General features: G+C 42.7%; 1 protein-coding gene and 1 long non-coding RNA gene across 4 annotated transcripts; both read right to left on the reverse strand.

Annotated features, from left to right (window-relative positions):
- Positions 1-2,378: 2,378 nt before the first annotated feature.
- Fabp5 (fatty acid binding protein 5) lies at positions 2,379-6,395 on the reverse strand. Of its 3 annotated transcripts, none has more exons than XM_005066788.4 (4): positions 6,099-6,259; positions 3,724-3,896; positions 3,158-3,259; positions 2,379-2,655 (listed from the first exon to the last, which is right to left on the reverse strand). In XM_005066788.4, the coding sequence occupies exons 1-4, from the start codon at positions 6,175-6,177 to the stop codon at positions 2,602-2,604; spliced, it is 408 nt and encodes a 135-aa protein (XP_005066845.1). In that variant the 5' UTR covers positions 6,178-6,259; the 3' UTR covers positions 2,379-2,601. The 3 variants fall into 3 exon arrangements, with proteins under 3 accessions (XP_005066845.1, XP_021080935.1, XP_040597322.1); XM_040741388.1 differs by having other exon boundaries at positions 2,583-3,019; positions 3,058-3,259; positions 6,099-6,267; XM_021225276.2 differs by lacking the exon at positions 3,724-3,896 and having other exon boundaries at positions 6,099-6,395.
- A 48,365-nt stretch (positions 6,396-54,760) lies between these two features.
- LOC121138961 lies at positions 54,761-61,837 on the reverse strand. The gene is made up of 3 exons (XR_005875830.1): positions 61,618-61,837; positions 55,156-55,384; positions 54,761-54,800 (listed from the first exon to the last, which is right to left on the reverse strand). It is a non-coding gene; the product is annotated as an uncharacterized LOC121138961 (long non-coding RNA).
- Between the last annotated feature and the right edge of the window lie 10,252 nt (positions 61,838-72,089).

A 72,089-nucleotide genomic window follows, 5' to 3' on the forward strand; every position in this document is an offset into this window, starting at 1 on the left:
CCCTCCCATTCTCCCATTCCCCCCACCAACCCTCCATTCCATCCCTCATCCACAACTGCACTCTCATTTCAAGTATGTGGTATCTACCCACATGCGGTTAGTGCCTGCCATCGTGAACATTCCTGCCATCACCATCACAGAACATTCGATTGGGCAACACAGGTGGGCCCTTAAACCTTGACCATTATCCCAGACCCTGAGCTGGTTGCTGTATACATGGTGTGTCTTAATATTTAAGAATGTGCCAAGAGTCAGGCAGGGTGTAACTAGGATTCACTGGCATTAAGTAATAAGCCTTAAGCTACACAAGATTGCTAAGGGGGAATGAAAAGGGCTGCATTCCAGGACCATCTGCCTTTGAAGTTCAAGCATTTACATCAGCAAGCCATAGTTAGAAATGCTCGACCAGTGTGGAGTAAGATACCGCTTACACAATTACTGTCAATGAAACTTCAAGGTAGCAAAGAAACCAGATCTGATGGGCCTGGGGTAAAAGCACATCTCCCAAGAGGCTCAACGTGTTCTTGTACTAAGCCTAATAGAGTGGGAATCCAATAATTTAAAAGAAGCAACAAGCACCAACGAGGCTCCTGGTTTTCAGTTTCCTATTTGATGGAGAAGCAGAACAGGTGTGCCATAAAGTTAAGATGTATTTGGTCTCCCTGGGATCTTCAGCTTGGTATATGAAACTCTAGTGGGCATTTTAAAGCCTATGGAGGGATTGGGACACATTGGTAGGCGCCTTGGGCATTTTGTAGCTGTAACTTTGAGCTGCTAAGAGTCCTGCAGTATTTGCCACAATCTAAAACAAAGTTCCTTCACCCAAAATGCTAGCTGTTCTGCCATGTAAGAAATATTGTCCTGGGGTGACACTACAGCTGTGAACATGAATACAGGTGCTGAAACATGGCAGTTCGTAGCAGTCTGTGTGAGATCAACCCAGTCCTGACTGTTCGACTTGCACTCTCTTGCAAAGCTGGGGAACATGGTCTGGGCTCTGCACCTCTCTTTGAACAACACTGAATTCTAATTCACACACCTCAGTCAAGCTACATCTGGGAATCACAAACACATTAAGTACTTAGCCCAGTGTTTGGGTCAGAGAGAATGACAAATGTCCACAGAAAACAGAATGCGGGGCAGGCATGGAGCCCCCCAGAGATGATTAAACCATTCAAAGTATTGTCCAATCAAAATCAAACGCATATGAGCTGGGTGTGGTAGCACATCGCAATCCCAGTGTTCAGGATGAGGCAGAATTGCAGGCTCCCCAGTGAGATCCTATCTCATCCATGCCAAGAAAAATCATTGAGGTAAACTACTTTTCATACCTTTGAAATCCTGTTATGGGTGGCTCAACTCAGACTTGTTACAGTTCTAGTGCCCACTAGGCAATTCTGGCTCATAGCTACAGCCTGGCCAACATGTCTGTTTTTGAGCCAGGGTCTGTATGTAGCCCAGGCTAACATGAAACTCACAGTCCAGCTGCTTAAGCACTGGCATGGCAGTCTGGCTAGGTAATTCTGAGATGTCTGTCCATGGAAGGTGGTTACAGAAAAGTCTGAGTTCCCTTAGGGACTTTAGACTCCGTCAGCACATGACAGGAAGAGGCTGTGCTGAGAAATGACCAAATACATTAAGTGGACATGGCAAAGTGAGTTTTGCAACCCAGCTCACTTCCTGTGTCCTTGAACAAATTAGCTAGTCAAACACCCATTCCCTTATTTGCAGAATGCAGATAACAGTGTCAAGCCCTCTGATTTTGTTCTGGGGAATGTGTACACAAAGATCTGTCCCTATAACCTGTTTCTCAAACATGGATTGTGGGTATTTGTATTTGAGACTGAGAAATGCAAGAGTTTCTCTAAAACTCAAATCTTCACACAATAAATTATGTACTTCAGAATAGAAATGCAGACAGAAGGACCTGAGAAATGTAGAGCTTTTTTACAACTTCTGACGATGAGCACATCCTATTCTAAAGCTGGCCATGGCTTTGCATTTGTCCAGTGTTCAGATTTTCTCAAGTTAGAAAAGTTCTCAGTAGCTGGCGGGTCCTCAGTACAATAAACGAATGTTCCATTGCAGTTTATGACTCTTATAACCACACCATTTAAAAAGTGTGAGCTTGGACCTTCCTTTGTAAGGTTTACGGAGCGATCTTTCAATAAGAATAGTCTCAATTTGTTGAGTTGACACAAAGCGCAAACAAGCTCAAATGATTGGGCATGTGTTCACCGCAAAAGTAGCTGGCCAAGCCTACAAATTGCTAGGATTTATCAGTCATAAGGGACCTAGAATACCTCAAAGCTTTTCGATTCCTAATTACTACAATGTATTGTCAGTTTCCACTACCTTGAAGAACACACACATCATGATTTAGCACAAACACGTTTATTTAGTAACCAAAGGAACTAATCATAGGTAAATCAACACTTTGACATGGGTTTCATGTAAAGTGTTGGAGATAAAGATAACTGAAAAACAGTCGTGAAAAATAAAACTGAAGAAAAGAAGCTCTGTGGATATTTATGACCTGCTCATTGAACTGAGCGGATTCACTCTTACAGCTTCTTCTTGTCTAGTGTGTCGACGAAATCCTCACTCCACCTTTTCATAGACCCGAGTACAGGTCACATTGTTCATGACACAATCCTAAGAGAAAGATACAAAGTCAGGCTGGTTGTACATTCTAGAGCACGGGTGACAATAACACTTTACAGCCAGATTCCTGTAAAATCTTGTCACAGACCTTGCTGATGGAGAAAATGTATTTTAGGATTTCCAGACGTGAGAAGAGCTGTTTTGTTTACATACACATTTGCTATCCTGAAGACTAAAGCACTGGATATGATCTCTAAATTACTCAGTTGGTTTTGGCAAATATCCCTTACTTTAAATAAATGGGAAATATGTATGTATGCAAGATGCTGCTTGGTAGCCTGCCAAGCTCTCGGTGGTGCAGCAGGAAGAAACTGTTCCAGCCACACTCTGGGAATCACATCACTCCTCTGTCCACCCAAGGACTGCCGGGAATCACATCACTCCTCTGTCCACCCAAGGACTGCCTTGTTATTGTGAATATTTTCTAGAACAGTTACAGAGACTGTGACCGCAAACCCAAACCCCAGGGCGACGCAATTCGTTTGGCACGTACCACCACCAGCTTCCCATCCTTGATTCTCCTTGTTATGGTGCTTTCCTTCCCATCCCAGTTCTGGTGCTGAACCAGAGCACCATCCTTGAAGGTGCAGACCGTCTGCAGAAACACGGGGTACGCGTTAATCTTCCAAAGCACAGGAGCTCCCACGACCCTCCCCCACCCCGCCATGTGAAACACGGGGTACACGTTAATCTTCCAAAGCACAGGAGCTCCCACGACCCTCCCCCACCCCGCAGTGTGAAACACGGGGTACGCATTAATCTTCCAAAGCACAGGGGTTCCCACGACCCTCCCCTACCCCGCCGTGTCTTCATCTTTTCCTTTGTGGGTCTACCTCAGCCACCATACTGATTTTATTCACAATATAACCACGTGCTTTTCAATCTAGAAACTCCTTCGAAGATGTTTCCATGTTACAGTCCTGGGACTTTTACTAATTTATCAAAATTCAACTTGAGAAAATAATTTTTATAGTTCGCTCTTAGCAACAAGATGTTATCAATGCAAGCTAACCTGTCATTCTAGAAGCTTCCCTCATTTCGTAATATGTAATAGCTGACCTGAGTTTTTCTGCCGTCGGCTGTAGTTTCATCAAACTTCTCCCCCAGGGTACAAGAAAACTGCGTCGTCTTCAAAGTGCTCTCAGTTTTAACGGTGATATTGTTGCCGTCACAAGTAATGATGCAGTCTGGTTTGGCCATGGCACCCATTTTCCGAAGAGCTAGTCCTACTCCTGTGTAACAGGAGACAACAAAAGGACCAGTTACAATTTATACAACAGAAGCAATGACTTAGTCGTGATCATTTCTTCTGCCTGGTCTATTCTCACGTACTCACTGACATGCACACATCCAGCGTGTTGCAACACAACGCATGTAAGCCTCCTGGTCATCCTGAGCTTGGGGGTGGGGTGGCGATGTCTCGGATGGACTAAAGAGAGCTGGACAAGCACCTTTAGCCCCAATTGACAGAACTGACACCACGCTCTAAAGCTCTGCTCTTAGGCTCTGAGCTGTGCGTCCTCAGAAAGCCAAACTCCTTAACCTTAACTAAAACTGCTGACAGAGGCCCAGGCACGGTGACACACACATGGAATTCCAGCACTTAGGAGGTGGAGGCAGGAGGAGAGAGAGTTCCAGTTAGTCTAAGCCACAACACACGGCAGGGCCCTGGTAAACAGTCAACAGATGCACAGAAAAGAAAAAACAACCCTAAGGGACAGTACAGTTCATAACACAGCTGTGATGTTAATAAGTGGGGGGGGGGGAGCGGGAAAGAGCAAGCATAGCTGAGTAACAGTGTACTTTCCATGGTAGGGCTCTTCCTGTGTATTAGGAACCTGCCAGTGCTATCTAAAGACATGTACTATTGGTCTATGTGGTTGATTTTTATTTCGTGTAGTCTGTTTATTTACAGAAGTTACACAGGTATGAAACCCCACATTACTAAGTTATGCATTAGCTTGTAATATATGTATGTGTCCTTGGTGACGATGACCCAAGTAGAATGACTTACGATGTTCCCGGATCCTTCCATTGTGCTTGCCCTGCCCGGAGTCTATGGGTCAGGCCTGATAACCTTCCTAACTCCAGAATCCCAGAACAGCCACTCAAGCCTAAGCACCCAGATGCTTTCAAACAGTGCTCTCTACTGGCCCTCGCTCACATCTGTGCACCTTCACAAACCCCCCCCCCCGGAAGTCTTGGCTGAGGCCGCCAAATGGCACTTTCCAGACTCATTCTCATTTAGTCTTCCACTGGGTAAAAGAAAAAAAGACAAAAGCCTGCGTTCACAATATTATAAAAACACAAGCAGGATCCATCAGGAGCCAGGCTTAACACCACAGTGTGCTGGATATTGACTAAAAGAGAATGAAGGCTTCTGAGGTGGACAGGGAGCTGTCAGCCCAGTGTCACTGGGATACTAGGGACAGCAGCTTGTACAGCTGCCTCCTGGTGCCGGCAGTACCTTTCTGGGGAGAATGGAGAGAATCCCTACTCGGCTAACCCATCCCACTTCCTGGCATCTTTGACAAAGGTTCGTTTTGTTTGTCTGCTCTGTGTGTCTACATGTCATCGCTCTCTTAAGAGTAGGCCAATGTGGCAACAGAAAACTTAGCACTATTTCCAGTGAGAGTGAACTTGAATCTTGCTCGCTCTCTGGTTAGGTTTTAGGCGGCAAGTGGCTGCTGCAAGACCACACCCATCGTGAAGCAGGCCAGCAGTTTCTGATTACCGTTTTCCAGCCAACCGCATGGTCTCCTTGCTCCTCACCCTCCAGGCTCAGGGGACAGAACAGAATAGTCACAAGGCTACAACCACGCCCAATGGGCTTCTCCGTGGTGAGCCCATAGGCCACCAGCTGCCCACTGCTGTCTCGAGAATGAGCAGCCCGGTCCAGCCCCGCGGGAGCCACGCCTAGCCAGGGGCGAGGAGAGGACCTGGGAGATGCTGCAGAGAAAGGGTTCTGAGCAGCATCCTCATTCTAAAGGGCTTCTGCACAAACCACGCCCTACCACACGGTGTCCCCACGGACATAGGGGAAGGGGACTCGCGCCATCGAGGAACAAAAGATGCGGCAGGGTGGGGAAGGGGATTGGGTGTTGCCACGATGAGGGCGGGTGGTGGGGCAGGACGGTGGCACCAGGTGAGGATAACGAAAAGGGAACGCTGAGGGGCTGCCTGTAGGGGGTCCACAGCAGGACGGCCGGCGCGCGCCCCTGCAGGGCCGGAAACAGTGAGGAGCTGCCTCGTGGGCGAGAAGCGGGGCAGTTGACCCTGTCCGGAGTCGAGCGGCGAAGGTGCGCACTCCATCCTAACGGCCGCATGGTGCTCCCGGCAGCTCCCCGACCGCGTGGTGGAAGGGAACCGACTCAACCCCGTGGGGGATGCCCGCACGCGGATGAGGACCCAGGGATTCGGCGGTATATCCTCACCTAGCTCCTTCATGTATTCCTCAAAGCCTTGGCTCTCGGTCAGGCGCCACTTCCCCTCGAGGTCCTTAATGCTGGCCATGGCGTGCGGGAGGGCGGGCAAGCTCGAAAGCAGCAGCTAGGAGACGCGGTGGCGGGGGCGCTGTGCGGCTCTGGGCGCCACCACGGCTTATATCGCCATGGTGTGGGGAGGTGTCGGACAGCCAATAGGAGGTGCGCCTCGCCCGGGCCCCGCCCCTCGCCACGCCCCGATCCCGTACGCCCGGGGCCGTGCTGGGGGTCTGAGGTGCCACCCAGCCTGCGCCCGCCCGACTGGGAGGCTACGCATCTCCCGCAGCTCCTGCAAGCTGCGACTCGCCTGGCCCGCCCTGCCCCTCCCCCAGTGACAGCTCCGGCACAGTCCCGCACGTCCGCGCGCCCAGGAACCCACTCCGCCACCCGGGGTCAACCTGGACCCCTCGGGCCTGCGCACCAGGGTCCCACCGCCCCTGCCGCCCGTTTGCTTTTTGCCAAATACCCGAGAGGAATTGTTTAGCCAACGCCTGACGCTATGGGCATCGATTGGCTGATTGATGACTTAATTGATAAAACTGCAGTCTCCTTAACCTTGACAAACCTGCATCCTACGCCCTCCAAAAGAACCTGCTGGCCCCACCCTCCGCCTCCGGGGGCCTCACCAGGGCCTCCTCCTGGGTTGTCTGCCTGAGGTGCCTGAGACCATCTTAGCAGCTTCTGTGTGAGATTAGAATGACTCTGGAAATTGGGTTTCTCCACCCAACTGTAGCAAGTTTCAGCTTAGGTGACTGCCATTGCCACTGAAGAATCTTACTAGTTTCTATGCCCCTAGAAGGGATCAAAACTATCACTTCCCAAGGTTGTCTGGTGAGGCTATGAATTAGTAAATTGTCTCGAATACTTTGATGTATAAAAAATCATTTTGATATGCATAGAAGTCCCACAAAATATGAGTCTCCAAGGAGAGTCAGGTGATAGATGGCCTCCTGAGCTCCAGGACTAAGAGACAGTGAGAAGAGGCAGTGTATGGTGAAGAAAGGTTATGGAGAGCCTGAATTGAACAGGGTCTCTCATAGCCTAGGCTAACCTCAAACTTCCGGTGTAGCCAAAAGGAACCTTGAGTCAAAAGGCCATCCATCCTCAGCTACCAAGTGCTGGAATTTCAGGCATGTGCAACACACCTTGCTAAAGCTGTCATTACATAGAGAATGTCAAGAATAAAATATACATATCATCAATGAACACAGGTACTGATTTTCACTTTCAGTGAAGAATTTAATAATTCAGTTACCTGTGCTAGTCTATGCTTTGCTATGGCGCAGGCTTGTATTAGATAATTTTGCCCAACTAGGAGCTAATATGAATGTCCTGAGTCTATTTGAGGGCAGCTGAGCCACGCTTTTTACCAGGTTGGGTATATACAGTAACTCCAAATGAATTTACTCACAGATAAGCCCCTCTAAGTTGAGGTGCATCTGTGCTTCGGTAAGGCTGACTTCCCATCTGAGGAAACGACTCCGGAGTAAAGCTGTTGCTTCAGATCCCCAGCACTCACGTAAAAGCTGGGTGCACGTGTCTGCGACCCCAGCACTGAGGGCTTGGAGACGGCAGATCACTGGCATTCACTGGTACAGCCAGTCCAGCCATCTGTCAAGCTTGAGGTTCAGTGAGAGATCCTGTCATTTAAAAGGCAAGGCAGAGACTAAATGATGAAGGCAGCTGGCGTCAGCCTCTGGCTTCTTCATAAGTGTGTACATATGCAGGTGTGTACATGTACACACATGACAATTTATAGTTACAAATTTCTTTGACTGAAGAACATCTTCTCAAAGCTATTTGAGACCCTTCAGATGCTCAGACTAGCTCAAAATATGCCAGACACATACGAGGGTGCCATGTTTTCATCTACTAAGGTTATATATTGCTGTGATATGTCCTGAGCGCCAACATTCCACTCTGACTGAGCCCCTCAGGTCACTTCTTGCCCTGGTAATATTCTCTGTGTGTGGATCTTTTCAGAGTGTCATTTTCACAGAATCTTACTGGCTGCTCCCACGCCTCACTGGAGGCCATATGGAGAAACGAAAACGTTGCCACACAGACCAGCTGTTGCCATGGAGACAGTGTCAGTTTATTGTCTACTATGCCCTACAAGCTCTTTCCTGGCATCTACACCCCTGAATTCTAAGGTCATTCACTGATTGCGGAGGAGGGTTACCCCAGTTTGGGGGAAGAGGAAACGAGGTGAGCTGCTGTGGAGTAGTAGAACCTGCTTGGAGGACTTTCTCACGAAAGTCTTGTGAAACAAGACCACACCTGCCTGTCTTTTGTTCATGGTGCTTGTGAGGGAGGTGAGGGCAGAGGCCACAGCCACTCTGCCAAGACACTAATTATTGTATCATCCCTCACACAATTAAAATCTGAGTCGCATCTAGCAAGCTGCAAGAAATTCCCTGCCCTGCATCCCCTTATTACAAGTTCCTACTCCAGCACTGGGTTGGAACCCCAGTGTTCCCACAGTACTATTTACCAGTGACTATTTACCATGTTACTGTCCCAGTAAGGGCCAAGAGTCCATTGCTCAGAAAGCAATGATGTTCTGGAGGACACTAAGCACATCACTGACTCCTGAGGAAAGTGCTCCTGCTTCTGGATTGGTAGTCTGGCATGCCAGCTCCACTATGTCTAGATTCCAGCTCACCAAGTACTGTCTTGACATGTTTTCCCCAGTGTTGGGTCCAACACTGGATCCAAGAGTCAGCATTAATGTATTAATTTTTGCTGTGATGAGTAGAACTAATCCTTTTGTAGTTAAATACATCTTAGAGAGGCATGAAGCTGAAATACCCATTAGTGTCTGATGCAACCAGCAAGGTCTTGTTCATGGCAGCAGCATCAGGGTACCACAGTCAACACCTCACTCTTGGATGCCTCACTTGAGCATCCAAAGATTAAACTATACGCATATATAAACTATATGTATATGTATATAGTTCATCTGAGATTTTTGCATCACTTGTTTTTATCTATAAATTCTTTATCAATCTCTGTGACTTTTTATAATAGCAAAACGTGATAGCACACTGTGGGAAATTTAGGAAACGCAGAGAAGCATAAAGAAAATAAGGATTATTCTATAAGCCTACCACTTAGATAATTACTCAGAGAAATCTGGTATTTCTTCCCAGTACTTTGCCAGGTGTGTGTGTGTGTGTGTGTGTGTGTGTGTTCATGATGTGTCCTGTGCATTTGTCCATTTGCATATGTTGTGTGAATATGTGTACACGAAACCACACTGTAATCTTAACATTGGCGCACTTTTATGTCCTGGGTTTCCTGATTTCGCACATCATTCCCACATTGCAAATATTATCTGTGACTGTTTGCAGAACCTGAACACATGGTTTGGGAGTACAGCTACCATCTCACTACGTGGTTGCTGTTGGTGTTCTTTTCCACGTACATACTGAATAATCTGTGTCCAGTTCCAGGTCTGACTTTGAAATAGCTGCCATCTACTAGCCTGTGGGTATGTTCAGGTTCCCACACATCCCTGGCCCACAGAGTTCACCCTCAACCTACAGGGCCATCTTGAGTGTGAGTGGGTTAGTAATTTCAAAGTATAATCAACCTTGATCTCTTAGGAATAGCTGGTGCTGTCTGGGCTGGTGACTTTGACAACGTGCACACTTCCTTCTAGAATCAGCCGAAGTTAATGATCACATTTGAAGAGATCACCAAGAAATCCATGTCGAAGGCCTTAGACTCTTATTTTGCCCAAACAGGGAATGATAAAAATTCAATTCTGAACTTCTAGCTGTCTTCTCTGAAAAACACAGTACCTGGGTTACTGGGAATACTCAGTCATTCTCCAAAACAGCCCTGGAAAAAGGACCATTCTATGGTCGGAAATAAATGAGGCGTTGAGAATTCCAGGCAGCTTTTCCTCTAGTCACCTGAGAACAGATAAGGCAAAAGCTGAGTTACCTTTGTCTCTGAGCCCCAGTTTAGGAAGTACTCTGGCCCTGAACAAAGATGCTGGAAGTCACTCTATTTCCACCTAGTGGTGGTAGTGAAATATTTCTCCTGGGCTCTATTTGATTAACACTGGTGGCCTGTTGTGTTCACATCCCACAGACAAGGGTGTGACACCTTGGAACAAAGTGTGTGATTTCATTTACAGACACCCCAGTTGCTACTAATGTTGGCAGATGCACCTTCCCCAAGTTCATTATTTTATACAGTCGTTACTAAGGGCAGTATGTATCAGTTGCTACTAATGTAGGCAGATGCACCTTCCACAAGTTCATTATTCTATACAGTCGTTACTAAGGGCAGTATGTATCAGTGGCCTAGCACATGCAGCAGATGGGTAAGAAAGAGAGAGTACCACGTTAAAGAAATATGGCACAAAATACCACAGTAATTCATGTTTAATTAATTTATATACAGAAGACAGTCTTCTCTACACTTAGAGAAGTGCTTGGCAAGATACATTTTAAAAAAGCAGAAGGACTACGTATAAAGTGGGTTGTATAAAGCAACTCTTCTCTAGTTTTAGTGTCTGGACCGGGCTACGTTTGTTAGACTGCTGTTCAGATCCAGTCAATCTAGAGCCAGGCCTGGGATGATTGACACCTACTAATTCCTCACTGTTAGATCCCCTGCTCCAAGGATTATCCTCCAAGCAGCAAAGTTGTAAAAGATGCCCGAATCCATACACATGACCTTGTCACAAAGGGACAATGGCCACTTCAGTTAAGTAGTTTTATTATACTCCTATAAGATGGCTTCTGATTATATCCTTATGTGAAAATATGATCAGCTCTATTTGTGCATCCCACATACAAATGTTTGACCGCTTGTAAGCAAAAAAAAATATATTTGAAGAAAGTATTCAACTTATAGAGATTTTTTTCTTGTCACTATTCCCTAAATAATACAGGATAATTCTTGGGGCTTTTTATATACTTTATTTTAGTTATAACAACATAGTTTACTTGTTAAATAATACTGTAACAGAAGGATTTGATTAATTTTAGATAGAAAAATGGGGGATTTTCAGGCTACAAAATCCTTCCCCAAAACCAAATTTTAAAAATCGCCTATTCTAAGTGAGTTAACATGTATTCAGGACTAGTTGGTAACAGCTCTTTCCTACTGTACTCATGATCAATGGAACTGAAAAGCCCAATCCAAATAACAGATATTGGCTTCCTTTGGAATGCAACAATGGTTCTTGCTACTTCTATACCCAGAAACTTGAATTTAAATATTTAAATGACAAAAAAAACTATGGTGGGGTGGAAACTAGAAAACTAAATTAGCTTGATACATATGTCCTTTGCCTGTATTTCACCCTTCCTCATCACCTAATATGAACTTCTCTGACTCCCTTCTAATTTTTATACTATACTCACACTTATGTTGCCATAAATTCATGAATACATTATAGGCTAGGATCTTCATATGAGGAAGGAAATGAGATTTTTTTTTCTGAGTTTGGGTTACCTTGATTAATTTCATACTTTCCAGGTACTTCCATTTCCCCAAAAATTTCATGAAAATTTTATACATAACTCTTCACATTGCATTTCATTGTATGAGGACTTTAACTTAGTACTCGCTAAGGCAGAGTCTATGAGAGGTGACACATGGGACATACTCAAATACTACCTAAGGGTGAGGACTGAGTACCAGCTGATTTGGGGTGTGTGTGTCCATGTGTCTGTGTGTGAGTCTGTGCGTGAGTCGTGTGTGTGTGTGTGTGTGTGTGTGTGTGTGTGTGTGTGTGAGACTCATCCACTGAAGATCCCAGGAGACAATCTGGAAGTGGATCAAACTCACTAAAAACATTATCTTACTGAGTCTTTGGACTTTTTCTGATCAGACCAAGGCAGCTGTTTTTCTGTCTTTTCCAGAAAGAGTGATCAGAGGCTTAGAATGATCAGAAAGAGTGAGAGGGTTGGAGCCTGTGTTTGCTTGAGCTGAATGTCTCCCTTGAGTTTTATAGCAAGTCTGTGGATGGTCCTGAGTCTGACTTGCTCTGGGGTAATAGGCATACTTTGTTTACCCATCTTCTCACCAGGGTTTCCCTAAGAATGAAACCACTGGAGCTGCTTCCAAAGGAAAATCCTAGGAAGCAGATACACAGAAATCCCCAGCTGAAATGAAAGTTAGAAATCAGACAGCTTCAGACACACCCAGAATATAAAACCCCACGTCTTTCTGTGCATCAGACACAGGAACTCTGACCACACACCAAGTGCTTGTTTTGATTGTCATAAGGTTGGTCCTATTTAAGGAACTTTTAAAAATGGCCTTAAGAACTTCTCCCTTTTTTACTGTAAGCAGTTGCTTCTAGTCTATACCATGTGACTATCATGGTTTACCATTAAAATTTACCAGTTGCTTAAGTAATAGATCACAACAAACGGTTGCTAAATAAGCTGAACTGGGTGATAGCTAGAAGGAAAGTCACAATAATAAAGGATGAGTGGCTTCAAAATAAATGCAGAGGCCACAGGTTTAGGACAGAGATGTTGGGAGCCACGTAGCCTAGCCTAGGATCAGCATATGACTACCTGTCTGACTGGTTTCCTCAGGGCAAAAAAACCTATGGAAAAGGATTCTCACTGTCCCCAGGACAGTGTAGGGATTTGCAAAATGCATGCGGCTTGCAAGTTCTTTTCTGTCTCATCATAGTGTTGTTTCTTTGGGTGGTTTTTAGTTTTACTTTGTCAGTCACATATGCAATAGCTGTAATTCTCCCTGGAAATCCTGTTCTTTTTCAAATATTTTAACCTAAGATTCAACAGGGGGCTAAGTGTATCTGGAATTACTAACTACAACTCTTAATTCTGGGAACTTTTCTGACTCAGTAGAGACAGTTAGGTACATATGAGAAAACAACTCTTGGGACATTAACCGTGTCTCACAGTTCTGGAAAGGAGAGTAAGGCATGCATACACAGAATAGGGGGAAAGCCCCAGGAATATACATAGTGCCAGCTGTTGAGAGTAAGTTCCCTGGACACCAAGCATGGAATCATTGGCAGGATCTGGTGTGCTATAAGGGAAAAAATACTGTGCAAAATGTGGGATGGACAGACCCATCTTTGCCATACAGGACTTGTATTGGTGGAAGAACTGTGGTACAGTGAAGTAGGAAAAGAGTGCTTTGTCAAGTCTGCCTTTTACAGAGATTGAGTCATGGGGCCCTCTTTAAAAATAAAAAATAGGAACTGTGTAAAAACGCATCTTGCAGACATGAAAGAATCATTTGGGTTTGAACATCACTGTCCTTAAAGCATCGTGCCCATGTCTATTACTTTTTAACGTTGTAACTCAAGTAGCTGCCGGCTGGCATAAGTGCTGCAAGAGCAGGACGTGTCTGGTGTCTGGCTCCACAGTTAGTTAAGCCTGCAAAGATGAACTTTATGTCTACAATAAGGTTATGTAGGGGATGGGAAAGTGTATTGGGGAAGCATAAGGGGGAACAATGGGGGCTTTCAGGATGATCATGATGTGTTCCTTAAATTATGATATATTTCTTAAAGTCAAAAACAGAAGCCAATAATAAAGCTGTTCATGTAACCCTGGTAAGAAAAAAAATCTCTGTTTAGGTGTAAATAAAGATGGCCTGAGCTATTCAGGGCCACTTGAATTCAAAATGAAGTTTCTATCTCACCTGGTCCCGCAGCCCTTTAGTTCCAGAGGCTTATATTAATTATAGACTGCTTGGCCTATGGTTCCGGCTTCCTATTGGCTATCTCTCTCCTAATTATTAACCCATTTCTATTAATCTATGTTTCTCCACGTGGTGTTGGTTTACTGAAGAACACCCAGTCATCCTATCTTCCTGGTAGCTACATGGTGTCTTGCTGGCGACTCACTCTCCCTTGTTCCTCTTCTCAGAATTCTCCTAGTCTAGTCACCCCACCTATACTTCCTACCTGGCTACATCCTGCTTATCCATTGACCAAAACAGCTTTATTCATCAACCAATAAAAGAAACAAGTATTCACAGCATGCAGAAGAACACCCCCAATCACTTGAGTGCAATCCACTTGGTGATCAGAAGTTTGATCCCTTCCCTGCCTCAGGACCTGAACCCAAGCTGATATTGGACCGTAGCACAAAAACTCTCTTCATAGAATGAATGATTTCCCTGACTTACGTATTGATCCCTGCTATCCAGATGTATATATTATTGGATATTGCATTTGCTACTAGCTCATGGCCACATACTGGAAAAAATACAGTTTGGGCTAATCCTTTCATGTAGAATATGGGCAGTTTTCAAAGAGTTAGAGACAGCGCTACCAGGCAAAGTAACTTCATCTCAAATGCTCTGACACCCTAACTCCCTCAATTCCACTTCCAACTTCAACACACCTAAACCTTGGTGTAGACAAAATGTGGCTCAGACCCCATAGGGGACACCTTTGGTCTTTAAAAGTTGCAAATACACACACACACACACACACACACACACACACACACACACACAGAGAGAGAGGGGGGGTAGGGGGGAATCCTCAATAGTATTTCTTTATTAAAAGAGGCCAAGTCCTTTCTTGTTAAACCTTCCCCATATGTCAGTTTCATCACCTGATATCCTATAAGCTACCTCTTTTCCTCGGATGCACCATTTGATCATTTTTTGATACCTTCTTATAAAGTTAATACTTTCTCAAATCAGATCCCCTACACGGATGGGGCCTCTTGCTCAGGGGTATTAACCTTGATGGATCGGACACACTGCTTCCTTTCCATTTTATTAGCTAAGGAGAGTCATGTATTCTTCACAACTTACCTAAATACTATCTCTAATCCTTTTTAATTGGCTGTAGAATGGCTTTCAGAGGCATGCACAGAGCTACCTAACCAATGTGCAGATGATTCTGTGGGCTCCTCTGAACCAGCCAGGAGGTTGGAAGGTAGCTTTTTCTTTGTTTCTCCTTGGATATCACAGGGTCCATCTTATTCTGCTGGTCACTTGTCCCAAACTTACAGGCACAAAAGTGGGAAAGGGTATGTGTAACTCTCCTGTGCATTGCCTGTCCAGCTCACCTCTTCTATTCCTGCACCTGTAATCTTATCACTCTTGAGACTGAGACGGGAAGCTTGTTTACAGATCAATATCTTCCCTGACTATGCAGTCAGCACCAACTTCAGCCAGGGAAATAGAGCAAGAACCTGTCTCAGAATTGCGACAACAGATACATGACATTTTGAAATACAGATATTTTTATCCTACCTTCTAGAATAGACTTAAATTAAGATCATGATTTCTCAATGGTAGCAACCATTCTGTTTGGAACACGAAATTATAGTAATCTGTCTGCTTAGAAAACTGAATGTGATTCATTGGAACCTCTGTTTTTTTTTTGATTCACAGGTTTCTTATTTGAGGAACCATTGTTACACAAAGTAGGCAACAGGTGTAGCCAGGCCTGGATCAATGGATAAATTTTTGTGTTTATAGTTCTTGGGGTCAAATCTGGGGTCTGGAGCTCTGTAGTCCTAACTATGCCTCCATACCCTTATCACCTAACTTGAAACTTGAAAATACATGGCTTTTCTTTACAGTGTACCAGATATCTAGTATCATGTTCAACTTCCTTTTCAATGCTCAGGGCCAGAAGGGAGTGGTCCTCAAGTCCCAAGGCCCCTAAATAGCTCCTAAATATGACCCTGAAATCTGTTTGTCACTCCTGATGAAAACATATTGCTTGAGCAAGCTTCAAGTCTTTCTACAATGAAGATTTGTATTGAGATATCCTTGAGTTATTCACTGTTACATTTATTCCATCAACAAAGTCAGGAAAATGACTTCAAAACTTGAAATAATCATCTACTTGGCTTCTGTGCTCTCCCCTTTCCGCTCTACACTTCCTCCTCTCTACACTCAGATTTATCCTTTTGGCTGAGGAAAGGGTATGACTCCTCATATTACTTCCCTATTATTATCCACAGGCACTTGGGCTAATGTGTATCAAGATTAGAGGACCACAGAGGATCAAGGGGATCTGCTGTGTTGGTGAGATCTGGGAGCTAGAGGATTAGATTCAGACTTGCCTTCAAGGGGTGGGTGGTGTCAGTATGCTGATTAATTCCTGTGATCCAAAGTGTCCCTTGTGAGAGAATGGCAGCTAGGTGCTAGCCTTCAAAAGAGGTGGCAAGACCTAGGAAAATGGTATAATCACCAGAATATCACAAAAAATTGACATGTGGTCTCCATCTTCATCCTGTTCCCCTGCCCAGAGTGTCATATACTGCATCAGAGTGACAATGCTAATTCTAAGTTCACCCAAGGGCAAAGGTAGCATTCCTAAGGGCCCTTGTGCCCTGAGTGGTTCCCAAGTTAAGCATATTATTATTTTCAGTTTTGACATAGTGAAAGATGTAGGCACTATCCTCAAACTTGACTGAGGCAGACCTTAGTTGTTTTTTTTTTCTTGACACAGGAGATGGCCAGTTCCAAGCCTAAATTTCTAATGAAATACTAAATTGTGGTTGGGGTTTGGGCCAGGTATTTCTGAGTCCTTGTATACTTATTCTGAAGGACTGAAATTACAGACTGCACAGATTTGCAAAAGCAGAAAGGAAACTTTATCCAAAATAAAGAAATTGTACAGATCAGAAATACACTGCCAAGTCTGACAACAGGTCATATGAGTGAGTGTACTCAAAGACCCCAGTTATCATTCAGAGCTTTCTTTTCTGGGGTTCAACAAAAGCAGGAGTTTGATAGTTAAGGAGAATAGTTTGGGTGGTCCAGTAATTTGATTGGCAGATTCAATTATGTAACTATTTCTTTACTAAGTGTGTTTCTTCCACAGCATACCTAATCTAATCATATACATGCCTAATTATGTAAAGGCATAATATGGAAAATAGGAGCTTGTCTCTGAAAGTTCACTTGAGCACAGTTTTGCCTGCTGTGGAACAATCTTTGTACACTGTGAACATGTATCACTCTCATTGGTTAGTAAAGAGCTGATTGGCCTATATCGGGGCAGGAAGAGATTGGGCAGGAGAACCAGGCTAGGAGGACACAGGGCAGAAGAAGGGCAGAGTCTCAGGAGCTGTGAACAAGACGCAGAGCAAGGAGGAGACAAACATGCCACACTGAGAAAAGGAACCGAGCTACATGGTAGAACATAGATAGGAATGTGGGTCAATTAAAGTCGTAAGAGTGAGTTAGTAACAAGCCTCAGGTGTCTGCAGAGCATTTATAATTAATATTAAGTCTCTGTGTGATTATTTGGGAACAGGCTGGTAGTTAATTAAAGTTTTAAGAGCTAGTTAGTAACAAGCCTAAGCTATCTGCAGAGCACTTATAGTTAACATTAAGTCTCTGAGTGGTTATTTGGGAGCAGGCTAGCGGTCCCAACGAAAATCTCCACCTACATTTACTGTATTGAACATGTACCCTGAACCAGTCCAGACTGTATCAGCCTTCATCTCCTTGTATCCAAATATGTTTGAATAGAAACAGTCCAAGTTTGATGGACATTAGGTCATTAGGTCATAGGTCATTGTTCTAAGTGCAGTGTTTATAAAGCTGGAGGCAAGTGGGACTCCAGATTGCTAACAAGAACTAGGCACACTTTTCAGAAAGGGGTATATGTATAGTCCAAACCAAACGGAGTCCCAGGTTGTTAAACTATTCTCTATGCTGTCTGCCTCAACATGGTATGCCATAAAGATTATAAATGCTGCATTACAGGAAAAAGAAAGGTCATGTTCACTCATGTTTTCCTTGCCACACAGCATCACACATTTAGCATGTACAGACGTCTGTGTGTATTCATATATACAGTACCAACAGAGCTGTCTGCAGTACAATATATTCCTTAAGTTGACGTTAGCATATGTTTTTAGATCATCATATAATCACATGGATTATAACTTGTCCTTGTCCTCAGACAAGGTTATACCAGGTGAAAACCTGAATTTTTAAAATCTATTATTTTAAATTGTTTTATTTGAATTGCCCAAGTATTGAAAGTCTTTAAAAATTATCAACTAAACAGAAGCTCTCAGGTTTGCCACCATTCTCTTCTTTTTCCCCCTGATAAAGTTCATCATGTTGTGGCTGGGAAGATGACTCAGTTTGTGAAGTGCTTGCCGAACAAGCATGAGAACCTGAGTTTGGTCTCCCAGAACCCACTTTTAAAAAGTGAGGTGCAGCGGAACACTTGTAAATCCAGTGCTAGGATGCAGAGGCAGGAGGATGTTTGGTGTTTCTGGACTAGCCCATCCAGCTGAAATCAGCAAACTCGAGGTTACTGCAAGACCCTGTCCCAAAAACTAAGAGAAGAATGATGAGGAAACCTAAAGTTGAGCTCTGGCCTTCACACACACCCATACTTGAACATCATTTTTACCTGGGAGATTTTTAAATCATTTGTTATTTTAAAATTCCCATTTCTCATTTTTTTTACATTTTTACCATATTTACACTTTAATTTAGTTTTTTCTATGGGCAAGATCAGCTTAAAGGTTCATAAAACATAAAACCCAAACCTATACACCATTTATGAAGGAAACTGAAAATGATACCAACAAATTAAAAAATATCCTATATTCATAGACAGGAAACATTAATATAGTTAAAATACCTATGATAACCAGAGAAGTTCATAAATCCAATGGAATCCTTATAAAAAATTCCAGTATCATTTATAACAAAAAGAGAAAACCAACCCTAGCTGTTGTTATTTGAAATGCGGCATGAGAGAAAAATAATGCCGTGCCACAGAGCTCATGTGGAGGTTTTATTTTGTTTGTTTATAATTAGGGGAAAGGGAAAATGAAAAGGGGGGAGCAGAAGGAGGAGACTGACCTCTGGGGACAGGAGCAGCTGAAGAGAAAAGAGAGGCAAGGGAGGGGGAGAGGCAGGCAGAAAAGCAGAGAAAGAGAAAGATGGGAGGTAGGCATGGCACTTTAAAAAGGGAACATAGTGACTGTGCACAAGTGGTGCTCTTAATGGCTGCAGCTGGGGACATATCCTATCAGAACCCTATTGATGATAGTCAATGCTATAGGGAAAACAATATATTTGTTTACCAGAGAGAGAGAGAGACGAGAGAGAGAGAGAGAGAGAGAGAGAGAGAGAGAGAGAGAGAGAGAGAGAGAGAGAGTCACATAAGCTAGGAGTTAGAAGCATGACTGGTTTCCAAGAGAAAAAGGAGGTCCTTTTCTTTTCACTTCCTTTTATATCTACCTGTGTTAATTTGCTTGTCCCCGCCCTCATGGGCAGATAGCTTTGTGGGGTTCACTCCTACAGAACCCTAAGGGCAGGCCAGTTCAGATGCCTGAATACTAATACTAGCTTTCACAGGGAATTGGAAAGACCTTGAAAAATTAAAGCAATCTCAAGCAAAAAGAATCAACCTAGAGAGTCAGGTGTTAGTGGCGAACACCTTTGATCCCAGCACTGGGGAGGCAGAGGCAGGCAGATCTTTGTGAGTTCGAGGCCAGCCTTGTCTACAGAGCTAGTTCCAAGATAGCCTCCAAAACAAAACAGAGAAACCCTGTCTCGAAAAACCAAATTAAAAAAAATAAAGAATCAACCTAGAAACACTGAATTCCTTTACTTCAAAACAAACTACAAAACCATAGTAATTAAATGGCACAATATGAATACAATCACTGAAGATGTAGCTCAGTTAATAAAATACTTGCCTACTATAAGTGAAGTCAGGGCCTTAAACCCCAGTATGGCATAACCAATCTGTGCCGCATATACCTACAACTATAGTTCTCCAGAAGTAAAGGTAGGAAGATCAGAAATTTAGTATCACCCTCTCTTCCTCCTGACATATTGAGTTTGAGACCAGCTTGGGTTAAATAAGACAGTGTCTCAAACACACACACACACACACACACACACACGGAAAGATGTATGAACATTAATAACATTTTTCTTTAGAAATACTCTATTATAAATCTCCCCGCAAAAAAACACACACTGAAATTAACCAGACCCAAACACTATACAACTCAATGAACTTCCATAGAGTTGCAGCAATCATTTGGGATAGAAGTTTCACATTGGATTTATATTTTTCACTATTGAATATATTTTTATGCATGTACCCATCATCAAAACCAAAAAGTTCCACAACACAGCTATAACTAAAAGAACTGTTGCTGGGGTTGTCTGCCAGGTCCCACAGCCGCTTCAAACCCAAATAAGCACACAAAGATTTCTATTACTTATTAAACTGTTGGCTGATGGCTAGGGCTTCTTATTGGCTAGCTCTGTCTTAATTAACCCATAACTACTAATCTACGTATGTCCATATGGCCTTATCTTACCGGAGAATGCCTGGCATGCCCTGTCTTCTCGGTTTCTACATGGTGTCTGTCTCTCCTTGACCTGCCTTTCTCTGCCTACCTTTCCCAGAAATCTCTTTGCCTCTTAGTTCCACCTGTCTTCCTGCCTCTGTTGGCCAAACAGTGTTTTATTCATCAACCAATAAGAGAAACATTTATACAGAAGGACATCTCCTATCAAAGAACAGACCACTTTATATATTCTTTCATAACTTATATCCATTGCCTGCATTTGGTCCTTCCTCATCCTGAATATTGAGCCTTTCTTGTTCTCTTTTCTATATGTTATATAAAGTGTATCCAGAAGTACATTTATTTATATACATATATTTTGAATAGATTTAGCTTATGACAGAGAACATATGGTTTAAAAACATTTTGAATTAGCATTTAGAAACTTTGGGGAGAGAGCTTGATAGCGCTACTCAGGGAAAGAAATTTAGCCTCATGCTATTATTTGAGTTCTCCAACTCCTTGAAGATGATAACAAAGAATGAATATATATGTTCATGAAGACACTGATGGGCAAGACCATAATCCTGGTGTCTTATGAATCCAGCATCATCATAGAGAATGTGAAGGTCAAGATCGGAGACAAGGAAGGCTTCCTACCCAGCCAGCAGTGATTTATCTTCATAGGTAAACATCCAGAAACAGTCCACCTTGCACCTGGTGCTATGCTTGCATACTGGCATTATCAAGCTGTCCACATGCCAGCCTGCCTACAAGCATAAGTGAAACAAGATGATCTACTGAAAATGAAAATAGACTTGCACCCTGCACTGCCAGTCACACCCACACCCACAACCTCTACTCCAAGGAGGTCAAGGAAAGCCTAGGATTGCTTGTCTGAACACAACTCTGGAGCCCTAATGTAGTTCCCCTTAGTTAACATCAGTAGAAAATTTGAAAGGTCATTTTATAAAATGAAATGGGTTTACTAAATGAACATATCCCTCTTAATATTAATTTGTCAAATATCACAGAACCATCTGAAGTCATCTTTGCTCAGATGAGAAAGATCTTTTCTGAGAGGTACTCAGTCGTGAAGAAACTAGGTCACCACCTACATTTCCTGTGTTTCAGCTCTAGTGTATTGACATGGCCTGGGGATAAACCCACTCTCCATCACATGGACAACTTGGGTAATAAAGTGTGTCTGCTGACAGTCAAAACTGGAATTCTCTACCATACCATGAGTTTACTGAGCAAGGACCAGAAAACCCTGCCATTCCATAGGAGTCCTCTTTCAAGGAAAAAACATTCCAAGTCAAATTTAGTTATTTCTCCCTAACATTCTCCCATGTCCCTTCCTTCCTTCCTTCCTTCCTTCCTTCCTTCCTTCCTTCCTTCCTTCCTTCCTTCCTTCCTTCCTTCCCCCCTCCCTCCCTCTCTCTCTCTCTATATATATTTCTTTATCTCTCCCTCCCTTTCTTTTTCCCTTCCTTCCTTTTTACTTGTCTGTCTGTCTTTTTCTTTCTTTTCCCCTTGAGCACCTGTTCTTCCTGAGTACATATTAAAGTCCTGGTAAGTAGCAGGGACTCACTAAGCCTTTGCGGAATGAATGAATGAATGCCATGTCATGTATAAAATAAATGAATATATGCATGGATTTTATCTATTCTTGCTTCCTCTATGATTCTCTCCTCTCTCATCTCTTTTCTATCACCCCATGTTCAGCCTATGATCCATATGACCCACAGAAGCAGTATAGCCTAGTGGTGACCAGCATACGTTCTCTCTAGGATGTGCTAGTCTATGTCCTGTGGGCTTGCATAAGTAGATTGTTCAGAAGTCAGGGTTTTTTCCTATCTGTTGTTTTTAAACTATTGGTAACATGAAATGGGTTGTGGTAAGAGTATTTACGTCATAGAAATTAGTGTTACACATTCAGGGTGTGTGGATGAGCTTTGTCACCTATGAGATGGGAGGTCTTTGGCAGGCTGATTGATATCTTTAAAATTAAGCTTCATTATTTATATAATGGAGATGACGATTGTGGCTTTGCAGGGTTACCATAGGGACAAATCACCTAGTCACATTTTGAAAGTGATTAGCATATCTTGGCATAAACTATTCATCAAGTTAATTATTATTTCTAGCAGTGATAGCATCATTTCTTGGATTTCAACTAATGCACTCTTTGATCTACTTTTTTTCCAATGAATTTTTGACAACTGAGAATAACAAACAAATCTATATAAACAGGCACATAAACTAAAAATCAGCAAAAAAGGAAAAAGAAAATTATGATAGAAAATCAAAACCATAATGCTATTCAGATTGAGTAGGATCTAGAAAAACAAGTGTCACAGAGGTGCTAGTTAGCCATCTCTTTTGTTGCTTTAGGAGAGTTTGTTTATTTAGTTTATTTCCTCATTTTTAATTAAAACATAATTATATCACTTCCCTCATTCCCTTTCTTCTCTCCAACTCCTCCTATGTCTCTCCCTCTCAAATTGATAGTCCCATTTTCTTTGATTATTATTGTTAGGTTTGTGTGTGTGTGTGTGTGTGTGTGTGTGTGTGTGTGTGTGTGAATAAAACCATCTGAGTCCATTTTTGTTGGTTGTGAGTATATGATTTCAGGGCTGGCCACTTTAAAATGAACAACCAATTGTGGGCTCATCCCTTGTAGAGGCTAATCTTCCTTTCTCAGCTGCCATTAGTTGCCTATAGTTCTTTATCTAGTAGTTGGATACCATGAGAGTTTACCTTATTTTTCAACCAAAGTTCTGTGGTGTCAAGTTTTGTATTAGGTTTCACAATATAAAATGATGCAATGTTTGCATCATATTATCAATGCATCACATAAAGGAGTAAAAATTCCAGTCAGTCAAGATAGACAGACAGAAACATCACAACGAATCCTCGAAGATGCTGAAGACCCAAGCCAGTTTTGCAACAACCCTGAAATTAAACTCTGGTTTCTTTTGTACTATTGATAGTATTCTAGAATGATCTAGCTTCTAGAACCATAAAATAGCGTCATTTACCAATATCCCCTTGAACATTTTTACTAATATCAAAGTTATTTCCCAAACTGAGTATCTTCCCACTGTGTTGTATTTTAATATTTTGCTTGGCATGATCATTTCTGAGATGTTTTACAGAAATAAGGTCTGCTCCATGGTAGAATGACACAAAACATAATCAGAGATAAGAATGGACATTACTGTAAAATTCAGCACCCCTGGGTCTGGGGAGATGGCTCAATCAAGAAAGGCCTGCCTCACAGACACGAGGACCCAAGTCCAGATGCCTAGCACCTACTTAAAAAGCAGGGCGTGGCAGGAACCCAAGTTAGAGAGACACAGAGACAAGAATGTCCTGTGGCTTCTTGGTCAATCAGTGCAGCTGTTTTGGTGAGGGTTAGATTCAGTGAGAGACACTGTCTCCAAAAGTAAGGTATAGACCTATTGAAGATGTCAGTCACTGACCTGTACTCTCAACCTGCACGTGCACATATGTGTAACAGCACACACATGTTTACACACATAAACACAAAACAAATTCAGCAAACATTTCTTTTATCATCTTCAACTAAGGTGAAAGGTGGCACTAAGCCCTTACAGCATTGTACCAGGCTCCCTGGTAATCTGTGTGTTTCTGAACTGGTGACGGCAGACTCTGTCTTTGTAGGGCAAGGCTCTGCTCTGTCACACACCATCTTTCGAAACTCAAAGCCTCAGGGACTTGTGAATCTCAGAGAAGCTGCCTAATTTAGGCCTCTGATCTAAGGGAGGAATTGAGCTTGCTGTCTGATGCCCACGCCCACACTCAAGAGAAGTCATTCTTAATTGTACATGTTGGCAGCCATTCTTGGTTAGACCTGATCCCACTGCGGTTAGTTGTCACTTGATCAGATGTATTAATTGTAAATCCTTTTCAGTTTCACTTCTGAGGATGGATTAGTGATTTGGATTTAGAAGAAGAGAAGGATCTTCTGGAAATCCTTGAATGGACAAATGGAAAAAGAATGTAAATTCAGCCAACTCCTACTCACAATTTCCACAGTGGAAGCCTTCCTCATAAGCAAAGTGTACTATCCAATTAATGGGGCACCAAGAATTTTATATAATCCTACAATTATTTAAGAACTTGAGCACTGTTTTGGAAAGTGCTATTGACAACCTTAGTCCTTTTCTGTATAGGTTTCTATCAGCAAACCTTTTCCCAATAGGACTGAAGACTCTCAATGCATAAGTCACCGAATTCAAGGAATATGCATGTTTGTTGAAGACTTTACAAATGAAATTGTAGCCCCTAGTAAAGTCGTTGGTATTGTTAGTCATTATTGGATGTGAGGGCAATCTGGCTGCAACATCTGTCACCCCATGTGTCACCAGGGTTAATTTGGCTGACGTGGCTGTTTAGGTAGTGTCTCCTGCCTCCCTCACCTCCCCAGATGCAACTCTCTTAGTCAAAGACAATGATACCTGACCTACATACAGTAGGATACCTGACTCAGTGCACACTACAGAGATCACACAAGTGCTGAAAATCCTCAGGTCAAGTGGTCAGGATGTACGGTGCTGAGTAAAAGGTCATACTTAGGATGAAACACGAGGAACAGCTCATGTATTTCCTCTTTGTCCCTCCTTTCAGGTACCAAGGCCCCTAAGTGTCCTGGTGTCAAGAGAAACCAGCAAGACTAACCCATTCAGTCTAAGTGACTCAAACTATACTTGGCCTTCTGGGACCTGCATACTTTTTATTTTTTATTACTTCTGTATATTCAGTGTATGTGTTTGTGTGTGTGTGTGTTTGTGTGTGTGTGTTTGTGTGTGTGTGTGTATGTGTTTGTGTGTGTGTGTGTGTGTGTGTGTGTTGACACTGTACCTAGGGAGAAGTAAACAAACATTTATTCCCCTCAGATAGGAAACCAATGACAGATCACAGTAATGATATGACATAGATCTAATGTGCTGGACTAGTGAGTTTTCTGGGGTTACTTAGTAGGTATGGGGAGGGCTTATTCATAGCAGCAGGGATGACACAAAAACAACTGCATTGTGCAAAGACCCAGCCCAGCACAAGTGACGGTGCATGAAAGCCACATCCCTGGAGCTCTCTGCACAGCTTGTAGACAGCTTGACAGGTCCAAGAACTTCCTCTTGGCAGCTCTGCTCATCACTGGGATACTCAGACCCCTCCCCCACCCCCAACAGTTGTTTGCTGTTTCTATAACTCTGGAAAGAGACTCTCTGGAATCTTGAGACATGCAACTTTCCCAGACATGTGACTGTTTACTCCTGAGTCTCAGGAGGCTTCTCCTCCCTCCTGGAGGGGATGTTTCAATTCAGAGGAAATAGCTATACAGTACTGTGTGTGTGTGTGTGTGTGTGAGAGAGAGAGAGAGAGAGAGAGAGAGAGAGAGAGAGAGAGGGAAGGAGGGAGGGAGGGAGGGAGAGGGAGGGAGAGAAAGAGAGAGAGGGAGGGAGGGAGGGAGAGAGAGAGAGAGAGAGAGAGAGAGAGAGAGAGAGAGAGAGAGAGAAATTCAAGGACACTATTCTCTTCTGTTCATAGCATCTCCCCACTGTTTATAGAGTTGTAACTCTTTCATTTTATAAACGCTTCTAGAATGGGCCCTGATACCTAGGATTATCCAAAAACGCATCATCATCCCCCAGTTCCTCTTAACTAACTACAATGTATATAGTTTAAACAAAGTTCTGAAATAGTAATGTCTGCTAGTCCAGTTAGAGCTAGTGACATACACTTTTAATCCCAACACTTGGGGGACAGAGGCAGGTGGATCTTTGTATTTTGGAGGCCAGCCTTGTCTACACATCAAGTTTCAGGCCAGCCAGGGTTGCAGAGTGAAATACTGTCTCAAAAACAAAAACCAAACAAATAAAACAAAACAAGGAATACAATCATTGAAAGGGAACGTAAAAAAATGTGTCAGGTGTTCACTGTCAGAACCTTCTAGAATCACACCACAGATGTTCTGGTACCTCTGGATCTTCCATTCAGATGCTATGACAGGATGCCAAAGGGAAGATCCCAGTGATCGTGTTCATGGAGGTCACAGCACAACAACCCAGCATTTGAAATGGCTTGTGATACTGCTCCTCATACATAGTGGTCAACTGCAATTCTAAACTGATTTTTAGAGTAGTCATCACAGCATGAACCCTGACTTACTTGATTAAACTTCTGCTGGTCACAGCGTGACCCAAGGAACACTTCTTGTGAGGGTGTAACACTTACTGCTTCACGTAGTTCCAGATGACAAGTGCCCCAGGACACAGCTGAGTCATCCTGATTAAAACATCTCACATCTCCATGCTGAGCTGCTTAGACATGTGGCCTAACTTGTAGCCTAACAAAACCAGGACAAAGAAGTACAAAGTACAAAGTTATCTTCATTCATGGCTGGCTAATCTTATAAATTGGAAAGCTGTTTGGTATTTTGGTATTATCCACTAAGGTCAAATATTTATACCAAGATAGATATATAGATAGATAGACAGACAGACAGATATCAAGAGGTTGATAGCTGTTTGTAAGGGTCTATTACAAGTATAAATACAGCTTTGAAATTTTCCTTGAAAAAATATTTTTAAAGGAAATTGTGCCGGTATAGTGGCTCATACTTGTAAAGTCTTCACACAGGAGTTGAGGCAGGAGGATTGCTATGGGTATCAAGCTAGCATGGGCTACACAGTAAGTTCTAGGTATAGTAAGGCCACATAGACAGACCTTATCTTAAAAATAAGAAGGAATAAAAAAGAAAGGATGGAGGAAGGGAGGGAGGGAGAGAAGGAGGGAGAGAGGTAGGTAGGGAGGGAAGGAGGGAGGGAGGGAGGGAGAGAAGGAGGGAGGGAGGGAGAGTATAAAGGGATTGCAATCTTTTTTAAGCTCTGGAAAAATTGCATTACTTTGAAGCTATTTATGAAGAGTGGGGAGTTATAGACTCACACAGACCCTTTTCCCTCCCAAAGGGCTCTCAAGATTGTGTCATATGTTGTTGGATTCTATTTAGATCAACAGGTTTTCCCAGATGAGGGAGATATTAAGAGCCAACTTCAGTCTGGTACCATAAAAGTCATGAATGATCACCTGTCTTACCCATCCCCAAAACTTCCCCCATTTTTTTAGCTGAAAGTATTGACACTGGCATAATTTAATTAAGTATGTGTGAAATGGTTGTGTTCTAAAATCTGAAATTGATGTAATTAAAGTAAAATGCAGAGCATGTGCTTCTGACACCATTTTTAATGTCACACTCTATCACTCTTGCTTAACATCAAATCACAAGAGACATTTTTCATCTTTTAATTGCATTTTGCATGCCCTTCATCCCCAGCCCCAAAGCAATTATATTTTAGAAAAAAACATATTACTGAAGCAAGAAGTAAGATCCAAAATAATAAAGTTACTTTGGCTCAGTGATGTCTCTAGCAGATAAAGATCACTATTCATAATTGTCTCCTCCTGGGGATGCTTCATGCTCTAAAACAGATTAAAACTGAAGGGCCTGAAGACATATTTTCATGGTGTGAAACAGTTGTCCAGCCGTGATACTTCCTAGTTTCGAAGTCGTTACACCTTTGATGCAGGACACATTATGAGGAAAACGTCAAAAGTTGAATTAACACTTTGTCAGCTTCCCCATCGTCCTTCCACACGACTCGGGAAGCACGTGCTTCCTGATGGTTCTAAGCTGTTCACTAGAGCCCTAGAGTTGATGCTTCCCAGAGGGCCTGCAAAGCAGTAGGAAGTTTGACCCAGGAAACTTTCAAACATTTTTTACATTTTAATTTATTGTGGGGGAGGTATTCCAGGGATCAATTTTCAGGCCACCAGACTGCACTGTAGGGTGACAAGAACCTATACCTAATGTGACACCACACTAGCCCTTCCCATTGTTTAAAATATCAAATTGAATCATATAGAGTAAATATTTTTTGTAGGTTAGCACTTTCTTGTGGTTCAACCAAATGTCTACTGAGCATGTCTGGAAATAAATTGATGTAAGTATATTTTCAACTACCTTGTGACCCCAGGCTTATCTATTAAATATCCAATTTTCTTATCCACTTACTTCTTTATCCTAGTGAATAACTCCTATTCTTTGCCACAATTGAAACTCCTATTCCCAACTATGGATCAAAATCCAAATATTAGACTTAAGCACACTCTCCTTAAAATTGTGCCTTCTGGGTTACCGTGTAGGTACACTGTTTATTCTTGGCTTTGGTGCTCTGAACCCTTCTCTTCCTCTGCTCATCACCTAAGATGAAGGCTTCTTTCTGCAAGGTTTACTCAGGAGACTCTGCTTGACCTCTGCAGGTCCCTCCTGCTCCCTGACCATACATAGGCAGGAACACACTCCCAAGTGATTCTGCATTTCTCTCTCTCTCCTGACTCAGCGAAGGGCAGTCCCTCTTCCTCTATAATGAGCTTTAACTCTTCCTTGTTTTGTTGTATGCCTTCTACCTGCCCAAGGGCATGGTTCCCTTAGCTCACCATTTGCTCTTCATCCTCAACTCCTTCCTGTGGCTATTTCCTCTAAACAGTGTATAAAATTTTTGGATTTTCTTCACACACACACACACACACACACACACACACACACACACACCTAACTCTATACCAACTTCCAGCTATTGAAAGAAAGCTATCACCTTTTCACTCGTAAACAAGCCTAAGTATCTTATTTTCCATCTACCTCTTTCTCATTGTGTCACTATATTAGGCTGAGCATCCCCAAACAGACTCTAATAAGAAGCAGACATGACTAGTTTATCTGAATGGTCACCCCTTCTAAGATAAAGAGGTGAGTCAGCAGCAGGAAGGGTTGGGAAAGAACATGTATCTGTGACAGTCTGGGCTGTGAGCCTCTTGTCACCTTAGGGAAGCTGCCTAGAATCGGTCTTATGGTTCTCCTCAAGGTTGAGATAAGAAGGGATTTAGCAATCAGCAGACCTCCTAAATCATGGTAGGCCAATCCTAGGGGCTTTAATTACCCACATATCCAACCAGCTCCTCCTGATGACAAAGCTCTCAGGGAAAGGAGCAGGTACTTATGTCGGGGAAACCATTAGCAGGTCCCAGACAGTCAGTGCCAGAAGGAGGGACATCATGGCCATGGGTTCATGGTAATTAGCAACTTGTTTTCACCACTTCACCAAATTTATGATGAGAGCAGTGTGCTCTCCACCAAACCTACTAAATTACCTCCTGTTCTTATCCATTGTAACTTATGTACTGGCAGGACTGGGATCTTTATAATATTTGATAATGTTCTCTTAGTTTCTTCTCCCCCACTCTCCGATGCATGCTGGGTAAGTGCTGAGCCTGGAACATACCCAGTTGAACCCAGGGTCCTATGCATGCTGGGTAAGTGCTGAGCCATGGAACATACCCAGTTGAACCCAGGGTCCTATGCATGCTGGGTAAGTGCTGAGCCTGGAACATACCCAGTTGAACCCAGGGTCCTATGCATGCTGGGTAAGTGCTGAGCCTGGAACATACCCAGTTGAACCCAGGGTCCTATGCATGCTGGGTAAGTGCTGAGCCATGGAACATACCCAGCCTTTCCCACTTTTTCTACATCATTTTTGTTTTGTTCTCAGCCTCATTGTCTCCAAGTGTTGAGATTTACAGAGCTCATGTTTGGGTTTCTCATTCCAGTCAGCATTCCAGTCACTAACCTCTCCAAACACATGACTTTTACAATCTCCACCATCATGTCCAGCCTAGGTCGTAGGTCCTCTTCTGAGATGGCAACTGTTCCTGTGCTCCCACCACCACAGTGCCCTGAGCCAGAATCCTACGGGAACTTCCAAACCCACCACTCCTCAAATTAAGAATGGCTTTCCTAGCTTTCTGCTGCCCAGTCTCTCCATCAGCAGCAGCAATAACACCACCCTTCTAACTGGTCAGGACAAAAGCCTGGAAGTTATCATTTATTCTCTTTCCATCATGACCATAATTCACTCAAGATATGTCCATAGCAGCACCCAAGACCCAGCCTCTGCCTTCACCTCCAGAGCACAGCCATGATCCCAAGACAGTGCCCTCCCCATCGCCTCTGCTTTTGACCCCGTCCCAGACACCATTTCTTCCCCACACATGACTTGTGGCCTCATCTACTCTTGCTCTTTTATTTTTGTGAACTGAAAACCAGAATGGGTGAAAATATTAGGCTATGTGAGATCATACCACCCTTCTGGAATCTCTATGTAGGTCCTCATCTCACTGTTAGTAAAAGCCAAAATAATTTCAGCTTCCTAAAAGTTCTACAGGAGCTAATCCTGCCTAGTCCCACAACTAGACCTCAGTTCACCCCTCCCCACTCCTCCTCCAGAAGCCCTGGCCTTCCCATGCCTCTAACGCTCAGGTACACCTTACCACCAGGCTTTTGGATTTAGTGTTCCTGTTGTTTCCTGTTGTCCTGCCTACAGCATGTGGTGCCCGGACAGCTCTTCCCCTTTACCTAAAGCAGTCTTGGTTTAAATTATTACTTTCACAGCATTTTGCCTACAATGAATGTATAATGACGCACACACATGAAAACATATTAACCAAGCTCAGGCCTCTGCAGGACAACTGGAAGAAACAGTTTAAAAAGGAAAGTCCCTGAGGCGGTGGCTCTGTCGCTCTCTAAACTATTTCCCAGCTTTGTTTCTTTTCATATCATCTTTATTAGAAACCCTTTATCACTGTGACCAAAACACCCGAGAGGAGAGCTTAAAGGAATTATGTTCAGCTCAGGGTTTCAGAGAAGTCAGTGCACCATGCCAGAGCAGCACACATGGTGCCAGTCGGGAAGCAGAGAGAAGAGGCCAGGGTGAGATGCAGCCCAGGGACACACCCCCTCTCTTTCATCACGCCCCACAATGCCACCAAAAGAGGAATTCATAGAGAGTGAGCTGCTCATTCTGAAGAGCTCCCTCAGAGCCTTACCTCCAGGGAAGGCCTCACAGACTCTCCCAGAGGTGTGCTCCACTAATCTTCTAGGTGTTTCTTTTGTTTATCATTGGTAAGCTTCTTATTTTTTTAAAAAAAGGGAAGGAGCTAGATTAATGACTTTAAACTCGGTTCTCAGTACCTGTATCAGCTTGCAACCATGCTTGACTCCAGTCAGAGGGGATGTATCACCTGCATCTTGACTCTGCAGGCACTGCACTCAAAGGCACAAACCTGCATGAACACACACACACACACACAGACACACACACACACAGACACACACACACACACACATGAAACAAATTAACACGCAAAGTAGTGAGTTTCATCATGGCATTTTGATGCATATTTTGTTTTTGTTAATCTGCCTCTCTCCTCACTTCCTCACTTCCAGTATCTCCCTGCCACCTCCTTCTAACCCACCCCCTGCCCATTCCCCACAGTAGCCTTCATTCTGCTTTAGTCTCCCATGTATTCTATTACCCTCTCTCTAGTACTCTCTGAAAACCCTCTTCCCCCTTTCTAGCTTCAAGACCTCTACCCACAAAATACCACACACTTATATGAAATTTAAAATTTTAGGTACTTTTAGAAGTCTAGTCACACTGGCTGTCAAGAGTCACCATCATGCCATTTAACTTTATAACATAAATAATTAACTTTGTGTTCCATCTCCTACCACTAGGATCTGTTTCATCTACATTCTCTGATACATCCTCCGTATCAGAGCAATGCGACTCTATCAAAGTCATCAAGAGTCTCACTGTTATGACCATCTACCCAGAGCAAGTTCCTGCTGCAGCGAGGTCCTTAGTTAACACCGATGGAGTGGATTAATCTGCAGTCAAACAAGTTCTCTTTAATCCTTTATATAAACTATCCTGAGATCTCCGTACAGATAACGTCAGTATCTATTTCTCTTCCAAGCTTCAGCATTGCAGGTGCATCTCCACCCACAGGCTGGTCTAACAGCAGTCTGTCAAAGTTCAGCTCATGTCTTGGCGCTCATCCCTCCTAAGCTCAAGAAGTTTTCTAATGCCTTTATTAAATCTCGAGATATCATCATCTCTTTGCCGCTATTCATTTTTCCTCCCTCTGATTTCTGTATCTCTGTATCCGAATAACTAACGCACCTAGAGAGGTCACTGGCTGATATCTCTATTTCATTTCCATAGACACTGCCCTACTTGGGCCTCAGCTGCGTCTTTATTCTTCCAGTTCCAACCTCTGTGTTTTCCCATATCAGCAAGCTGTGTGCATCATAGAAAGTTACAGAAAATGTTCTCTTCTACCAAAAGATGTGTCCTTTGGAAGACCAAACTGACACAGTGTGCTTTGTTTCTCGGTGTCTTAACTGGGTTAGCAGCATTCGTTTGTAAGATAAGCAAATGGAAATCCTGAGTCCACACTAATCAAAATCATTTCAATTGCCCTGGGGCTACAGGCAGGGGAGCTCTAGCCCTCCACCCTGGGAATATTGCCCCTTGAATTTCATAAATACTGTACCACCTGCTGACAAATTGGACTGTTATGTATAATAGTTTTTCCCTTCTTCTGATGTCCCTGGTATGGGACATCATCTACACAGTTTTACAGGACTGTTCCTTCCCTTCATAACATCACATACACACACATACCGGGAACCCAAATGCCACTTCCAGGAAACTCACATAAGCCTAGCCTGTTGGGCTCCTGGTGGGGCATGCCCTTCTGTATGTGTTTCTCTTATTGGTTGATGAATAAAACACTGATTGGCCAGGAGCCAGGCAGAAAATGTAGGCTGGGCTATCAGACAAAGAGAATGCTGGAAAGAGGACACAGAGAGAGGCTTCCAAGGAGACACCATGTAGCTATAGGGAAGATAGGATGTACCAGGAATTCTCTGGTAAGATAAGGCCATGTAGAAATATATAGATTAATAGTTATAGGTTAATAATTAAGAGAGAGCTAGCCAGTAAGAATCTGGAGCCATCTGCCAAACAGTTTCTAATTAATATAAGCCCCAGTGTGCTTATTTGAGGCTGAAGGGTGGCAAGACCGGGCGGGAAAGAAATTCCCTCAACAGGCTCAGTTTCTTTCTGGTGCTGGTAAGGGATATCTACATTATACATTCTAGTTACCTGATTTATTCAAATGTCCAATAATAATAAATTTTATGTTTTAGTAATTGTTAGCATTTTTATCATTGTTTTAAGATATAAGGGATTTGAGTGAATACTGACAGTAGCTATGTCACAGGTTATATTCAGTTTGAGCACATAGTATGACTGGATAAGCAAAGGCAAATATTTAAGCCATGCAAATCAACTCACTTGAATAATCCCAGGACTAAAGTCAGGGGTCTTTTTTTTTTTTTTTTTTTTTTTTTTTTGCCTGCCTCTGCCTCCCGAGTGCTGGGTAACTGTCACCTCTTTTTTTTTTTAAAGATTTATTTATTATGAATACAACATCCTGCCTCCATGTATGTCTGCACGCCAGAAGAAGGCACCAGATCTCAAGGTTGTGAGCCACCATGTGGTTGCTGGGAATTGAACTCAGGACCTCTGGAAGAGCAGTCAGTGCTCTGAAACTCTGAGCCATCTCTCCAGCCCAGCCCATCAGGGCTCTTTTTATATAAAGTGGGCAGGAGGAATCAGAAGTCCCAAACTACAGTTTTATGAATCTAAAGCTACAAACTTCCTTGATTCTGAAAAAAAAAAAAAATCCCACAAGCGATCTTTAAAGTTGGTGGTATAATAGCAGCTCCCCCTATTGACCATTTCAGAAATTACGAGGCCTTTAAAGCTGAATGGCCACAAAATAAAGATTCTCCTTCCAGAAGAGATTTAGTTAACCAGATTACATCAAAGAAGGAACATCTGAAATCGCATATCTTTGGGGCCAGCTTACTATGTAGGAGAAAAGAGTATGGGTTTTCAGCGAACTTCAGCATAGTTTCTTGCCATTCCTGCTTATTACGATGGTCAGGGCACACACTGTGAAGGCGGAGTCCTACGTGACATGTAATTCTTGCATCTCTGAAGAGAGTAGCTCTCAAGATTTGGCTTGCATAAGAATTACTAGAGGTCACCCAGCAGTGGTGGTGCACACCTTTAATTCCAGCACTCGGAAGACTGAAGCAGGTGGATCTCTGTGAATCCGAGGCCAGCCTGGTCTACAGAGTGAGTTCCAGCACAGCCAAAGCTACACAGAGAAACCCTGTCTTGAAAACAAACAAACAAACAAAAACCAAACAAACAAAAACACCACCGATAACAAAAACAACAACAAAAAGGTGATCGCCATAAAAAGACACAGGTTGTTTCTGATGCTGTAAGTATATGCTGGGTCTGAAGATGAGTTTTCCTTATCCACTGAGAAGCACCGTGCTAGACAATCAACACGAAGATGAAGGCTTCTTCCCCCAAGATGATGTAAACGCTCACAGCAGAGATAATGGAGATGAATGGCTTCTTCCCTGACTCCTAGGGCTTTGCGTGAACATGCAAGGTGGGGGGGGGGGGCAGCAGCTTGGAGCAGAGTGGCAAGCGTTTGTGGAATATGATCGGATAATCACTATTTTAAGCTTTGCAGGCTATACAGCTCCCTCATATTTGCTGGATTCTGCTATGGAGGCACAACACTGCCAGATGTGCCTGTGCCCAAATAAAACTTCATTTACAAAAACAGGTCATGAACTGGAGTTGGCCCACAGTCACGAAGTAAACCTTAGCCCACAAAAATGTGCTGACCTTTGGCATAGGGTGTGTGTGTGTGTGTGTGTGTGTGTGTTTATGTGTTTCTTTTAGTCTTGCTTCACCACCTACATGGCTCTTTGTATAAGTCTAGGGTTGAACCTGTATATTTATAGTTTCCACAAACAAGTGGGAACATTCAGAGCCTGTCTGAGAAACACTCCCACGTCGCCCAACCTTCTTGACACTGCAACAGGACACTGTCATCTGTAAAGTTCACACTGATAATGGGGCAATCTAAGTTTTTTTTTAATCATGATGTTTTAAATACACGTACGAGCTTGTGTTAAACTGAATTCATACATGCTGCAGTCTGTACGTAGGTGCCAGCTGTGTAGCTGTGAGTTGGACATGCCTGCTTGAACCATTGTCCTCCGTGGCAAGATCTAATTGTTTTACTAGCTACTAATATTGTTCTGTTAAGTAGTCCATAGAAGGAAAAGCTTCAGACCTCCAGTCCTTTGTCTTGTCTTATTTTGCTTTGCTGTCAGCCACAGTTCTCTTCACCTTCCAGATACCATCTTTTCACGACTGGGGTGTTCCAAAGGACGCATGGCCTTCATCAGCAGACACAACTGAACACCACAGGGAATGTGGGAGCTCACACTGACTGCATTGTCCCTGTAGGACCAGAACAGACTGTGAATATATAAGCAGAAACTATCACAGATGAAAATGAGAAACAAGAGGAAGTATGATCTATGTCTTTTATTGCCTTACTTTCCCTCAGAACTGAATTCTACTCTAGCTACCCTCTTCAGGCAATGGCTCATGGGTGAGAGATGGGAAAGAGTGCTGGTCATTTGCTTTCTCTCTAGTCTTTGTTATTGAATATACAGATTTCTTAACTGTCGTGGACATTGGCATTAGATTTTTCAGTCGATAAATACAGAACCTATTTATTCTTATTTAGGTTTTCTTTTCATTTGGAGGAATGTTTTGCCATATTTTACTGTGACTCTTTGCATAAAATAAATTTCTGGAGATAAATTGGACCAAAAGGTACAAAAGCTTCAATATAGGAATTGATATTTTCCCTTCAGCTTGCCAAGGGTCTGGAGAGAGAGTTCAGTGAGTAAAGTCACTTGTTTCCAAGCCTGACAAATTGAGTTTGATCCCCAGCAAGAAGAGAGCAAATCTCCATAAATCATCTCTCATGGCTGCATACTCTGCAGCATGCATGTGCACACCCATGCACCCCCTACTCCCCCACACACACATAGAGAGAGAGAGAGTAAGTAAATGATGTCAGGTTACACTTCCATTCAATTTTATGAGATAAAAATTATATTTCTTCCCTGTAATTTTCACTCCATTCTTAATAATGTTAATACTTTCTCATAGCTTATTGGCGATTTATAATTCTAAGTCGGGGACATTTATTTGTAAGCAACTCTCAGCAATAGTGGAGTTTCTAAATTAGATTTATAGAGTTCATCACATCTAGTGACTGTCTACCAATGTCAACAAGCGCTGACATTCTTGCTGTCACTTTAGTGACAGGACAGTCGGAGTCAGTCCCTTATATGATGGTCTCACACGTGCCGAAGCATATGATTTCAAAGGTATTTCATTTTGTACATAATTAGTAATTGGGAAGGTGGAGCTGCTTTCATTCTTCACTGTTCTTTCCTCCTAGAGCTATCACTTCCTGTTGTTACTTAAGCATCCACAGATGAGGCAATACCTTGGATTCTAAGCAGGCCTCATGTTGGTACCTAAGGTGGCACCACAGCTGACCTTCTCAGAAAGTCAGAGCTAAGAACTTCAGAGAGCATGTAACACAGCCGTGATGTTACACATGCGAAACACACCACCACCACTCAGGCACTCAGGGCAATACAGTTCAACAGCGCTTACACAGTTGCTCCGTCAGGGCAGAGTCCAAGTCACCACAGTATTTTGAATCTCAACTTGCAGCCAGCAAAACAGTGTGAGCGCTCAAAGTCTATGTCTCCCTCTGCTGGCAGAAGCCACTGTAACCTTCAGCCCTGCTAGAGGTATTTTCCTGGCTACACATAGCCACAGGCAAAGCCTAGACACAGCTTCAAGTACTCGGAGCCAAGCATTTTTCCCTTCGGATCCCCTTCTCAATAAATCAAGCAATGAGAGCAGTCTTTTGAACCATCAGATTCAAACTCTCTGAGCCTCGACCGTTTCTAGCATTAGGCATGGTTAAGAGTTTTTCACCTGTAAAATACCAAGAGCAAGAATCGTCACTTCCACAATTTGTATGTATAAGAGCTACATAATTTGTCAATGTAGAGCTGACAAGCGTGAAGGTCAATGCCATAAGTACTTTGGAAGCATTGATAAATGAGTGAGGGCATCCCACTCATTCATCTCACTGGGAAAGGGTTCGCAGCTCACTTCCATGCTCCCCGAAATTGCTGACTATTTTAAACATCGTGGAACTTTGGGTGTAGATGAGCAAGTGAATAGGATTTTCTTTTACAGTGGTTTTTTAATAACTCTGAACGTCAAACAATGTGTTCTTCATAAAGCTATCTGAGATGAGAAACATGGAGCAATAGTCATCACCGATAAAAGATACATTTTTAATGCATTAGAAGAAAAGTTCCAAGAAACAGCAACAAAGCTTACACATGTCATTTTAGTTGAAGTATGGCACAATGTTTCACTAAAGTAGTAAAACACACAGACTCCTAAAGTAGATGAATAGGAAGAATAGTTTCCTTTTGTTAGATTAGCATCTGCTTATTGAGAAATGTAGGGAAATGTCATATAAAAATTAATGGGATATAAGACAGCAGTAATAATGAGATATTATTCCGACATCTAGAAGCTACCATTTTTGAAAGTTGAAATAACTCCAAGAGCTGTAATTGATTAAAAGAAGGTGATACATTTTGAAAAGAAATAACAAATGAGGTTTTAAGTTGTTTGATAAATTAGTGTAAAGGAATAAATTATGTAAGCACACAAAAATAAAACAAAATTCCTGCTGACCAACAGACAGTACTGATACTAATTCAGATACCATGAAATTCACAATATGACACAGTAAAAGAACCCTGATAACAGTGTGAGCAATGGAACTGTCATTATCTATTGAAACTGGGTATTGTTTGGAAATTAATCTTATAATTTTCTATTTATAAAAGCAGTCTAACTCCATATCCAAAATTAGCAGAACAGCATCACAGCTTTGAATCAAACAATTGATTAATTTAGACATTTATATCATTTTTGCATTTGTGACCTTTTAAGTACGTGTCTGTCTTAAACAATTTATTGGTATTTAATAGTTTAAATAAATACTTATTTTTTTGTAGATGACACTGTGGAATTTTTATTGTTTTTCCCATGGAAGAGCTTCTGAATTGTATATCAAGCTCTCGAGATCTGGATCTGGCCCTGGGTCGGGTGAATGGGTCAAAAGAAGAAAATCATGCAAAAGGGGTCTTCCCAGGGAAGAGAGCACACCAACTGGCTATCCAATAGCATATGGTCAACCCTGAAAATATGCACACAGGTAACATCATATGGGTACCATCACAGGGTGTGTGTGGGTGTGTGAGTGCGCACGCGTGCGCACACATATACATATATGCATGTAACAGCAACTAATGAAAAAAAGGCCATGAATTTGAAAGACAGCAGAGGGGGGATATATAGGAGGGCTTGGCGGGAGGAAGGGGGAGGGGGAAATAGTGTAATCATAACCTAATAAAAGTACAAGAGGTAATAAGAAGGAAGGAGACAGTCAAGAATCTGCGCTGAGGAGACTCAAGTGCTGGCTGACCCTGATTACACCTGCCATCCGAGACTGCATCGTGTTGGACAGTATACAGCCATGGCCGTTGCCTAGTTCTCCAGTTTTTCTTTTGTATTTGCTATTCGTGTTGTGGTGGCAGCTGCTACCCCCTGAACCAAGTTTGCAGCCCAGCACAATGCAGTGGGAGTACTGTTGGCTGCGAGTTAGGGGCTAGCACACTGCCAAGGGCCCAAGAGACAGTCGTGAGGGCAAGAAGGACTTGAACAGGACAGAGTGGCAGTGCTCTGACTTAGGAAAGACATTACAGTGGCTCTCAAACTACAGTGACGGCCAGTGAGTTTCCATGTGAATTCAGCTTGCGCAGATAGACTGGGTTTTATTTATACTATACATTATTTGAGGTGGTTTTCGGCAACAGAAGTTATGCTGGAGATTGTAAGATGAAGAATGAGATGTCCCAACATGTTGATGCTTTTCTGTAGAGAATTATACACATGCTGAATCCTCTCTCTCTCTCTCTCTCTCTCTCTCTCTCTCTCTCTCTCTCTCTCTCTCTTCTCTCTCTCTGTTAACTCTTCAGAAGAGGTCACCAAAAATTTGAGAAGTTTCAAACTGTACATAAGCACAAAAAGTTGCAGCCCATGAAACTAAAAGGGAGTCATGTAGTATTGAATACCGGCTCCAAATCTGTTTTGAGTGCTGTCTCCAGAGGTGGCTTTCATTTATGAAAAGTCCCTGTTCCTTCTACAGTAAATCATGTACCCTTACATCACTGAACACAGACTGGCTCGTCCTCCACCCAGCATGTGTGAGCCCCGTGCCTACAGCTGGATACACAAGAACAAGGCACTGGTAACTGGGCTTTTTACCTGTGCTTGCTAGGCACAGCCCGAATGCTCGCATAATAGACGAGTATATGCAATATGCCTTGGGAGAGACCAGGCTGGCAGGAAGGTGAACACGTTGCTTCTGACCTGAGAAGACACAGATGGGAAACAGCTCACTTCTGAACTGAACTCCTGGAACCCAGTGTCAGAAAGAGAGACCTGATGGGCAAAGGAGTTAAGAGTGGGCTGGTTTAACCTACAGAAACAGCTGGCCTGAACAAGGGGGAGCTCTTGGACTCCAGATTGATGGCTGTGTGGAACTCATGGAAGTGACCCAGACCCCCTGAATGTGTTTGTCAGTGAGGAGGCCTAGGTAATCTATGGGGCCTTGGGTAGTATTTATTCCTGGCGTACAAATAGACTTTGAGTGCCCTTGCCACAATATGTGAGGCTCTCTCAGCCGGGATGGGAGAGGGCCTAGGCCCTGCCCTGGATGAAATGACAGTCACTGGAGATCCACCATGGAAGGCTTCATCCTCCTTGGGGATTGGAGTGGAGACTGGGTGGGGGACTGGGGGACCTGGTGGAGAGGGCGGGGGGGGGGGAGCTGGGATTGACACATGAAATAAGATTGTTTCTAAGCTACATAAAAAATAACTAAAAAAAAAAAACTAGTAATGGAATCAATCACTACCCAAGAAAGGGAAGATGGCAGTCACACCATGGTGAGAATGAAAATTAATTGCTTATTTCTTCCTCGGGGATACATAGTAAAGCGCGTTAATATTTTATCTTCAGGAGCCTGACACTTTTTAATTCGTTTATAGTAACATGCTAGTGGGTTGGTGCGGGTTTTCCGTAGGCGAGAGGGGGCTGAAACAGTTTGAGTGCCTTAGACCTGGAATGAAGGGGAAGCCGCCCCAGGTAGAAGAGCGGTTATTACTGCAGCTGCGGGCACTTGTCTCGCTTCACCTAAAAAATCAGCTGAAACTGTATCCTCTCCCTCCTGGAAAAAAAAAATCTATGAATCACTGGTATCTTTAAACAAAGTCCTGTACTCAGAAGCCTCAAAACGTTACTTTCCAAAACTGATTAAGACTTCAATTCATTCAAGAAAAGTGGTTTTGCTCTGAGTTTCAAGGAAAGCTTGGAAATCATCTTGGCGTTTGTAAATCCCCCTGAGACGGTCACGGTGGGAGGCCGGCTCTGCGCTGGAACTTTGCAAGTCATCTTCTGGGCTGCCACAGTTAAGAAGTAAACACCTCAGCGTGGGTGTGTCTGCTGCTGCGGGCCTGGGAGGGGAAAGGCCACTTCCCTGCCAGAGGAAGAAAACACGACTTTATTCCCTTTGTAGAGAAGAGCAAGCTTGTGGGACCACGGAAGGGAGTTCTTCATTCTCCTGTGCCACGGACAGCAGAGGGTAAAGAACTGAAGTGACCATTGTTTGACGACTTAACGTTGCTCCGTCTAAAGCCTCTAAGTCATTGGCTCTCAAGGCAAACGGATGAGGAAGCTCTAATTGCATCCAGCCTTGATCCATAGAGCAGGGAAACACAACAAAGAAGAGAACACACAGAAGAAAATAATCTGGCTTTTCCAGAGTGCGGGCCCCCTTCCATATGGCCCGCGTGGAGCAGCAGATGGCCCGAGCATGCCGGGCAAGCTGATGGCAAACAGGCAGTCCAGGCGTGAGCCCATTGAAGCCTGCCATGAGGCAAGGCTTGCAATCAATTAGACCAAAGCAAAGTGATGACTTCTATGTTCATAAGTCTTTGGTTTGTGTGTTTCAAAAAGCGAAATTAAAAAGCAGGACAGATGCAGGGGAGAGGTAGAGTAAGCGCCTGAGACTCCTCCTGGTGCCAGAAGCCTAAGCCAAGAGCTTGGTTGGTTGAGCCCAGGAAAGCAGCTCATGTTTGCACAGGGCTTTCTATGCATGGGTTTCAAATGTCTCAACTCACAGGGCAGACTCTCATTTCTTTCGTGTGTGTGTGTGTGTGTGTGTGTGTGTGAGTGTGTGTGTGAGTGTGTGTGAGTGAGTGTGTGTGTGAGTGTGTGTGTGTGTGTGTGTGTATTTGGGTGTGCATGCATGTTTGCAGCATGTCTTTTATCAGGAGATGTCTACCTTCATATTTTGACACAGAGACTCTGATTGACCTGGGACCTGCCAGTCAACTAGAATGGCTGGCCCGTGAGCCCCCAAGAGCCCCTCTAACTCCACCTCCCCAGGTTCACAAATGTGAAGTCTGGCTTTTTTAGGTAGGTTCTAGGTGATGAAACCCGGGTCCTCCTGCTCACACGGGAAGCACTTCACAGCTGAAGCACCTCCTCAGCCTGCATACTGCTTTGTGAAGAGTTCAAAAGAGAGGAACCTGGCAATGCTTGCGATGCATACCCACGGAGCCCTTTCTGACTCCAGAGTTTAACAGCCATTCCTATCTCTACGTTGGGCGCAAGCTTGCTTTTAAGTCAGCCTCCTCTTTATCAAACATACAGAGCCAGGCAAACTAGCCATTCATTCATCCAGTGTTTTCTGAGTATCTGCTGCAGGCCACACACTCTTCATCAAGGCCGTGTGGGTATTTACGATTAAATTCATTTTTGAAACAGGGTCTCCCTGGCTACACTGGACCTCGCTGTATTATTAGCCCAGGCTGACCTAAGACGGGCCATCCTTCTGCCTGTCTCCCACACATTGGGATTCCAAGCGTGAGCCACTATATCCCAGAAGCGCAGTGGTTTTCAGCAAAACTTAAATTTCTAAGTAAATGAATGAGCTTCGCAGCCTAGAAAGTTACCTTTCAAGCTCCTTGTGGGTTGCCAGCGCCGGGCACACCAGCGTGCTCTGTGGCTTCCGGGCTTCTCAATGGTGTGCTCACACATCCGCTTTCTCCTTGACGCGGACCCACGGTTGTCACCCCTCCGTGGTGCCCGCAGTCACCTTCTCACCTGAGCCCTTCCTGTCCGGATGGAACGCAGACTTCCACCACCTGTCACCTCCTTCCTTTACCCATGCCACCTCCTCTACCCACGTGCTGTGAAGAACCCTCCTCCCAACTGTCCGACTCCCCGGAAGTTCGCCCTCCTTTCTCCAGACACTTTGTGTGTTTTATGGGGTTTTAATCACTTCATTCTGATTTTACTGACTTCTCCAGGTTCAAAGGATTTGATGAGAAAGTGTTTAGTTCTTTGCAACATTTTCACCAGTAACAAACTCTTCTCATTAAAGAATCTCCTGCTGCCAAAAGCTAAACTACACCACATTTTAAGAAAGAATGTCATTGCCCAGGTTCAAGCAGAAGCAAGAAACTTCCCTGTGGAGCATTATGGCAGATAGCCTCTAATAGGCAGGTTGTACTAATGGGGACCTTATCAGTCTACTTAGTGAAATTTACCAATTTTGTTCAGAAGTTCAGTGATTTTATTTTCTGTTGGTCCATGTGCTGTGACCAGAGCTGGTATTTTTCTTACTCACACCTTCTGTTCCCTCCTCCTAGCTCCGATTGTTCCTGTCTCAGGCACGAGCCTCTCAAGCTGGCTCCCGGACTTTCTGCCATGCACCATGTGTGAACCCTCGCCCTGACTCTAATCATTCTACAATACTACAGCAAAGGGGCGATTGGATGGAGATGCTGGGCAGTCAGGGGTGCTGCTTAGGTCTCTTTTCTCAATGCTGTGTCAAAATACTTGACAGGAAATAGTGAAGGGAAGATCAGCTGGGTTTTTTTTGTTTGTTTGTTTTTGTCAAAGGGACACAAACCTAGACATATCTGGGAAGGAGGCCTGTTGACTGGCAAAATAGCTCGGGAAGATTTGCCTGTAGGTAAGTCTGTGGGTGCTGTCTTGATGAACGAAGGGTTGTAGTAGTGCCCCGCCCACCGTGAGTGCTGCCACCCCTGGGAAGGTGACCCTGGGGTTGTACAAGAATGCAGGATGAGCAAGACATGAACAAGCCAGTAAGCAGCATTCCTCCCTGTCATCTGCTTCAGTTCCTGCCTCCAGGCAGAAGGTAGCCTTGAGTTTCCGCCTTGGTTTCCTCTCGTGATGGACTCAAACCTGTAAGTCAAATAAACCCTCTAATCCTCGGGCTGCCTTTGGCTGTGATGCTTTAATAAAGCAACAGAAATCATCCTAAGACAGGAGAAGTTTATTTGAGCTCACAGTCTGAGGGGACACAGTCCAAAGTGGGAGGAAAAGCATGGGAGCAGACAGGCCCATAATGACAGGAGTATGTGGCAAGTGTTTGCCTGTGCGCCAGCAGCCCAGAAATCAGAGAAAGAAATGCCACTGTTCTGCGGGCTTTCTCCCTTTCCCCTTCCTTTCCAGTCCAAGCTCCCCGCTTACAGGATGATACTATCCACATTCTGGTCTTCCCTCAGTCAGTCCTCCCTAGAAATGTCCCCACAAACACCCAGGAGACTCTAAAACACATAGATTGACAAGTAAGTGTAACTGTCTCAGATGCCCAACTACATTCCTTCTGTCTGGCAACTAACGATGTGAGTGACCTTGGACAAGCTGCCTTTTTTTATGTAAGGAAGCAAGGAAGATGTCCTTCTGTATGCTGTGAATATATGATTCTCTTATTGGCTGAAGAGTAAAGATGCTTTAGCCAATGACAGGCAGGATGTAGCCAGGCAAGAAGTATAGGTAGGGTGACCAGACTAGGAGAATTCTGGGAAGAGGAATGCCATGTAGCTGCTGAAGAAGAAAGGGGCACAGATATCACTGGTAAGCCAAGACCATGTGGAGATACACAGTTTAATAGAAACGGGTTAATAGTTAAAAGAGAGCTAGCCAATAAGAAGCCTGAGCCATTGGCCAAACAGTTTATAATTAATATAAGCTTCTGTGTGTTTATTTGGGACTAAAAGACTGAGGGACAGAAACTTATGTCTACAAATACATATGTCCTAGCTTATGAAAATATTAGGGTGCTCAAAATCTAGCCTCTTTCTCTCCCTCCTCCTTCCTTTCATGAAGGACCTTCCTTAGCCACAGAGATCTTCAGTTTCCCCATGTCCCAGCAAACCCCTTCACATCTGTGGAAGTGCTCACCACCTCATGATGCTCATCTGCCAAGATTCCATTGTAAGCTATCTGCGAAGCCTGCCTGGCCACCTTACAGAGTGAATTCTCTCTTTTCCCCAAGCTATGCAGGTCTTACATCTGAGAAAGCATGTTACCCACAGCATTTCCATGTTCACATGTCTCTTTCTCACTGTTACAAAACCGTTTGAAGGATGGCTTCTGTAGCTGATACAAATCTGTAGTCCTGGCATTCAGAGCCTGAGACATGTGGTTGTCGTGTTTCCAGGCCAGCCTAGGCTATGCCTCAAAAGGGGGAAAAAAGGTGTTTTATTATTCTCAGAGTAAGTGACCATCGACCAGCCATATGTAAAATTAAAATAATAATGTATAAATGATCAAATTCATGGGCCATAGGAATTATTGTTTGTGAAGAAAGATATAAAGTTAGATAGAATGTATTGGATATGAGTATTTTATTTTAAAATGAAATAACCAGACATATATACACGTGCACACAGGAAAATATGAAGGAAACAAATTCAAAACCTGAGTCGGAGCACAGAACAGGTTTCACAGGCATCAGCCCATCTTCCAGGCCTTTCTTCATATCTACGGTAACTTCTAGGCTACATCCAAAACCGTCACCTACAGCTACTGAAAGTCAAATGCCATTTTCTTGCGACCTTTCAGGTGGCATATATTATAACATTCCTGTGTAAGAAAGGCAAGAGAGGTTGCAGCGTGAGTTCCAGAATCAGAATCTATCTGAAAGAAAAGATTCACAGTCAAAGATGTGCTCTGTAGAGAACAACCATGGCCCAAACACTCAGTGAAACCCCAAGGCCTTGAGAACCACACTCCTTATGTGCTCTAGTACAATGGGGATTTTAGCAGTACTTTAAATTCAGATGAACTCAAGGTAAACTCAGTTACGTGACACCTGGAATCCTGACCACCAAAACAACAAATAGCAAGTATCAGGGTACATAACTGAACAAAATCAATATCAGCAAATTATTAAAATGCATCAAATGCTAATAATATTTGAGTAACGACAACTTGGCTTTTCCTTATATTTTAGTAATCTTTAGATTTTTTTTAGTGAAATCTATTACTATTATTAAAAAATATGACTTCGATGGATCAAATCTGCCAATTCTGTCTACCAGGTCAATTTAGTCCAGTGCTCTGTGAGGAGACATCCAGCCTTTCTAAAATAATGCCCTATGGCAGGAGGGTCACAAACACGAGGCCGGGCTGAGCTACACAATGAGTCCCTGTCTCAAAAATCAATTTTTTTCTCTCAGCTTTGATGGGGGCATTTGTTGTGTGCGGTCTTTGTGTCAGGCCTTGCAGTGGGGGAGAGAACACTCGGGGGGGGGGGTGATGTTCGATGTCTTATGGCAGGCATTTCACACTGCAATTCTATGGCTGCCTGCACCCTACCCAGTCCTCACTACAGCCTGTTTGTACCAAATGCTCCATCTAATACATAACGAAGTAAAGGACCACACGGAGGAAACTCTTCTTGGCAGCATAGAGAAATGTGCATAGGAAGTGACACCAAGTTGGGCGTAAAGACGGTGAGGTCCTTTAAATGGGAGAGAGAAGCCATAGTGAGAAGACAGGTATTAACATGTACACAACGAGTTGTCTGCTGGGATGAGGGCAGTCTCTGTAACGTGGGGAAAGGCTTGGAACGAGGCAGGCGTGCTGGAGATAATGCATTTGTTGGCAGTGTGCATAGCCTAAATAAACTTGATCTTCATCCAAGATTTCAATATCATAGACTTAATTTATTCAGAAATCCTCCTCTTTTCATAACTTTATTTCTCATGCTTTAGCCTACTTTATAAGTTTTGGACTTTCATGTTGAGAATAAAAATTATAATAAACACACCACTGTCAGGAAGTCTATCCCCATTCTACAGTTCAGTTAACCGAGATGAAGAAATATTTGATAATTTCTTCAAAGTCACGCAGGTAGTAGGTGGAACAAAAGGATGTGAAGGCAGACACTAATCCCACAACAATAAATGCAGAATTAATCCTCATCCCTTGGGCAGACCATGCCAGGGAGCACCCCATCTTGTGCAGTTCACCAATCTTACCACTAGATGGCAGAACCAGTCCAGCTTGGAGGGAGCTTTGCCTGGGTGTGGCCATACCGCCAAAGCGATACTTAGCAGTGACTACAAATGACTGTCACTTTCAAGTTTAGCTTATTGAGTCTGAAATAATATCCTTCCTTAAGCAATTAAACTTAGAGTATACATATTTTTATTCTTTGAAGTCAAGGGTCACACACACGTTCAAAATAATTGTCCGTGAAAGAAAATTGAAGGGATGTGCATGTATTTGGATCCTCATTTCACCCTTCACAGAGATGCTTGTAATTCTAGCTTAGTCAACAAAGGCTATCTGTGGTCTCTAGTGGCCACACCTCTCTCTCCTCCATCTGCTACAGTAAATCTGGGATGGCCCATGTGGGTTAGAGAATACATAGTCATCATGGCTGAGAGAGAAATTTCTCTCAGATACGGTCTGTCTTAGCACCAACTCTGCCACCACACCCCTCATCATGATGGGTTTTCAAATACTGTACTTAAGTTCGGTTAAATCGGCACACATATTTTTACAAGGAGGAAATACTGCTGGGTAACAGCGGATTATCCCCTTCATCTGTGACTGTTTATCAGGTGAGGCAAAGGCAAATCCCCCTTCATACCTAAGACTTACCCATTCTTAGCACTGATTCCAATAATTTCCCTCCTGGAGTCATCTTCCATCTTGCTAGCTGGTTTTTATGTCAACTTGACACAAGCTAGTGCCATTTTGGAAAGGGAACCTCAACTGAGAAAATGTCCCCACCAGGTTGGCCTGTGGGCAAGCCTGTGGTCCATCTTCCTTATTGGGGGTTGATTGCAGAGGGTCCAGCTGACTTTGGGTGGCACCATCCCGGGGCTGGCTGTCCTTGGTGCTATAAGCGAGTAGGCTGAGCAAGCCAGTAAGCAACATTCGGCCATGCCCTGGGCACCAGCTCCGGACTTGAAGTTCCTGCCCTGACTTTCCTCAGTAATGGAATGTGACTTGAGAGTTACAAAATGAAATGAATCCTTTCCTTCTCAATTTATCTATGGCTTTATCACAGCATTACAAACCCTAGGACCCAAATGAATGCCACAGAATGTCTGCAGGGCTACTCCGAGAACCCTTGGCTAAGACATAGGCTCTAACCAAATTACCACACAGTGCAGCCTTTGTGACAATGTAGAGTTCATGCCAAGGACACAAGGACTATGCACAACATGCATCAGACGGAGTCACAACAAGTTCAGGTCACAACATACCCACACAATCCATGAGAACCCTTGGCTAGGCATTTCTATTCCTCAGAAAGAGTGTCACCCTGTGCCCTCTCTCCAGCCCCAGGCCCCTCCCCCAGCCCTGGTAAAGCAGAGCGATAACAACAAAAATCCCAAGCAGAAAATATGCTGTCAGTGCAAACAAAGAAGAATTTGTAATTTCAAAAAAATGTGAAATGAGAAGCAGCATTCAGAGTGGTGTTGAATAAAAGGGAGAGTATGTCACCCACTGTCACCATTTTCTTAGAGTATGCCCATAGGCTAGCTTTTAAACAGAAAAAAATTGACTTTCTTCCTCCTCCTTATGCTTCAAGGGGAAGAAACGCTACACTCTTTGCCTCAAACTCCAATGTTTATGGGTCTGAAATAACATCTTTCCTTAAGTAATTAGACTTAGGTAAACCATAGCTATGCATCTGTAAACACAAATGTATTACACATATAGATGGGCTGCCTTGCGGGGACATTAATATAAATAAAATCCTGCCAGGTGGTGGTGGTGGCGCACACCTTTAATCCCAGCACTCGGGAGGCAGAGGCAGGCGGATCTCTGTGAGTGTGAGGCCAGCCTGGTGTATAGAGTGAGTTCCAGGACAAGCAGTGCTACACAAAGAAACCATCTCAAAACAAAACAAGACAAAACAAAAAACACTCCGTCAGGCTTTGTGGTATACTCGCCTGTGTGTATACAAACCCTTGTGTGTGCTTGGAGGTGAAAGGGCACTTCTGTGCACCAGTGTGGGGAGGTCAGAGGTCAGCTTTGTGTGTCTTCCTCATCACTTCCCTTTATTCACTAGGCAGTGTCTCTCCCTCACCCTAGAGAGCACAGATCCAGCTAACTAACCAGCCGCCTTGCCCGACCCCGTTTCCCAGCTGCTGGGATTACAGGCAGGTCACTACACCCTCTAGACTTCTACCTGGGTGCAGGACATCCCAACTCTGCTCCCATGCTTGCACTGCAAACATTGTAGCCACTGCTCAGCCCTGCTCCACCAGCTTCAAAGGGACATTTTGGTGCATGCTGACAAATGAGTACTGTCATACATCCACCTTACATAATACTACCTTACAATTGTGACACTTTGCACGGCCCCCAAATTTGCATTGTACCTCATGCAAACAATCTCCTTACTCCTCCCCAGAACAACACACATTGTGCCTTCTCTCCCTACACATCTGTTTTCTAGAATGTCATAGAAGTGAAATCATACAACATATAATAGTCCTTTTGTTTAAAAAAAACTCAGTGCAATACTTATAAAGTCATCTATGATATTTTATATGTTAGAGTTGTTTAATTGCTGAGCAATATGCCATTTAATGGATGCATTACAATTTGATCAAAGCTGCTATAAGCATTCAGGTAGAAGGCTTTATGCGAGCCTTTGGTTTTCTCTAATACATTCCTTGTTCTGCTAATCAGCATGTGCACATTTCCTGATCTAGGACACTATCCTACCGTTGACATAGGGACATTTCTACCAGTGTGAAGCTTCTCTCCAAATCCATGTGTCAGGAGTAGCAACAGACCAAAGGGTTCCTCCCATGGAGAAGCTGAGGCCAGGGCCCCATCTCTCTGCTTCCTGGGCACTCACTGACACTCGTTTCCTACCACTGACCAAAGGACTGGAGGAGTCGCAACACCTGAGCCCGAAAACAATGGATGTGTCACCTGGTGCCACTGTGTCAGGCCAGGAGCCTCCTGCGGCACTGCATCTCACCTGCAAGTCTGCAGGATCCAGGGTCATCGCTCCGGTAATGGCGATGTCCTCAGATGCTCCGACAGCCCTCTTCTGTGCATGCTTCTCCCTTGGGAATGCAGATATGGGAGGAATGGAAGAGGAAGCCAGCGTGTGCATTCCTGAATCCCTGTGGCACAGGCTGCACAATCGCATCACTCAGCAGCATTGCAGACCAGCACCTGTGTGTACAAGTGTCCCATAGCTACACTTCATGTGCTAGTGTTGGGGTGCCATCCCATAATGCTAGTCTTGAGGTGCCATTCCACAGATGCTAATCTTGGGATGCCATATTGTATGCATGTTAGTCTTGGGGTTCCATTCTATACATGCTAATCTTGGGGTGACATTCTATGATTCCAGAGTCAGAATTTAGAATATCTAGGACTGAGAAGATACATTCTTAGTTAAGTAAGTGCATGGGTACATCTGCCTTAACTAGATTTAATATATATATATATATATATATTTATGGAACATCTACCAGGTATTAGAGTGTCAGATGGAGTGTCATTTTTGAAGAACTTAGTTTTTAGTTGGCTATGAAAATGTCTGTGTCATCACTGATTGATGAGCACGGCCTAACAAATACATAGGCTGTGTTGTTTAGCTTTTGTTATTTTTACAAAGGCTAGGAGTTATCTAGGAAGAGAAATCAAAGAATGCCTCCATTAGATAGAGGTAAGTCTGTGGGGGCATTTTCTTGATTGATTGATGTGCTAGGACCCAACCCACTAGGGGCAGTAACCCCGGGCAGGTGGTCCAGGGGCGTATGCGAAAGCAAACTGAGCAAGCCAGAAAGCAGTACTCCATGGCTTCTGATTGAGTTCCTGCCTCCCCGTTCCTGCCTTGGGTTCCTGGCCTTGCTCCTTTCACTGATGGGCAATGATGTAGACATGTGAGCCAAATAAGTCCTATCCCTTCCATGTTGATTTTGGTCAGATCACAACAACAGAAACTTAACTAAGACAGACACATACACAATATTAACACTGGACAATGACTCCAACCAGATTGAGTAATGAGCAGGGATTAAAAGGGGTCCCTTTGATGAAGTCAGCCATATAACTGGGAGCATCCTTTGCCAGACCTAGGAACTAACCCTAAGGAACAGGACAGAAGCTGTTGGGACAGACCCTGAGGTAGCTAACACCCAAGATTTCCTCAGCCAGGGCAAGGGCTTCAGATTTTAGTTCCAGTGCTATCTATTTTTCCTCCAAACCCAGGGTTTACACTAACTCACCACTGACACATGGGGGAGCCAAAAAGAAAATTAACATTGAAGAATGGATGTCTGAAATTCCGAGAAATATCTTTATTCAGGAACAAAATGGTAAAACTGACCAAGAACCCCCATCTCATCTCCAAGCACTTAGCTTGCATACTTCTTGGCCAACACTGCACAGGGTTACTATCCAGCCCCTTCCTGACGCCCTCAGAGAGCCTCCTCCCTCAGGGCTATTTGTTTATGTGCAGTGGTGATGAAGAGCCTGGAGACATCCTTGTCTGTACTCTGATGTTATGCTAATGTATGTAAATGAATAATTATGTTTTTGAAATGTTGCATCCTTGAGTGGTATACGGTATCAATGTGTGATATTTAAGCACTAAATCACAACATAAACAGCAGGGAGATCATTTATTTTCATGAAGTCTCAGAACTGTAACACACTGCAGGGGGCACAGTAAGTCTTAGGATGGAGAAGCAGCAAGAGGTGCCCACCCTCCCCCTGAGCATGCTGTCTGGGCTTCTCAGAATGAACTTGCATCGTCTTCCCAGCCATTTGGTCATATTCAATGAGACATCACTCTACGGTATGTGTGTCATATAGAAGTGCTTTTGCAAATATAACAGCACAAGTCTGTAGTTAGGAAAGGCTTACTTGATTGAAATTCTCAGTGAAGAAATGTTATGGTAGATGAATGCTATTTTGGATGGAGAGATAATTGAGGCTTTAAAATGTCTCCTGTTAATCCTAAGTAATTATCATTATTATTTTAGTAACTCATCAGTTTATATGGCTAAGCACTAGACTGTGAGCGAATATCTCCGCAGATCATCTCCACCTTACAACGGGTGGACTTCATTGTGTTTCGTTACAAAGTGTGAATTATGACTTTCCAGAAACAACACTGCAACTCTTGAAGCCTGTGTCTTTTTCTGGGTTTATCCCATGCATGACAATGCGCTAATGAAGACAGAACATTGAACCACAGTTCCTGTCATCATGTGATCAAAGGGGAACAAGAGCAGGGGACATGGTTCGGTTGGTATAGCTCTTGCCTTACAAGCATGGTGATCTGAGTTTGATCCCCAGAACCCCAACATTTTCATAAAGTCCAGGTGTGGAGGCACAAGCTTGCAATCCCAGAGCTCACTGGCCCACCAAACTTGTGGAATTAGCAACTTCCTAATCAAGTGAGACTCTCGTCAGAAAACAAAGGTAGATGGCATCTGGAGGTTGTTCTCCGGCCTCCACACATGTGTATACACAACATGTGCACATACACAAGTGTGCACACATGAGCGCATGTGCACACACATTTACACACGTGCACACGCTCACACATGCACGCGCGCATGCGCACGCACACATACACACACACACACCATGTCGTATTGCTAAGCTGGAACACCCAGCAGGTGAGGGAGCATAGACATAGTTTTGACAGACAGTACTTAGAGCTGAGAAGTTTATCAGGACATACTCACATCACACCCTGGGCAGTATCTCAACATTATCTCACACAGTTCTTCCCCAAGCTTATACAGATAGCGTCTGTTTTGCAAATGTAGAAACTAAGGCATAAATGGTATATATCTAATATCGCATTTGCCAATGACTCCATAGTGAAAGTTTTATCCCAGACTCAGCTCTCACCAACTAACAGCCTGCCTCAGAATGAGAACTGACCAGAAGACACTCTTTTGGGACAGATCAATTTACAATGGTTATTAAAACTATTCACAAAGGAAAATATGTCTTCTAAAGAAGCCAAAGGTGTGCCTGGCTATTTCTCCTTATTAACACAACCAGTATTGGCCAGGCAGTCAGTGTTCTCTGCACTGCAAATACAGTAACAAAATAAAACCTCTACATTCCCCCACCCCTCCCCGTCCTCCGAACACATGGCTTAGATAACAGGAGGCGAGGTTATCTAAGGACAGATAGGGAAGTAAATAGAGAGTGTTCTTTCCCTTAGGTTCATGTAATAAATTGTCACAAACCAAGTGGCTTAAAGTGAAGTGTATTGTTGTAGATAGACATGGGACACACACCTGTATTCTCAGCACAAAAGAAGCTTTGACAGGAGGATGGGGAAGTCAGCTAGGGCTATACACTAAGATCTGATTCTGTCTCTCACTCACTCACTCTCTCTCCTTTCTTTCCTACTTCCCTTCCTCTCTCCCTTTCTTATAGTTCTGGCAGCAGGTCCACCCAGGAGGGTGGGATCCTCACAGTTTAAATCCAATTGTTACAACAAGTAAATCTCAACATGAATTCAGAAGTGAAAAACATTCAACCTACAGCCATGCATTACTATGGGAACATGTATATTTTATTGGCCAATAAGTGGGAAAGGGGGGATTCTTTATATTCTAACATATATTAGTGGTTGGGGTTTGTTTGATTATTTTGAAGACAGGGTCCCATTCTGTGACCCAGGCTGGCCTGGGTCATATAACAATCCTGGTTCAGCCTCCCGTATGTTGGGATTATAGACTATCCCTATACCTGGCTGGGTTTCCTTTTCATGTGCAAGAAGTTTGAATTTTCTAGGACCAGAGGGACATTTTCTTCAATGTCCCCACTAAAGTCTTCTCTTCATGTTAAAGCTGCTGTGACAGCATGCTGAATCCTCCCACTTTTCTGAAGAACTCTCCTTGGATTCTCCAGGCTCCCTCAGGAGGGTACCATATTGGAAGATGACTTGTTCCCACACCAACACACTGCTGTGTTTAGTTATTAAAAGTATGTTCCTGGGCTGGGTGGACAGTTCAGGGGTTAAAATGCTTGCCCTGCAAGTGTGAGGACTGAAATGTGGGTCCCCAAACCCAGTAGTGCAGTTGGACATGGTGGTCTACCTTGAAGGGCAGAAGCAGGGAATCCTCAGAGCAAGCTGGCTAGAGAGACTAGACATATCTATGAGATCTGGGTTCATCAAAGACCTTGGTCTGTCCCACTGAATAAGATGAAAGAACAATTAAGGATGATTAATGCATTCCTAATGAATTATTTTAATCATAAATGCACATAGATACTAAAATAGGAATAGTTCTTGCTTTTTGGAAGCCTGCTCATTAGAAACACTAAAACCACAAATAGGGACATAAAACCACATTCAAACCAAGCTGCTGTTAAACAGCAGATGGCAAGGCAGGCAGTAAGGATCCTCTTGTGGTGGGGAATGGAATCATCGGCCAAGTGTGAGCATAGAAGATATTACTTTATTAAGTTCTACTTCTCTTCAAGTCATAACTATCCATCTTCATTTCCACCAAAGACCTCAGAAAGATAACATATAAACTCTAGAATTGACAGAGAGATCTCACTGCCTGGACAGTCACCCAAAGTTCCTCTGTAACTTTGGGGCATCCATCTTCAGCCTAAAGGTCTATAGTGTCTGGCAGACTTCTCAGTGAAGAAGGAAATTTGAAACTGTCCTGCCTGTATTGGCAGTTTGTCAGTCATTTTTCTGTGTCCTGCAGAATGTGTAGCAGATTCTTCTATGAAGCAGGAACCCTAAAGGACTCTCTCATCTTGTTCTGGCAAGATCAGCAGTCACTTTCCTGTGGGTCCTGCATGTCCAGCTTATACAGCAACAGTCAAGCAGTCCAGACAAGAGCAGTTTCTTGCCCAGATGGCTATTTCTGCCATGTGGAAGGCAAACTCCATAACAAGTTTCCTCGATGCCCATCTTCCTCTCTGACGTAATTGGTGTTGCCAGGAGCAGTCGTGTCTCACTGTTATGAAAAACCCTAATAAACCATTTTAAATGCCATATTATGTAGGTCTTTGAAAGGTTTTGAAATATATCTCTATATATCTAGAAAACCTAACTAACATAAGTTTTAGGTGACTATATATAATCTGTATTTAATTATGTATTACATTTTTAAATGAGCTGTATAATACAATATCAAAACAAGAATAGAAATATACCTATAACAAAATTGACCTTAAATGTGTATCAATTAATCAAAATCCATACCAATACAATGTATTCATTTCTATATCATATTCCCCTTTTTTCTATAGAAAGAAATTGACTGTAATCATTAACCATTTATAATCAACCTCATTTAAATGAAAACAAACATTTATAAACATTACTTGGGAATGTTGATGTTGTTCTCCCTAAACTGCTTTTTGCAGTTTGGGGGCACTGTCAATGCCAAGGGGGTCCTGAGAAAAACCAGAAACCTGTCCAAATCCTGACTGTAGTAGTCTGAGTCTTCATGGTCTCAGCTGTTTTGGATGTTGGATCACCTGGGCCATTGCTTCGGGGTTCTTGCTTGACCAAACCATATTAGTTTGGAAGGAATCCACAGCTTTTCATTTTCTGTGGAAACAAAAGCAGAACCTCTTTTGCAAAGTAACATGTTCTTAGACTTAAATTTCAAAGTCAAGGCATTTTCAAAATATATAGGTTTGGATTAATCCAGAAACATAATAGCAGATGCTGCTATTTTCTCAGCAATCAAACAATTCAAAGACAACACAATAGCATACAATATTCAGACTTTCTGTATATTTTCCACCTTTACATGGCTTTTTAAAATTAGTTTCTTTTATTTTTATTTTTCAGACAGGGTTTCTCTGTGTATTTTTGTCTGTCCTGGAATTCATTCTGTAGACCAGATGGGCCTTGAGATCACAGAGATCTGCCTGCCTCTGCCTCCTGAGTGCTGGGATTAAAGACTTGTGCCACCACTGCCCACCTATTCTATTTCTTTTTAAAGCACTTTATCCTTTTTCTTTTCTCTCCCAAGATTAGGTATATTTTTAAATACCCTGTGAACCCTTCAGAGGTTTTTCTTCCTCTGAATCAATCTTTACTGTATATCTCTATCTTTTTCTGACCACATGAGTCTTATCTGCTAAACAGCATGGCTAAAATTAAGGCAGCCGCTGGCCCCACCCAATTCCTTGGCTTTTTAGTAGCTTCATGGTAGAGTACTGGTAGGAGCCATGTTTATTCACACAACTCTATGGAGTTTCTAGGTTCATGTCACCACCAAGAAGCATGCCACCAGCGTTTTGTAGACAGTTTCTGTCCCACCTGGTCTCACAGCTGTTTAGCCCCAAATAAACACATAGAGACTTATATTAATTATAAACTGTTTGGCTGATTGGCTTAGGCTTCTTACTGGCTGGCTCTCTCTCAATTATTAACCTATAACTATTAATCTAGGTATTTCCACATGATCTTATCTTACCAGTAGCTACATGGCATCTCCTCTCAACCTCTCTCTGCATCCTCTTCCCAGAATTCTCCTTGTCTGGTAGCCCTGCCTGGCTACTGGACAATCAGTGTTTTATTCATCAACCAATAAGAGAAATATATACAGAAGGACATGCCCCATCAAAATTGGCAAATACCAGATCAAGTAAGAGATTTTTGTCTCAAAATAGAAGGTGAATGGAATCCCGAGGAACCCAAGGAAGCCTGCAGCTCCGCATAAACATGTGGGCACACGTGTGAACGCACACGTACATAGATACACACAAAGTTCATCTTAATTAAGTGACTAATAACCACAACTGCAGAGAAACTAGAGCCTAAAGTACAGTGAATACCATGCATCTGCCATCACATTTTATCCCTAGCTGTTGTAGATACACTGAACGTTACAGTTCAATTATTTACAAAGGCTTTGAATGAATTTCTAATTGGCTAATAAAATGTTTTGATTTATTTTTATATTAGAAAGGAAGTCTTCATATTCAATATTATTGGAAATGAATACTATAGTCTATATTCTAAATAGCAGGAAAATAAGAGGCCTGTTGGAGTCCAGTACCACCCAGTACACTGGAAATGCAGGCATTAGCGCGCGTGCGTGCACGCGCGCGCGCGCGCGCACACACACACACACACACAGGCTCACCCCCAAACGCATCTGTCACAGCCCCCATCTTCTCATGCCCCCTGCTAGGAAGTCATCTTATTTGTCTATGGGCATATATGTCATGCAATTCAATTTAATTATGTGAGTTTGTTAATTAGGACACATATGCTCCATCTTGGATTAATCCACTTGATTTCTTTAGTGGGGAAATCCTACTAGATTTGTGGAGAAAGAAGACTGCCATCATAGAATAGAATGGCAGAGTTTCTTATCCTGAACCTCTCCAAATTCTCACATGCTGCATACATAAAATTCTGTCGTTTTTAGGTAAAAGATAAATATTTTTAAATCATTTACAATGTGATAGCTATACTCAACCATATGAAATTGCATCCTGTGGCTAAAATTTCATATGCAGTTACTAAAGTTATGGAGGCAAAACTATAAATAATGACAGCATGCACATTGGTTTATGGGACTGGTAATCTTACAGTGTGACTAGTACATAACCTTTCAGAAAGGATTTACTAGAAGCTCCCTAGCTGTAAATGCATTTATGCAATCCACCTTATTAATGTAAAAATATCAAAGTATACATTCAATGTATTTTATAATTGAACATAACACAAATATTATTCAGACACTGTATTCTAATTGGTAAAGGGTACAATTATGTTATTATCCTTGATAGCTCTTTTATACCTCTAGAAACACGAGCCTAAGGCAATCCTATCATTAGCATGAGTGGACACTATTCTTAATAAAGTGTGAATCTAACTATTCTCATGACTGATGAAATTCCAGATGACCTCAAGTAGTCCACATTATATCAAGACTTTGTGGGTTTTTTTTGAGAGTGGTGCCAAGAACTTCCCCAAGAATGTCTTGTGAACAAGAGGATTTTCCCACAGAGAACTGAGGAAATGCTTGTCAAAAGGCAAGTTCCACAATGCAACGTGAAGCATGTGGCCTGCTTCATCTTGTGCCCTTGGGACGTCCAATGTATTTGCAAAGCAACGAAGGGCAGAAAGGTCATCTTTGAGGAGTGCAAATCAGATGTCAGGAGGAGGATGGAATGTGGGTTGCAGGGCATCTTAATGAGATGGAACACCCGTCACATCTCTACAGTTTATAGCTATAGACTGTGATCCCAACCCCAGAGGAGGAGACAGAGCACTTATTAAATTGCGACAAGCAGACTGCATCTTTGATATAGTGCGATTGAAGGATATTAGTAAATAATTGGGCTGGGCTTTTGTCCCCCTGCTCAGATGTAAAATTTGTCAGTAAAATAGAACTCTGTTAAAAAAATGGTTTCCCTATTCCAATTTCTCTATTCCAATCCCCCAGACCCCTTTACAGAATAATAGGCAAAAATGATAATTTCTTTCTAAATTCTTTCCCAAAAGAGCTGTCTACAAAATAGTATCCTGAAAATCTCCAACAAGTAAATAATTCATAGGGACTCACTGAGGGTGGGCTTTGATTTAGAAGCCATGTTGCCAAGAGTGTCTGCTTGAACTCACTCCCTCAATGCCCTTGGATGGCATTAAGTAATTTGGGCAAAACAGTTGCCTTTTCACAAGTTTGTTATCCATATCTCTGAAAGGGCATTTCCCCAAATGAGTGCATGCTTTTAATGGGTGACAAATGCACACACAAAAGACGTGGTTTGCACAGGCAGCCCCAGCAGCTATAAATGGAAGCGGTATAATGACTGTCAACGCACGCCCCAAGCTCATGAAATAATAACACCCTTCCGGTACTTAGCATTTTTCTCTGAGGAACTTAGAGCACTTTGCAAGCCTGAAAATGTTTTTCTTTTCACTAAAAAAGTCCTTTAGAAGACATTCTTGAACACCGAGCGAGATAAATTCCACTCATCTCAGCACCCCTTGTGTAATTCTCAACATAACTGCTTAGAGGAGTTCATTCTTTCATGGAGATGATGGGAAAACATTTCCTCCTCTTCTTGCAGCCACTTTAATTCATTGCTTGGTTCTTAGATTTAAGTAAAATGTTCTTTTTAAACTTTACTTTGATTTAATAAACCAGATAAGGAACTGTACACTCTAGGGAATGAACAATCATTGAATGGCTTCACATATGCAAGGCTTCTCATTTAAGTTAGGCTCTGTCTGTCTGTGGGTATACATGAGCATGTGAGTGTACATGTTTGTGTGTTGTGTGTGTGAGTGTGAGGTATGTGAGAAAGAGTGTATAATGTGTGTGCAATTTGTGAGAGTGATATGAGAAAGAGTGTTCGTGTGTGTGTGTAAAAGAGTGTGTGGGGGTATGTGAGAGAGTGTGTGTGAGAAAGAGCGTGTGTGTGTGTATGAGAAAGAGTGTGCATGTGTGGTCTTTGTGTGAGAGGGTTTGTCTGTGAGTGTGTGTAAAAGTGTGCATGGTGTGTGAGTATATGTGTAATGTGTGTGAGAGAGTGGGAGGCATGTGATATGTGCATGAGGTATGCGTGTGAGAAAGGTATGTGTGTGTGTAAAAGAGTGTGTGAGAAGGAGTGCATGTGTGGTGTGTGTGGTATGTGTGTGTATGTTTAGTGTATGGGTAAGAAAGAGTGCGCATGTGTGGTATGTAAGGAATAGGCATGAGACAGATGAGACAGAGTGTGTGTAGTATATGTGTGTGTATGTGTGTGAGAGTGAGTATAGTATATGTGTGTGTATGTGTGTGAGAGTGTGTGGTAGTGGTGGTGTGTGTGCGTGAAATATGTGTGGTGTGTGAAAGAGAGTATGTGTGAAGTATGTGGTGCGTGTGAGAAAGTGTGTGCATATGTGGTATGTGCATGAGAGTGTGTGTGAGTGTATTGTGTTGTATGTGAAAGAATGTATGTGAGGTGTGTGTATGAGAGAGAGAGAATTGTGAGGTGTGTGTGAGAAAGTGTGTGTGGTGTGTGTGTGTGTAAGAAAGCATGTGGTATGGTAGTCGTGTATGTGCATGTGTGCATGCATGTGTGTGTATGTGTGTGTGAGTGTGTGTGTGATATATGTGAAAGAATGTATGTGAGGTGTGTGTATGAGAGAGAGAATTGTGAGGTGTGTGTGAGAAAGTGTGTGTGGTGTGTGTGTAAGAAAGCATGTGGTATGGTAGTCATGTATGTGCATGTGTGCATGCATGTGTGTATATGTGTGTGTGAGTGTGTGTGTGTGATGTATGTGAAAGAATGTATGTGAGGTGTGTGTGTATGAAAGAGAGAATTGTGAGGTGTGTGTGAGAAAGTATGTGTGGTGTGTGTAAGAGAGCATGTGGTATGGTAGTCGTGTGTGTATGTGCGTGTGTGCATGCATGTGTGTGTATGTGTGTGTGTGAGAGAGTGTGAGTGTGTGTGTGTGTGTGTGTGTGTGTGTGTGTGTGTGTGTGTGTGTACTAGGGATCAAACCCGGGCACTCAATGCATACTAGGCAAGCATTCTATGAAGCTGCAGAGTCAGCCTAAAAATGTGTATTTTCTTGAAATAATATTTGAGAAGTTGGCAAGCCCCTCCTTTCAACCATGAACAATTACTCATTTTTTTGAGAAACAGTTTAAATCAAGCCTACTATGGTATAATTTATATATGATTATATTTTTCTTTCCAGCGCAGTTCAGTGATATGTTTTGAAACCACTGCAAATAACCTGTCAAATTTTGGCATCTAATGAGTCCCCTCAGTCCCTTTAGCAATCACTTCCCATCTGCCTCTGACAGCCACCTTTGAAAACCTGATGTACTTCTAATCTCTCTTTCAGTTTAAAGGGATATTGTGTAACAATGGACAGCACAAAATTATCTCTCTGTGTTAAAGCCAGCTGGTTGGCAAGCTTTATTTTCTATTTCCACCTTAGTTTCTCCTCAACACTCATTCAATACGGTCCTAGGTTTTGGAGGTTGGGACGTCTTGGGAGACTATTATACAGCCTACAACAGGCAGCATGGGAAGAACTCCCAGTGAGCCCTCTGTACTCTTCCTGCCAGCCACCTGGGTCAGCAGCTATTTCAGCTCCCAAATAACACACAGAACACTACATTAATTATGAAGCTGTTGGCCATTTGCTTGGTTTCTTATCGGCTAGTTCTGACTTAATTATTAACCCATAACTGCTAATCTGAGTATTTCCACGTGGTCTTCTCTTACCGGAGAAAGCCTGGACCTCTTATTACTCTGGTGTCCTACATTGTGACTTACTGTGCCTCTCTTTCCCAGAATCCTCCTTGGCTCCTACTCCCACCTATCTTGCTTCCCTATTGGCCAACAGTGTTTTATTCAACAACCAATAAGATAACATATGCACAAAAGTACTTCCCCCATCAGTCCACCTATCTAACTAGCCTGACTGCTGGCCCATCTTTCATAGTCCTTGAGAGATGTACTTCCCTGCACTGATCCATTTGATTGCCTGTCCAAACTCTTCAGTTGTGGGCACTTTGAGGAAAAGGGGCTCCACCTTTATCTCCATGTTCCTTTCAGCAATAGAGTTACCGTATGAAAGACAGCCAAGCACACTGCCTTGGTGGATGAGTGGTGGCTGTGGATCCCAGGGTTGGGCACCTTCTGACGCGCCTGCTTGTCCTGCCTCCCTCTTTTCCTTTCTGCAGCTATGCTGGATGGATTAAATCTTAGGCTCATGGCTCGTTTGCTTCAGGACCCTGAGCGTCGATATTTGTTTGCTATGGCTGCCTCACAAATTAACCACCAAGTTAGCAACTCAGAAGAGCATCTACTTACTATTTCACAATCCTGACATCAGAAGTCCGTAGTGGCTCAGTTATCTCTCTGCTTAGGGTGCCTTAAGTCCAAAATTCAGGTGTTGGCCAAGCTCAATTCTTGGTAAAGAATTTAGAGAGAGGAATTCATAAGCCAGGTGTGGTGGCAGATGGCTACAATCCCAACATTAATAGGCTGAGGCAGGAACATTGTGAATATGAGTCCAACCTAGACTACATACTGGAAGTTCAAGGCTAGCCTGAACCATATAGGGAAACCCTGCCTCAGAAAGCAGAAACAACAATGAAAGTTCACTGATTATGACTGGAGCGCTGAGATCATCACTTTCCTGCTGAGACCCACCCTCCGCTCCTGGAGGCTCCACACTCATGACCCCCACATCTTCAAAGCAGTGTGAGCAAGCCCTGTCCTTTCACATCAGCTCTCTTGATTTCGGCATTTGTCTTTTAAAGGGATCTGGATGATTAGATCAGACCTATTGGGTTAATCACCATGTCTGAAGATCAACTGATTTTATAGCAGTAAAACTCCTTCATGGGATGACCTAGTCATTAAATTAGCAGGAGTCTGGAATGGAGTGTGGTAGGTATCTTAGACTTCTATCCACCACCATGTCCAGCTGAAGTTGTCTAATATCTTCCTGTAAGAAAAAGTGGAACTGTGAATTATTCTTACCACCTTATAAATACCAACTGTCACAATCTTTGTAACATTCCTAACAAATATCCTAGACTTTTCAGTGAATGAAAAATGTAGCCATTTTCTTATGAAAGTACACTCATTTTCACAAAATTCCATGTTAATTCTCTAATATTTTCAGTTCTAGTTTACCATTTGTGGGCAAAACTAAACTGTTCCTTTCTTTAAGCAATGTTGAGTTTATTGTTAGAAGAGTCACTATTTTGTATGGAAAATAAAGTATGTTCTGATATAAATATGCATGCAGCATTCTAAATATTTTTTGCAGCCTTTCAAAATTAGAATGAAGTGTCCTGAATAGAATGGAAAACCTCAAAGGGTCCTATGTGCTTCACCAATAGTAGAAGGTTTTCTAGGAAACTTGCCTGCCCCAAGTAAGTTTTAACGCTTCCTCCTTTCATTTTAGGGAAACTGGTGCAGGGAGATATATTTTCTTTATGCCAAGAACTAACTGAATCTCCTTAACACGTGTCTAATGTATTCAAAAGTTGCTGCATGTCTTTGATGTAGAAAGATAAATGATGAACATCTGTTTTCTCTAACCACAGACAGCCCTCTTCCATGGGCTGGGAGAGTTAATCTATAAAACAGTTGACCATCTGACAACTAGGTTGGTGGTTTATTAGATAAAACACATACAAAACAATGAACTAAAGAGCTTCATCCAGAATTACTTCATTTTTCTCATCAGGCCTTTGACTCACAAGTTATTCTATCTTTCATGCAAAACAAAACAATTTCTAACAAGAAAACCACAATTTTCAGTCATTTCAACTCTTCATACATTTGATTTTATGAAGTAAACTTGTAAGCATATAAAAAATAATCCTGAGTTAATTAACAACTTTCACCTGTACTTTTTTTTCTTTTTAGAAAGAACATTTAGCACACTTAAACTGTATGGTTCCTTTGTTGTTGTTTGTTTCTTGTTTTTCAAGACAGGGTTTCTTTGTATAAGAGTTCAGGTTGTCCTGAAACTTGATTTGAAGACTGGGATGGCTTTGAACTCACAGAGATCTGGCTGCCTCTGCCTCTGGAGTTTGGAGATTAAAAGTGCTCACCACCATGCTAGATTTAATTGTACAATTCTTAAGAGGATTTTTTATATCATTTGTTCTGTACCACAGGTATGTTAGCATCTCTTTCCACCAATGAAATGGGTCTAATGGGTCTAATAATTAATTGACTTATTTTGTGCTATCTGCTAAGAAACAGTTTCTCTAACATTTGTCCTTTGTTCTCTCCACCAGGAGATGCAACAATCACATTTGAGAACATCTCAAAGCAGACAAACTCTCCTTTAAGTATAAGTCACTTAGCCATATGAAGATACTATCATTTCTTTGAAATTATTATGGTCTAAACAATGCAAAAGGCAGAGTCCATAGTACAAAAATCCCAAGGCTTTGTGTATACATTTGAAATTTAAGGCTTCCTACTTGCGATACGAGTTGTAAATTTAAAATGCATCCATTTTTATTGTCTCAAAGCAGATTACAATTGTCACTCTTTAAGTCATTTGCTATACTTTCATTCTAATTTTGAACCGCATCTTTCTACCAAAGTTCAGGAATACATGTCTCTCTTACCTGTACTATACTAACCTGCTCATGCTGTGGTGGAGACTAAGAAATGTTAGCTGCAATTTATCATGCAAACACGGAGGCTTGAGAGTCAGAGGGATACTATTAATTATGACGGAAGAGCAGATCTACCCAGGAGGAGTCTAAAGGAACTAGGCTGAATTTTTGCTCTGATAACCCACCCAGCCCTGGACCTTGAGTCTCCTTTCAGGTCCCTAAGAACAAACAACCTTTATCTTCATTATTATTACCACACTGTACCTCCTAATCTGCCTACATTTACCATTGTGGCTTGAGCTGCTTCAATCTACACAACACAGAGCTCCTGAGTACTCCTTTCCTCCTTGACTCCTCCCCATCGTCTCCCTCCTCCTGGATCTTGCTGTGTCCTCAGGTCATAGACAGTAACTGTCCCACAACTGATAGAGCAGGCAGAGGCCACTGGTCTCTGGCAGACTCCTCCCTGTGGGTAGCTGTTTCTGGAAAGCCCTTTGATGAGCCCCTCCCTCCTCTGTACCTTTTCAGCTATTCACAAAGCATATTTATGCTATTTCTCTCCTTCCCATGTTGTGGCCGTTGGACATTACTGGAGAGGGACACAAACCCTCTAAAAATTTATTTTTCCAGATTTGCCCTGCTGTTAGCAACTGGATCCTCCTGGTTAGCAATGCCTTTCACCTGATAAGAATTAATGTGCTTTTCCTCCACAGTGTTCAGAAATAAATCAGCTGTTGTGTCTGCCTTCAGGGAGAATACAAATGCACAGATAGATATGGGTACAAAATGCAATTAAGATTGCAGTTTTAAAGTTAACAGTATGTTTGGACACGCTAAAGTCATAAATAAATTCAAAGAATGGGGTCACTCCTGAAGGAAGACAACAGCTAAGAAAGATTTCACAGTAAATTCTTGCTTGAGCTAAAAGCTGAAAGCAGAATGGATAGTCTCAAAAGGCAAGGGAGTGGGAGGAGAGAGCATCACAGATGGGAGGCACCACACAGTGAGATACAAGACCAGATTGTCTTAAGGTCAAAAGGACATCAACATTCTGAATAGCTAGCAGGGTAGTTTGAAAGAAAATGGCCCCCATAGGGAGTGTCACTATTAGGAAGTGTGGCATTGTTGGAGTAGGTATGGCCTTGTTGGAGGAAGTGTGTCACTGTGGGGTGGGCTTTGAGGTTTCCTATGCTCAAGATACCACCCAGCGTCACAGACTATTTCCCATTGCCTTCTGATCTAGATAGGTCAGCACCATGTCTGCCTGCTCCCCACCATGATAATAATGGACTGAACTTCTGAACTGTAAATTTCCTCCTCAATGAAATGTTTTCCTTTATAAGAGTTGCCGTGGTCATGTGTCTCTTCACAGCAACAGGAAACCTAACTAAGACAGGTAGGTTGTAGGCTTCATAAAGACCTGGGAAAGTCTTTGCCACAGTTGTGATTTGTCATTCGAGGAGAAGGCTTGGGAGGAGCTGGGGTAGAGGCACTACCTCAGATAATAGTAGTAAGTTCCAGATTTTTATAGCTCAGTTCAAAGAAGCTAGTACATGTTTATTGATAACTGAAAGAGCTCCAAGTGTCCAAATAGAAAGTAATGACAATGTGATGGAAATGTTCAGTATCCTTGTCTGACCAGTTCATACAAGTATCACACTATCCTACCATGTCCCATACATATGTTCACTCAGAATCATTATAATAATAACAAAGGGTGTAAAGTGTCTATTGTGGATGTTCTTATAGCAACCAATGAACCTGCATGAGATCCCCATGACAGGTCAAAAGAGCAGGGAAAATAAGTGAGAAAAATATAGATGTGGAGACCCAGAAATTGGATTAGTTGTTAACAAGAACTCAATGAAGCCCAGAGACCTCACTCCCTCTCTTCTCTGGGTCTGGCATGAATGGGAGAGCAAGACAGCAAATGGAAGAATGAAAGAGAAGTCTAGGAAAAGTTAATAGATACAGTTAAGTTAGGTACCCATAGGCAACCTTACTCAAGCCAACTTCCTTTATAACAGCAGCTGCATCCACTGCCGATCAATGTGAGGATGTAAAAGCTGGGCCTCCACCATCCACTAGGAATGATACTGAGGAGCCATCAAGCTTCGGCTTTCCTTAGAGGGTAGTTGAGGCCTTCTGAACACAGCAGCTCCTTGCTCCATCCAAAATGCTACATCCCTTCCCGTTCCACAGAGGTTGCTTCCTAGAGCAGTTCCCAAGACTTTCATGTTCTTGGCGCATTTTCAGGGAACTCAAGATAATAATGTATTTTAGTGTGATTAAGATGGACATGTGGACCAGAATAGACAGCAAAGTTACATGAAGACATTAACTGAGACCTTCAGATTAAATTAGACCCTGGGGAAGAGAAGAGTAGTTAGGAGAGTCAGAACCCTGAAGCACACTGACATTTAAACAAGTTTCAAGAGAAATTTGACAAAGGTTGGGGAACAAGGTTGAAGGACAGAGAGGTAAGAACATTGAGAGAGGGTACTATTCAGGGTAATCGGGTAGGTTATAAGAGAAAGAATGTTCAACAATGTTCAGACAGACAGACAGATAGAGAAGAGTATGTATTGTTGAAGGCCTGAGCCAGTTCATAGCACAGCCTCACTAACACTGACCATGATAGATTCATGATTAAACACAGTCTGCATGGTCATGAGGAGAAGAGCATGGAGAGCTTAAGGGCAGAAACTGAAGACATCTGCTATGCAGTGATTAGTGGGTATGTCTGCCTTATATGAGTGCATAGTTTGCTTTTAGTACAATAGACACTTGATGCTTAACCTTGATATTTTCCAAGAATCTGTTCCTGATCCCTGTGAAGAATTCACCCATGTAATCTTCTGATCCCTAAGATTTCACCTGCCTTTTCTGGTGCCCTTGTCTTTTTTCTTGCTTCTATACTCCTTACACATAGTTTCTTCTTCTTTTTTTTATGTACATGTTAATCCTAAACTTTCCTAAGGAAAAAAATCATGGGGAAAAAAACCTTTACATTAAAACCAAAACTATCTTTCAATTCCTTACACAGTAGTGTCCACATGGAAGGTACCCCAGTGATATTAGTAAGAAAAGATAATGAGTCACTTAAACAAGGGAAGAACATGGTTGTGTTAAGACACCAAGGTACCATCACTCACTAAGATCTTTTTGGGGGGAAAGTTGGAGAAATGGTAAAATGAATAATTGTCATCTGCAAACAATATAAGCTTAAAAGCCAGTAATGTTCAGGTAGCAGACCTGAGAAAAAAGCTTCTAAAATAAGCTACCATTGTAGAAAAACAAATAAGTAAATAACTCAATTGTCAAGTGTACTCTCCTGCAGACAGTATTTCATAGCTTGGTGCCCAGCAGAGTTCAGGGTACTGGGGTTATCTGAAGGATTAGTAATTTAGTTCCCAATGAGCTAACAACCAAAAATTGAATGGGTTTGGCTAATTTATTATAATTGTCCTAAACCATTCCAATATCCTAGCATACTTTTTGGCTAAAACATGTGTAGAATGAAACTCAGAAAAAGAATTGTACCTTCAACATCAGCTCTAGATATTTCCTTTGAAAAAGAAATAACAAGCAAGGAGCAGCAAGAAAAAGGCCATCCAGTTTTTGAGGATCTGTAGGTGTGAGCCGGTGGTTAGATCTCCAGAACCTGCTGTTTGGAGTGTCTTTTCATGGTTGATTTTAAAAAATATCCAACCAACCAAACAACAGCAGAAATGCTGACAATCCTTGGGGAAGTTAAAAATTTCTAAAACTCAGTTTTCTTATTCATCTTCCTGCTAATGAGAATAAACTTAAGATGATCTTGCAAATTTTGAAGTACTTCACACTGAGTTGTGCTATTAGTGGGTAAGTTCCCTACTAAGACTCAATCCTTCTGAGATACCCCAAAACGCATGAACCTAATTAAGTATACATATCTCCTAGTGTAATATTTCTGGTTGTCTCCTTCCCTAAAGGGGTCTTAGACTGGAAGCGAGCATTTCTAGCTGGTAAACAAAAGAGGGCCATGAAATACAGCCATTGCTTGCTATCACTAATTAGCCAGCTCCCCTACCCGCTTTGTGGATACCTGAATCTGGGGGCACTCAAGTCTTCTATAAAATAGTGCATGCTACTGATCATATTCTCCTATAGACTTCCTCTTTTAAAGTTTATATTACGTGTGTGTGTGTGTATGTGTGTGTGTACACGAGTGTTCTCAAATGCTAATGTCATGCCACACTTGTGGATGTCAGAGGAACTTGTAGGAATTGATTCCCTCCTTCCCCCATGCGGGTCCTGGGGATCAAACTCAGGTCCAGCAGCAAACACCTTTAACTGCCGACATGTCTTACTGGCCTTCTTATATACCTTCAAGCATTTCTAGATTATTTTAAATATACCATAAATGCTATGTTGGTCATTGCTATACTATATTGTTTGAGAAATAATAGCAAAAATTAAAGACTACATATATTCAACGCAGAGAGTACTATAGGTGTAACTAAACTCTTGATTGCTGGTGGTTGAATCTGCAGGAGAAAACAATGTGCATATGGGTGCCCAATTGACATCAACTGTGACAAGCTACAGATGATAAGTTAGACAGTTAGGAGATGAAAAATATATAAAAATGATAAAGTAATTATAGATACTCAACTAAAGCTGCAATTTTCAGATAAAATGAAATTTTCCCAAATATTTTATGTAATTTTTGAAAAGTTCCCCCAAACTAAACTTATTTTTAAAAATAACCTAAACCAAGATTTACGTTCTTCATTTTGTTTTTGATATTTAGAGTATGCTAATAAAATCAGAAATGATTAACAATGGCTATATTTCCAATCTTGGGATGAAAACATAACACTTGAAGTTTACTTTATTTGAATTGAAATATTTATGAAGAATATAAAGCTTTGGGTGCATAAACTTCGACTGTAAGACATGGCTGCATATCACCAGGTATAAAATATGTAAGAGCATTTAGTAAATTCCAGAGAGAAGATAAACGTGGGAGCCATTACTTCACTTGTAAGAAGATTTTACTGCAGTGATTTAGAGGAGCCACTATGACTATGAAGACACAGCCTACAGCTATCTACCAAGCCATCTGTGTATGGGAGTGAGGCTAACATTCAGACTGAAGAAAGACATGCATGTTTTCTCACACCAGAACTGTGTGCCTAATGTTGACCAGTGACCACTGTGTAGAGCAGACCTCATCTGAGACTCAACCCCCAGCTTGTTTGGGAACATGTATCTGTCTCTCCATCTAATAGCAGGACTGAATCATTTGAGCTACAAACAAAAATACACAGTATGTCCAAAGCTTGAAGGATTAGACCATACAGTCAATGGCAAGGCACAGACTGCTTTTTATGCGGTTATGTGTGGAATTGAATTCTTCCAAGGGAAGAAGTTTCATGGTGAACTTATAACTCAAGAACTTCTAAGCCTTCCTATGGAACAGAGATCAAGAAATCTCCCATGGGAAATCACAGCAGTTGATCCGGACTGCCGGAAATGAGATACATTTCTATTTCCATCTATATGGAGACTGTTGCTCTTACCCTAGCTCAAATCCACACTGGACTTCACAATACAACATTACCACTGCAACAAGACCTCAGATGCAGCCCGTTTTCTGCTGTAACAAATGCTTAAGGTTAGAAAATGAACAAAGAAAAACCCGTGTATTTGTTCAAAGTCTAAAGGTTCAAGAGGCTTCTAGCCTCACCATATCATGGTATCTTAGTATTTCACCATGTGAGAGGTCACGCAAAAAGCTAAAACATGAGAGATTCAGAAGCCAGATTCAGCTTGTTCTTTTTCTAACAATTTGTTCTTGAAGGAAATATCTGGAATACTATAAGAACTTCATTAATCCCTTCCAAATTAGGCAACTACCCACCTTCCACCAGGTTTCACATTGATTGTTCGTTTGTAGGAGCTTTTGGAAACAGCTGATCTCATATTCATTGTAAGAGAAACTGCGACCAGCCTATGCAAGCTGCAGTCGCCCTCCCCAGGTGTTCAGGCCAGCCTGCATGAGCATGTGCGGCAGGCACTTCCTCCCTGAGCCAAGTCTGCCTCTACACCCAGAGACTGCTGACCAAGAGATACCTGACAGGAAGTCACCAATGAGAAAAGGACAATACAGCAGAGTCAGCCACCTGAGCCAATGGGACCTTGGGAGGGAGTATAAAGGCAGGTTTAACTTCCTTAATAAACGAGTCTGCAGCACGACATGATACTCACAGACTTCCAGTGTATGAGTCATTGGTGCTGCATCCTCTCACCCCATCTCAAGAGGTGTTCGAGCAGGGTGATGGGCAACAATTCATTATCTTGCTGAGGTAGCCTTTGGGGAGCTGGGATTGCAGGTGATAACCGCTGTGCCTAGAAGGCTTCATCTCTTAAAGACGGTACCACCTCAAGGCCACCACACTGGAAGCCAGGCTTCCAGCACATGAACCCGGCTGGGAAGGACACACTCAACTCACATCCAAACAACTACTTTTTCTAAAATATAAAAAGAAGCAGAGGTTTAAATGGAGAGGACCCTAGAATTCTGGGTGGAGAACCAAAACCACTCTACTGTGAATAACAGTTAAGTAACACATTGTTTCCATGAGGACTTTGGAGAATATTTCCTATTCCTTCTCTCTCCCTCTGGTCAGCTGAGAAATTCCACAATCTGAGGAAATCCAACCAGAATATAAACTAATGATAGGTGTGTGTGTGAGAGAGAGAGAGAGAGAGAGAGAGAGAGACAGAGAGAGAGAGAGAGAGAGAGAGAGAGAGACAGAGAGAGAGAGACAGAGAGAGAGAGACAGAGAGCAGGGAGGGACTTTTACAGGATACTCACAAATCCCAGCAAAACATCTTTCTCTTTATAAAGTACAGATACCATATATACCTAACACTCATAAAACCAGTTAGTTAAAACTGCTAAGAGTCGCTGTAGTACTTTGTATATATACTTATGTTTCTGAGTTCCCAATGACGAAATACAAGGTGTTAAGGAGAAAAAGCAAAAAGATTGTTATGTTTCCTCCTGTGTTTCTATTGGTGGTTCCAATACCTATATTTAAGAGAAAGCAATGTATGAATATTGTACCTTGATTGCTTCCAGCCCACCCTTCTACTCTCCTTGCCTGGTTTTGCCTTTGATAGGCTCATCTGAGGCAGTTGGGTGGGGTGGGGGTAAGAAGATGGAATTTGGTAGGGAAAGGGAGTGGAGATATATATGATCAAAATACATTCTGGAAATTCTCAAAGAACTGGTAACTTCTTTTAAGCAGCCTCATCTGTTTGGTTTATCACTGTGTCTTCAGCATCTCTGAGTGCCTGATTCACTGGTATGCACTCGCTATCTGTTGGGATTACTAAGTCCATTGTGTTGTGTATCTGATGACCCTACTAGTTGCCACTGTCCTCCTCAGCTCACACTTTATTCTTACAGAAGCTTGATTTTCACCAACTCACTGGCTTCACCTGTAACCATGGGCTCCCTCTGAAAACCCTTTTAATTGAATCACTTAATCTTTACATCCATTATCACAATCGATAGGTTTCATGTTATTTTTAATCTAATTCCTTGTTGTGCCATTAGCTGCTTTAAATCTTCTAAGAGTACATTAACCTTGCTGGGGGATAGGGCTGAAAGGCAGGATGCTTGACCAGCATGCATGAGGGTCTAGGTTGAATCTCTGGTAACTAGAGAAGGGGAGAAAGGATGTATTAGCCACGTTTTCTTCATTATTAATCCTAAGAAAAACTTGTCCTATCGATCAGCACATATTACCTCCCATGATCTGTTCTTCTGCTCCCCGTTATTTGAAGCTATCTGTGATTCTAAGTTAGTTTCTTCTTGCTTTCTGTTACTCCTCTTCTACCTTCACAGATGCTTGTTTTACTTAGACACTCTGCATTTCCTTGCTTGAGTTTAAAACAAGGCATTGCATAATCAGCTGTTCCCAAGAAAATGGACAATCAGTAGTAAAAACGCTAGGGGCATGGACTGTATCGCTCCTTATATTTCAGAAGAAGAACAGCACGCTGCCCAGTCATCCAGGAAAGCTACTCACTTTCCTGTTTCAGGCCACAAAAGGCTCAGTAGTAACTGGTGCAGACTCAGAAAATGGCCCATCAGCACCAGACCCTTCTGAAAGGAATGACCCACTACCCCTCCCT

The sequence above is a fragment of the Mesocricetus auratus genome, unplaced genomic scaffold (assembly GCF_017639785.1).
Source record: "Mesocricetus auratus isolate SY011 unplaced genomic scaffold, BCM_Maur_2.0 Super-Scaffold_6730, whole genome shotgun sequence".
In the NCBI taxonomy this organism is placed as follows: domain Eukaryota; kingdom Metazoa; phylum Chordata; class Mammalia; order Rodentia; family Cricetidae; genus Mesocricetus; species Mesocricetus auratus.

Excerpts from the sequence above, each read along its gene's own strand:
- Fabp5 (XM_040741388.1), bottom strand. The coding sequence starts at position 6,177 with ATGGCCAGCATTAAGGACCTCGAGGGGAAGTGGCGCCTGACCGAGAGC. Across the intron at positions 3,897-6,098 it reads GGAATACATGAAGGAGCTAG|GAGTAGGACTAGCTCTTCGG; the intron begins GTGAGGATATAC and ends CCTGTTACACAG. Across the intron at positions 3,260-3,723 it reads CCGACGGCAGAAAAACTCAG|ACGGTCTGCACCTTCAAGGA; the intron begins GTCAGCTATTAC and ends GTGTTTCTGCAG.